This window comes from Camellia sinensis, chromosome 6, assembly GCF_055761805.1.
Source record: "Camellia sinensis isolate YWXY chromosome 6, ASM5576180v1, whole genome shotgun sequence".
NCBI lineage: Eukaryota > Viridiplantae > Streptophyta > Magnoliopsida > Ericales > Theaceae > Camellia > Camellia sinensis.
The window spans coordinates 91,053,914-91,126,002 of NC_138966.1; the positions used below are offsets into that span (position 1 = coordinate 91,053,914).

At 37.9% G+C, this 72,089-nt stretch overlaps 1 protein-coding gene across 4 annotated transcripts; it reads right to left on the reverse strand.

The window, feature by feature from the left end:
• Positions 1-1,867: 1,867 nt before the first annotated feature.
• Positions 1,868-57,474, reverse strand: LOC114280354 (rho GTPase-activating protein REN1). Of its 4 annotated transcripts, XR_014332647.1 has the most exons (26): positions 57,230-57,474; positions 57,025-57,117; positions 56,537-56,605; positions 56,066-56,102; positions 48,361-48,437; positions 47,572-47,642; positions 47,368-47,446; positions 30,822-30,966; positions 30,063-30,182; positions 27,112-27,189; positions 26,470-26,525; positions 26,294-26,363; positions 19,494-19,578; positions 18,497-18,740; positions 13,211-13,429; positions 12,419-12,760; positions 12,095-12,141; positions 10,920-10,980; positions 10,735-10,818; positions 5,464-5,577; positions 5,219-5,388; positions 4,880-4,949; positions 3,856-4,062; positions 2,384-2,949; positions 2,099-2,207; positions 1,868-1,945 (listed from the first exon to the last, which is right to left on the reverse strand). XR_014332647.1 is itself a non-coding variant. In XM_028222714.2 (24 exons), the coding sequence occupies exons 2-24, from the start codon at positions 57,052-57,054 to the stop codon at positions 2,509-2,511; spliced, it is 2,916 nt and encodes a 971-aa protein (XP_028078515.2). In that variant the 5' UTR covers positions 57,055-57,117; positions 57,230-57,474; the 3' UTR covers positions 1,868-2,508. The 4 variants fall into 4 exon arrangements, 1 of the variants encoding a protein (XP_028078515.2); XR_014332646.1 differs by having other exon boundaries at positions 1,868-2,207; XR_014332645.1 differs by having other exon boundaries at positions 1,868-1,927; positions 2,099-2,949.
• Between the last annotated feature and the right edge of the window lie 14,615 nt (positions 57,475-72,089).

The following is a 72,089-nucleotide window of genomic DNA, read 5'->3' on the forward strand; positions in this document are numbered from 1 at the left end:
ATATAATAAAATATGTTTAAAATCTGAACAGATAAAAAAATTAAATAGATAAAAAAAATTAAACAGATAAAAGATTGAACAGATAGTTTCAAACAGATAAGTGAAAAAATTGAATAGATAATAAAATTTGGACAAATATTTGTACAGATAAGGAGAAAAAATTGAGTAGATAGTTAAAAATTTTGAATAGATAGAAAATAATTTGAACAAATAGATATAAATTTAAACAGATAGAAAGTAATTTGAACCGGCAGTAAAAAAAGTCAACATATAAAAAAATTAATAGATAAATTAATGCATAAAATTAGAAACAAAATGTCTTTCAAAACAAATAAAAGAACTTCTCACTAAATTATTTCACAAATGATGGATTTCTCACCGATAAAAAAATTTAGCACTTTACATTCTTTTTAAGTTGAACTTTTCAACAATTATCTCTTAGTCAAAGGGATTTGGACTCTCTAATCCAAATTTGGACCGTCGCAAAGCCCAACCCATATTTAAATGGGTTAAGAGCCTCTCCAGTTGGGTATCAGTTGGAGGGTACAATAGAGCTTCATATGTAATTCGATAATTCAAGCTATTTAAATTGCAAGACTCTTTGAGCAGAGTATCCATATAAAAAATCAAATTAATCGGATAATAATAACTACTTGATCAAATCAGATTTATCTTTAAAAAAAATAAGTGACAACTATGATTTAAAAAATTGTTCGTTTATGTTTTAAAAACCAAATTTTTGGAAGATGCTGTAGGGCTTCATGCGTAATTCGATAATTCGAACTGTTCAAATTGTAAGACTTTTGTAGCAAAATATCCATACAAAAAATCAGATTAATCAAATAATAATAACCACTTGATCAAATCGGATTTATCTTCAAAAAAAATAAGTGATATGTATGATTTTAAAAATTATTCATCTATTTTTCTAAAAACAAATTTAATTTAATTACGTGATTATAATTATATGATCAATATAATTTTTTTAACAAAGATGATATTATCCATAAAGCCTATAATGTGAATAATTTATATCACCAAATGAAAGCATGGCGGTACCCATGAAACACAACACCCTCAAATTGGGATAACGAACAACTAGAGAGGATCATGAACAATCTACTTAAATTATGTCAAAATAATCATATTTTATTTCAATAACATGACTTGCTATTATTGATTTACAATCTCTCACCACTCATGCAACAATAATAAGTCACATAATAAATAAAATATAATATAAAAATAATATAATCATTATAATATTATAAATTATATTGTGGATAAATTACACACCCTTTCAATTGTTATTTCACATTTGTTTGGCAATCAATTTTTTTGTTAAAAAAATACCAAAAAACACAAACAAAAACAAAAACAAACAAAATATTACATTAATCAATAAGACAAAATGTCACATCTAAATCATAATTATTTTAATTTTTCTCTCACAAAAATAAAATAAAATAAAAGGCCAAAAAAATTAAACCAAACAAGAGTCCCAAACTAAAATAGTCTAAAAGTAAAAAAAACTAACTTAAAAAAGTCTATTGCCAAACAACGACTAAAAGATTGTACAATTAAACCTACGGACTGTATAAAAGATTTGTACAAATATACTTTCTCAAAAAAGTGAGAATAATACAATTTTTCAAAGCAAAGGAAAATGCATTCTTTCATAAATTCTATAGAAATATTTCAATCAAAATAATATGCCAGTGGCAAAATAAACACGAACTTTGTTTCAACCTAATTAAGGTTGTCTTCAATTTGCATTGTTTGAAGGTTTTTTTTAGTTTTTCTTTTTTTTTTTTTTTTTTTTTTACCGAAAAAAGTATAAGAAGAAGAAGAAGAAACATTTATGCTCTGATTAAAACATCCCCAAATTCATATATACTTTCTCAAGCTCCAATGGAGACCTGCAACACTGCGATTACAATACAACCTGGTCCATCAAGGAACTCGATAAATAAAGAAATAAATGTTGCATTTAACCATACAACACTAATAATTACAAAAACAGCACTACTAGGTCTCTGATCAACAGGTTGAAAAAAACCGAAAAATCAGGATCTGAATCTGAAAAAATTCAACTTACATTGAGGAGAGAAATGATCTGTACACCGTGGTCTCTAGGGGGGTGTCTGAACTTCAGCAGCAGCAAACTCCCTCAGACATGGGGCATCAAAGTCAATTCTGTCGGGTTTCTACAAACAACAATGCTACGGAGCCCCAAAAAGTTAATCAAAAAGTTACTACAAAATGAAATGTGTGGACTAAATTCAATCTGTGTATGACTCCCATCACGCAAAGTTCAAATCTACATCACACTTTTCATTTTCCATTAACTTTGGATTACTTTTTGAGGGACCCAAGCAAATACCTCATTCCAAAAGCTCACGAGTCATCTTCTTCAAACTCTATGATCCTTTGTTGAGAAAATTGTTAGTGAGATAAACTGTATTGATAATGCAGAAACCAATGCTGAAAGAGCAAATGAGACCCGCATCATCTGGAATATGTCCTTGGAGTAGCAACAGGATGACCCTCTGTCCTTCGCCCTTTGTCTGCATTAGGAAAGCTTTCTGATTTTCCTCTTTCCAGGTTCGGAGTTGATTGACCTTCCGATCTTCCTTTATCTGATTTCCTATGTTTTTCCATATTTTCAACGTGATGGCCCTCTTTCTGGAGAGATTGGCCACTGTCCAATCCTAGGCCTTTTTCCGAGTTATAACCTGATTGTCCATCTACTTCCTGATAATTGTCTAGATTTTGGACTGACTGGCGTGATTCTGATCCTCTACCTCTTTCATTGCTTTGCGCAGAAGGCTTAGAACTCCGTCCTTTGTCCATATTTTGGAGCTCATTAGCAATCTGGTTTCGTCGTTCTTTCAAGAAGTTGAGTCGGTTTGTTAGCTTTGATAATGCAGAAGATGTAGAGTTAGCACCCTGAAATGCACAAATGAGGGTTTGCTAACATTTATCTCATTTATTTGGTCCTATCCAACTTTTGTGGAGATAATGATGACTATTCCATGATCCAACATCATAGCTATTTGATTGCTATTGCTTATATTATATTTATAATCCATCGATGGCAAGGCTCTTTAGCCAATCTAGGCACTTGGGCAACTAAGCAATGTCAACTGACTATAGGAGATTGTTGCATTTTGTATTTGAGATAAGATTAAAAAGTCGTAAACCGGTTTTCAGAATGAAATCTCCATTCCAACCCTGCCCTCTTCTCTTCAGGAAAACAAATGACCATACATGAGCAATAAAATTGGCTTTCAAGAAGGGTGAAAAAATGAGAGAGAGAGAGAGAGAGAGTCATTTTGCAGACCATGGAAATCAAAATATACTTCTTTGGAATAAACAAGACAGACCAGTTTCATTTTACGCTCTGTTTGTCTTGGCGGAAAACTTTTCGATTTCATGTTTGGTCACATTTTTTAAACTAATGTATTAATGATTGTATCAGTTTTGGTGGTGGTGGTGGTGGCAGGGTGGACGTGGCAGTGTAGTGGTGGCGGAGCTGACAGTGATAGTGTGGCGGCATTGTTAAGACGGTAGTCCAGAAAATGCTGCTTTTCCACCTTTTGCAAGTGGAAAACATTTTCCGCCTAATTAGGCTTTTTTTCTGTTGACCATGAAAAAATTTCCCATTGACTTTTGTTTTCCGTTATACCAAATGCCAGGAAATGTAAAAAACATTTTCCACCACAGAACAATAATGTACTGTCAGTAAGGCCCCACAACTCTCACAAATTGTTGCTAGTGTTGGATGTCTTCTAGTTCTAGAGGAGCACAGGAATACAGATAACAGGCATAATAAATAAGAATAATAAACCGTACCTCACCCCATGTACCAGACTTTTTTGAATTGGTTGGAGCCAGCTTGCTTATTACTGGTTCCGCACAAGATGAAGCAGTTGTATCCCCAACAGATTTGTAGCAGCATACTGGATCCAGCCGCTGGTTCTGAGGCAAGTGTTTATTTGCCAAGAATGGAAGGTCCTGTTTCATATCTCTGTCACTTTCTACCTTATCCAATTGGGCATCCTGTTGAAGATAAAAGATAGTTATTCTTCCCAAGAGTAAGAAAACATTGCTCATGTAAACTGCAAAAAAAAAATAGTATCTGAAGAGTATGACAATTGCTGATTTACATTGCAAAACTAGTATCTGAAGAGTATGACAAGTCTCATCTTTTTATCTATTTGTTTTTGTCAATTCTTTAAAATAAAATAAAATAAATATCTGAAAAAATAATAAGAAAGAGTATATGTTAGATGGTTAGAACTTCATGAATCAACCTTGGCTTGTGTACAGTTTGATCTACTAAGGTAAATGCAATATTTTCTAGTTAATAATTAGGAAAGAAGTGCATTGGTTATGTAAACCATTTATGTCTATTCCTTCAAGCGCCCCAAGATTGGCAACCCATTCAGAAGAAAAAAAAATTGCAGCTTATGTAGCTTAAAATCTGAAACTTCATTTTAAGCAATTGTACTTAGAAAAGTTAAGATGTTTTGTAAAAATTTTCAGGTTTTCAGCTTTTCTTCTTTTTCAGCTCAAAAGGCTATTCTTTTTAAAGCTGGGCTTGAGAAGCTTTCTTTAAGTTGAAAATAAGTTCTCCAAACAGGCTCTTGATGCTGCCATTTTAGACAAAAATTGGCTGTGCTTATGATGTTTGAAAGATTTCATTGGCAACATGACCAACGAAAAAGAAAAAAGATCCGCTGGGGAGGATCCATTAGTCAAATTCATATATAACCCATATCCACTCTCCAGCATTTCAAAACTTCAATGTCAATCCAGAGATTCCAAATGGATTCCAAAAGAAAATAGCTTCAGGAAGTGAGTGTATATTGTATACCTTATTTCTTGTTGATCTCTCGGGAATATGTGAAGTAGCTGTAGTTTCAAAGTCCTTCCTTTTCTCCTTCCTGTACCCAAATTATGAGTCCAGAAGGCATGAGAAAATAAACTGAGGCAAAAAAGTGCCAAAACATGAGCACCTCTGCATATATTTTGTCTATTTCTAAGCACCTAAAAACTTCTTATTCAGTGGACAGTTAAACTCTACTCAAGCATGCAACTTATATACCAGCATTAAAAAGACACAACTCAAAGGAAAAGTTTTTATAGCACTGGGGCAAAAGTGTAAAAAAACAGAAGATGAAAATACACTCATGAAACCAAAAGGAAAGCTTACAGTTTTGCTTGATGATTAGGAGTCTGTAGGGGTTGATTGCACGAACCATGTGCGAGACCACAGTTTTGCTCACGTTGTTGATTAAGCTGCACTCCAAGATCATCAGCCTTCTGCTTCAAATTGATGACATCTGCCTCCACTCGAGCAATTTCCTCAAGGTCTGCCTTTGTCTTTAGCACATATACAGTTAATAGTTTAGTGGATGATCAAATCCAATGATAGCAGTGGTTGCAAGGTAAACAAACCTTTTCATCAATAGTGGCTGAGAGAGGTAAGGGCCCTTGAGGCATTTTAAGTCCAGCTTCCAGTACTGTCCTCAACTCTCTCTCTTTCTGCAACTGTTCCTGTAGTCTTGTCACCTGGGAGTATAACCAACACCTAGCGTCAGTCAAAACCCTGGATGTCAAGGTTAGTAGTATGTAAAGCATGTTAATGCATCTATTAAGATTGAATTATCAATACAAAAAGATAAAAGGGAAATTTTTTTAGCTGAGAGGTAAAACTAAAAATGCTTCTTTCTGTCAAATATAACACAAGCCAATTATGTTTACAAATCATAAAGAAAATAATTTGAAGAGGGAGAACATAGATCGGATATAAATAGGGTTGAAGAATGGTAAACTGCTGGGGCAACTTTAGTTCATATCTAGAGTCATTACAAACTCATGATGATACACACTCATGGAGGAATGTATATAGCAACATCGATCATTCTTGCCAATTTCTGGCATTACATGTTTATTTGAGATCTTGATGTGTACTGGTAGGCCCTTTCATAACAACTGAAGTTTTTGGGATTGGGACTAGCAGTGATCTAACATGGTATCAGAACAAAGTCGCCTTCCAACACTTTGCTTGCCTCTAAGGGGTTCCTCGTAGAGAGTAGGAAATCCGGGGTCATTTTGGTGTGGTTCCATTGCTACATATGGCTGAAACTGAGGGTAATACAGCTATGAGCACAGCTTGGGAGTAATATTCTAATGTGTTTCCAGAAGTGCTTCCTTCCAAGTAGCTTCCTATGTGGGATATCCAACATTGTATTAATTTGGTGCCCAGTTGGCGCTTCCAAACAAACCAACCTATAGAATGTCTCCAAAGGAGAGGGAAATACTTCAAACGCAAGTCAGAGAGCTTTTGGGGAAGGGGTACTTAAGGGCAAGCCTTAGTCCTTGTGGTGTGCCACTCTTTCGACTGAGGATGACTCATGGCATGTGTGACATGTTGGATTGCCTTGTTGGTTCGCTTTTATAATATATACCTTAGAAGTGGCTATCATCAAATTTAAATTCGACAAGTTGAGGAGTGTAAAACGACTTTCAATACTCCTAATGGCCTAGAAGTGGCTATCATCAAATTTAAATTCAATAGGGTGATGAGTGTAAACAACTTTCAAAACTCCTAATGGCCTATTTGAGTGGCTTGTCATGCCCTTTGGGTTTACAAATGCTTCAAGTACTTTTATGCAGACGATGATTCAAATGTTGCAACCACTTTTGGGAGTTTGTGTAATGGTATATTGTGATATATAGCCATTTTCTACAACAACACTTTGTCCATCTCCAACATGCATTTGAAATATTGAGACGAAAAAAGTTCAATGGCAACACCAAGAAGTGTAACTTTTTGCCGTTGATCAAGTTATTTTCTTGAGTATGTTGTTTCATCTCAAGGGGTACTCGTGAATGAGGATAAGGTCAAGGTGATTGTTGATTGTCCTACTCTTTCTATTATTCATGAGGAGTTTCCATGGCTTGGCTACTTTCTATCTGAGGTGCGCAAGGCTCAAAAAACTCCACAATTGAATTTCGCAAACCTTAAACCAAATCAACAGTGCGATGCGATTCTCCGTAACTCAATCAGAGGCATATTCGAACAGTTTCTAAAGCAATTTTTTAATCAATTAGGTTTCAAAATGTTTCAATTAAGGTTCAAATAGGGAAAAGAAACAAATTCAAACACGAATTAGGGCAAACGATGTTTTGAAACTGTTAGAATAGTTATTTCTATTCCATTGCTAATATTTACTTAAGTTGAGGGTACGATGGTCATATTGCAATATTAGGAGTTAGAATGTAAAATGAGAGAATTTAGGGTTAGGAAGAAGAAGAGAGAAGAGAAGAGGAAGGAATTTTTATATATCTTATAATGTTGTGCTCAACCATACATCAATACATTAGCAAAATATATATACAAACCCTAATATTGCAATACGACCATCGTGCCCTCAACTTAAGTAAATATTAACAATAGAACAGAAATAACTATTCTAACACTCTCCCTCAAGCTGGAGCATAGAGATCAAACATGCCTAGCTCGACAGATAAGCGATGAAACGAAAACCAAGCTAAATGTTTGGTTAGAATATCAGCCAATTGATCTTCAGAACGAACATTAGGAGTCACAAGTTGCTTACGCAATAAGAGATCGTGAATAAAATGGCAATTAACCTTTATATGTTTGGTTCGTTCATGAAACACAGGACTATTGGCAATGAAGATAGCAGTTTGATTATCACAAAACATGCTCATAGGAGTGGGAACAGAAATAACTATTCTAACATAAATGATTCAAAACTCAATTTGAGGTTGTCACACTTGAGAATCAGAGGCAAATCAAACTGAAATCAAATTTATATGGTTATGCTATCAAACTTGAATTAGAGTCAATTCAACCTGATTGTGATCAATTCGTGTACAAGGTCGATTATGACAATCGCACCATTAACACATAAATTCTCGAAATGTTGAATATAGAAATTAGAGTATATAGAATCTTTTTATTTTTAGTATTATGTATATAATTTGTAATTGTGTCAATCACTGATTTAGTATTGTTTCCTTATTTATATCGTTTCCTAAATTGTATCATGAATCTATTATATATACATAGCCTTTACCTCATTCATGGGTAAGTCAAATAATTCTTTTCGTTCTTTTTGGTATCAAAGCTAGGTTAAGTACCTAGTAATTTTGCTTTACCGGTGGGCGGCAGCCTTGCCTTGGCCGCCCACCAGACCTCAACCCCTTCCACTGTCATATTTTCCTGTCAGTATCACTTCATGGTAATCTCTTCCTTTGTCCGTTGGTTTATTCCTACCCCAAATATCTCTATCATATATATATATATATATATTTAGGAAGGATATTATACTTACATCATGGTGAGCATGGTAATATACCATGTGAACCACCGAAGCCGTCCCATTTGGCGCACAACCTAAGTTGCCCCCTTGACACACCACCTAAGCCGCCCCTTTGGTGTACAACTAAAGTTGCCCCCTCTAGCACACCACCAAAGCCGCCTCCTAGCACATTTTATAACAAGTCGCCCCTTGCCGTACTTAGTCATCTGTTGCCATCATCGTTCAGCACCACGTCATAAGTTATGTGTGCCACGCTTGTTGATTCAGCATCCAGTTCTCTACATCGGTCCGACATGACCCCTTTAAACTGTCTCGACATTCCGGTTAGTCACTACAATGGTCTGACAAGGCCCCTTAAACTGTCCCGACATTAATTCCGATTAGTTCGTACAATGGTCCAGTATGACCCTGTAAACTATCCCGACATTGATTCCGGTCAGTTCCTACAACGGTCCAGCATGACCTTAAACAGTCCCGACATTCGTTCCAGCCAGGGTGTTTCCTGGCCATAGATGCTTCGGCAGCTCTTCTAAGGCAGTTCAGTCTCTGTTTTTTCCTTTTCTAGGGTGTGGCGTTGATGTATTAAGCACTTTTTGACCTTTTTTTATTTAGTGGACTACCAGATTTGTTCAGTAGCATTTATTTGAACTAGCCGTTGAGTTTTTTCCGGCTTCTTCTAGTCATCATTGGCAAGCTGCAATTGTTGAATATCTTCACACCAGCTTGAGGGGGAGTGTTGAATATAGAAATTAGAGTACGTAGAATCTTTTTATTTTTAGTATTATGTATATAATTTGTGATTGTGTCAATCACTAATTTAGTATTGTTTCCTTATTTATATTGTTTCCTTATTTATATCATTTCCTAAATTGTATCATGAATCTATGATATATACATGACATTTACCTCATTCATGAGTAAGCCAAATAATTCTTTTCATTCTTTTGCCTAGAGCCAAGGTTTTAAAAAGCGGCCGCAACCGTTACGTAACGCCGTTACGTAACGGTTTTGGTGGTTACCGCCACCCGTTACGGCCGCTTTTGCAGTGTGATTGAGATTCACAGGTGTGTCGGCCGTAGCGGCTGCCGTAGCAGTCGTAATGGTGCCATAATAGTCGTAACGGCCTGTTATGCACTGTTACGTAACGGTTTTTTGTATAATATAAAGTCATTAATTATTAAAATAAAATGTAAAAAACTCAGTTTATAGTGATTTAAAAATATGAAATATATTAGATTATATTTAAAAATTTACAAAAATTGATCAATATTTATTTTAAACTCAATATATATGATCATGGGAAAAAAATATGCGTATCAGTAAATTTTTTTCAAATTGTGCGAAAAATAAAAAAATTCACGGTTCTGGTTACCGCAACCGTTACGCTACAGCCTTTACACCCCGCAACCGCAACCGTGCCACCGCCACCGTTACGGCGACCGCAACCGCTTTTCAGAACCTTGCCTAGAGCTTATTCAAAAGCAATTTCAGCTTCAATTTTAGGTTGCTAGGGCTTTGAAAGTCTAAGAAATACAATCGCTGAGGTGCTTGCTGTTAATCTAAAAAATCTACCCCAATTGAAGAAGAATTACACTTGTGATGCACACAAGAACAACTTACAAATTTTGAACTACAATTGAGAAGTAAATTTCGCCAGTGAATTGATATTCCATAGGACAGAAATTTGAGCCTAAGCTCTAATACCAAATGATGCAAACAAAAGTTGCAATCAGGTTCAAAATCGAGAGAGAGAGAGATCCCAACCTAGGATAACCCCTAGGGTTAGAGAGAGAACCACAACACTTAATCAGTTTCTATATTCTTCAATCAAAAACTAACCACAATTCAGATTCCATCACCTATTTATAGACTAAGACCTCTAACAACCACAACTAATAGGACACAACAGAAAAAACTAACGACATGTAGGCATAAGCATTATTTTATTTTTAAAGGTACTTATTGTGTTACATCAGAACACCTCTCAAAACATTGGCAGTTATAATAAAACAAACAGATGCAAGCGGAGTCATCAAATGCCAATCTAGGCACTATGCATAACTTGAAAAGCATTCTTACTTTGACTCCACTTAACTATGAGGAGATATTTCATCCTGTTTGGAAACAATAAAATTACAAGTTGCTTCCTCCTCACTGCCTACAGCAAATGCAATACTGAAAAAGAAGATTGCATAAGCAAATCCTCACCCAATTCTCAAGAATGTAATGAGAACTATGCTAGAGCCGAATATGATTAAAATTTTGAAGATCAGAACATGAATCTCTACCCATCTATATGAGATAGACAACTGTGCAAATATAAGAGGAAAGCAAAAGAGGTTTAAAGAGAATATTAAATATGAGATGCAAATACTTCTTGTTCAAGAGCTAGACGACGCTCATGCGAAGCATTCTTTCGTCTCTCCAAACTTGCTTGTAGATTCTCATTCCCTGAAGCCTATAATGACAAAAATAAATAAATTAATTAATTAATTAAATATTCCCAAAAAAATTTAACAAAGGGACAATTCATAATAAGAAGAAAATGGAAGTGCCTACCTCTTCTGCAATTCTGTCTAGCAGGTCAATTTTGGTGACCTCAAGCCTTTCAATCTCAGCCCTAGTAATGGGTCAAAAATTAGACTGATTGCACCATTTGGTGTCATTCTAGAGCAAGCTACAGCCAATCAGATTAAAATGTGTATGCCAATAAATGATTGGATTGCCAAACTTCAAGGAAAATAGTTAAAGCCTCGAAGTTAGGTAGAAAAAATGACTAATCTTGGGATTTATGGATTTTAAGCATAGAAAAAGGTAAACACCATAAAGACAAGCCATAGGACTATAGTGTACTTTATTAACTGGCAATGCAGCTTTTAAAATTCAATTTGAACTGGAAAAGAATAGACAGCATACTTGGGAAGAATAGGAAGGAGACATGAATTCAAGCAGAAAAATTTTATGACCAGACATCCAAATGTTCAAAGAAGAACCACTTCTGAGGACTGAAGTAGCCCCAGACAGTATTTTCTAAGTCCTGAATTGCATAATGTGGGTGCAGGGCTTTAAATTATTTTAAACCTTTCCAAATCTTATCCTTTCCCAAAAATCAATCATAGCTTTGTTCTGAGAATTGCAAAACATTTTTTAATTAGACCCCTACATCTATGTAATACTTCTTTGTCTACTAGTCACATTTTCACCATAACATGCCTTTTCAACATTATTAGTAGGAGTATTTATGTATTTGCATTCATCATAGAATAGTAATACAAAGAATGATGTCTTGGGCGAAAAGAACAAGGACAAAATGACAACAAATATAGGAAAATCCACAAAATTTATTGTAGATGGTTACTATTTCCACTCATGAAGATCATCAAAGTATTCAAAATTACAAAATATATATATATATATATATATTTAGTAGTGGACTTCTTGATTATACAAGAACAATTTCAAATTTAGGCCATATCTGAGTCATACAAGCCACCCTTTGACTAGAAGCAATGGTACATACTGTAACCTATGTAAACCTTTGTCTCTCTACCACATTATCAATTAAAGTAAAAATGAATGGAAAAAAATAATAATAATAATTTTGAGTGGTGGTAATATCAAGTACATCTTAAGAATGACACCTAGACAAAAGTAGTCACTACAAAAGTTTTTAACAAACACATGTAACTAGATTTGCTTTAAAAATTTAAATGGATGATAACTGTATCACTTACTCGTCTTCAAAGGGGAGATCAACAGATTCCATGGCAAGCTTCTTTCCCTGAATATACATATGAAAAAGTCATACAAACAAAATCGAAAGTTACACTAACAAAAATAAAGAGTCAAGAGAGCTTAATTGTTAAGGTGGATAAATTAAAAAGCTCTTCCAGAAAGAATAAATTTTATGCCTAAATTTAATAGAGCTAAATATGAAAACCATAAAGGAAGCCACATAGTTATACCCACAGTGGTATGCCCCCCGTGAGCATAGTTAGAGAACATAATTATACTAAAGAGAGATATATCATGAATCTAGGGAACAAATTTATACTCACAGGGGTACGTCCCCAAACAGTAGGACGCCGTCCACCAGACTCTGGTCCGTCTGATATGGATGTCGAGTTCTGAATGTGTGAAGATGGACTCTTGTATGGACTCTTGTCCATTAACTTATGCACCAAACTTGTCTCTGCATGATTATCTCCTAATACTTCACTAGACACATTAGCCTGCATTGCTGAACTATTGTTGTTTCGATTCGGAAAATTCTCAGTTATATGTACATTAACATGTTGGGTAGAAGAACTTTGAGGAGAGCTTGATGATGATTTCTGATTGGCTTTACAATCATCATCTGATTCATTGGACTTGGAAATCAATCTAGGACCATTAGAACCCTGCATCTTAATATGGTTAGTTTGAGTATGCTAATTGGGAAAAAGTGCAGGAAGGGAATGGCAACTAAAAGAGAAAACAATTCAACAAATATATCCATGATGAACCATATAATAGAACAGTGAATATAGATACCATAGAAAAGGTTCCAATCAATTCAAAAGATGATAAACTACAGCAATCACATAAATAGCATGCATGTCATATGAATTTCATGGAAAGGAAAAGAAACAAAATTGGTGGCATGGGAAGGTGGTGTGGCACAGATGTTCACCACACTAATTCAACGATCTATAAAAAATAAATAACTAAAATACACAAAACATATGCTGATCACTAAAAGAGGCTGGCACTGGGAATAAATAACATATTAAGCTATTGCTCAGATTTTACAATAATCTTATTGTGCGTGTGTCTGTGTAAATGTTCAGGTTAAGAAGTCAAAAACTAGCCTTATCATCATAAATTTCATCATCTCCAGTATCGCCAGTCTCACTGTGAGTTTCATTTGATGCATGTTCAAAATCTTCATCAATGTCTACATCAGAAGCATCTGTTCCATCTTCATCATATTCATCGTCTTCAATGGTCTCATCATCATCAGTTAACTCCTCACTCTCACTTCCACTCTCTTCTGAGTCGGAGTATAGTTCAGTTGACATGGCACCTTCCTGCAAACAATTATACTAGTTTATCAGATAGAAAATTATAAAAGAGGAAATTGTAGGAACAAAAAATGTCCTTCAAAACAAGCCATAGTGCAGATTAGAATTAGATTAAGCATAAAAGCGCAAAGAGAAAGTAGAAACTTGTTAAACTAGAGAGAATAACTAATAAGCGTATAAAAAGAACTGTCTGTATGGTTTAAACAAGATTTTACACAACTTAATGAGTTATGACATCATCTATCAGTACTAACGATAACACATTAATTTGCCCATCTTTGACATTTTGTACAATATTACCTCTAAGGAGTATAGAGAAATGGTTTTCGTCCACATTGAAAGTCCCCAAAGAATGAAACAGCCAAAGAGAACATGAGTTGGGGATGGCTAAAGAGGCAATGCCATGACCAAGGCTATGGCTATGAAGCTTATTAGAGCCAACTGGAGAAGATAGATCCACATAGCAGACTCCAAGTAATTGGTATTAAGACTTGCAGGGTTGAGTTTTCAAAATCCAACACTTACTTGACAATGAGCATATAAGTTATGAAGGACAGATCTTTTACCCTGCAATTGATTATTTATTTGATTGGTATTTTAGGGATATTAATCTCACCACAACCAAAAGAATTCTTAACCAAATGTTCTCTTTTGTCAATCCTTGGCAATATCTTATTTAGTCTCAACGCATCTTTAAAGCCCTTATGCAAAAGCATGGTGGACCAACAAGTGGTCGCCATGAGAATCTCACAAGGGGCTGACTTCCTACTCTTTTTTCAAAATATCCAATGGTCACAGTAAGTTGAATCATTCTTGAAAGCCTATAAGATTTTGTTTTCGTTTTTCATTTTTGTTTCTTTTAGCCACAGTAAGATTTGAACAAGTAACCACACCCCTCCTTTTCAAGATCCCATGCTTCCATTTATACTGTAGTGATACAACAGCTTTGGTTTTAAAATATATATATATATATATATATAAAAATTTATGAAAAATGAGATCACACATCAAGAACGTTAGGATATCTAGAGGGAGAAATTCCCAATTAGGAATACTAGAGCAAAGCTCTGAATTTTACAGTCAAAATATCAAAAGTTAGTTATGGAGCAACTAACCACCTATTTATAGACAAAGCTAGCTCAACCACCAACCAAAAATACTACCACAACAATTACTCACATCAGCATTGATTGTCTCGAAAGTTGTAACTTGTAGTTACCTAGGAGTGTTGTCTTAACTTTTAAAATCTTTATCAACTAGGGATCTTTGTCATGTTTCCGATGTGTCTTTATGTAAGTCTACATGAAAGGAGGATTATCAGTTAAAAAAAAGAATATTCTCTACAAGTTCTATTGTTAAAACTCTTCCGCTTTATTTTAAGGCGAGCTCACCAAGGCGCCAAAGTCTCCAAGGGCCTAGGCATGAGGCATGAGGTGAGGTGAGGCCTTCATAAAAGCAAGGGACATTTTGTAGATATTGTATAGTTTTTTTTACGAATTTGTTGAAATTTATTGTGTATTTTATCTACTATGTACTAACAAATGACATCATATTTTTACAGGAGATTCTTACCACCAACATATTAAGTTGTGCTTGATAACTTGGACCACATCAACAACTTCAAATCAAGCAATTAAAAAATTAGAAACAGTTAAGCAATTATGCAATCAAATAATTAACCAAATTAAGAAATTAAATAATCAAAAACATTTTAAAAAGAGATAGCGGATTTGGATTTTCATTCATCCGGTATGTTTTTTTGCAAATCTTTTTTTGATAAAATGATTGATGATCCAAATGTACCAGACTTTATTCCTCATAGGTTGATTTGTAGTGCATGTGTGCCCTTTAAGGTTGAAATGTTAGTTGGTCATGGCCCATAAGAAATTTAATATCAATAATATGGCTCAAAAAAGGAGACCAAATTGATATCATTCATCAGTGGTGTGTCATGTGTAGGGGGCAAGGAAAGTATTGATCATCTACTTTTGCATTGTCCTACAGTATTGTGGAGGGTGTTCCATTTGGCCGATATGGATTGAGTAGTTCCTTTTTCTAGTATGCAAATTTAAGTGACTTCGGCTCAAATACTGAAGTTTTTCAGCATAAATTTGAATTCTTTGGGGGCTTATTATATTAGAAAATTTTGTTACTTGGCTTCTTTTGGTCTTCAGTGTCCCCCTTTTTAAGGGAATTCCTTTATTTTTGATTTTTGAAGATTGGAAAGTGGGGTGTAGGATGTAATGTTGTGTATTTTATTTTGTTTTGGAAGACTTGTCCATCTTATACCTTAAGTAATTTTTCTTTTTATTAATAAAATTTCCTTTTTGTTGTTGTTCAACACATATAATGAGTCTCATTAGTTCAAAGGGATAATATCGCATATTTAACAAATCAGACAATTAAAAGAGGCATATGCCTCCTCGCACACCTTGGTTGCACTTCATTAAAGTTGCCTTGCCTATGGGGTATTAAAGTTGCCTTGCCTAAGGGGTCGTGAGACACACCAGGTGTACCTCAATCTTAGCCGCGTGCCTAAGTGTGCTTTTAATAACATTGACTCCACCTTAATTAACCTTGTGGTATAGCCAAATTGAGTGATTCTGCAATCACTAGTCTCAAGTGATCTCAACACCCTTAACAGTTGATTCCCCTTATTAACCCCACATCTTTAGTTGCATTCATTTGTTGGTACCATTGTGCTATAAAAGCTAAAGAGGAAGATATTCAGAGTGTCCTTGCGGTTAGCACAGGGCCCCTTTTTTCAGTCTCAACCTTGTATTGTTGGTAATACCATTCTTTTCCACGAGGCATATGTTTGACGTGACTTAGTGGTGGTGGTGGAGAGCTTGTTAGTTGTGCTAGGGTGTGAGGTTGGACTTCTTTCCCTAGCATACTTAAAGTCACCATTGGGATCTTCTTTCATAGAAAAGTTTGTTATGGAATAAGCCACACACAAACAATGGCAAGAAAAAACAACCACAAACAAGAAAACATGATGCAAATTTATGTGGTTCGACAAGTTCCCTGCGTCCATAGCTCAAACCAATTCCACTATACTGAAAGAATAGAGGAGTATGATACGACTGTTGTGAAGCCATCAATATATATATATATGCTAGGGTTTACATCACCAAATTTCAGTTCAATTCACCTCGGGGCTCACATCAGCAAGTCGACCTAACATCTGATGGTGTGACTGAAAACATTCCAGAGACTTGAGCATCAATGGTCCGATCTACCCAAGGAATGACCGGTCGACTGATCAATAGTTGGATCTGCATCCCCAATACTAATTGGGCTCCACAAACCCAACAAAGTTGAATTCTATTAAGTTATGAGTTTGAGGGTATTTTTGTACTTATCTACTTATGAATACATAAGATTAGTGAGGATAACCCTAATTTTGGAATTTTGGGTTGTGCCTCTTTCCTGTGCATTCTCTCTCGTCTTTTTCTCTTCTCTCTTCACTCTTAAACATCATCATACAATTTTAACTAACTCGAAATTCGTGTCAAACAGGTTTGCAAGGATGTAATACTTGTCAAGTGGTTGGGATTCATTAGCACAATATACCAAACCTTCCAACTTAACTTTGCCTATTCTCCCTATTCTAGCTACCATTGAAAAATAAATAGATAAATAATAAAAAAAAAAATGGCCTAGAGAAGCTCCAGTGAGCTTTCCTTATGAGGAGGATTTATGGGTGAGTTCAAGAGGCACTTAGTGGAGTGGAATGAGCTATGCTCAGTTAAGAGAAGCATGTTCAGGGTATAAAATCTTAGGCTTTTAAAAACAATTCGTTGTGAATATGGCTTTGGAGGTTTGTAATTTCCACCTCTTACAGATGCAAACCTTGTTAGCATGCATATCTAGAATTATAATTACCACTAGGTCCTATTGAGTGAACATATTTACTCATAAATCCTTAGTGATTTTTTTATATATATATACTTATTTGCCCATTGTTTTGATAATGAGAAAATTTTGAGACTTTTTAGATGTGTTGTGTTTGTGGAATGATTATTTGGTACCGGTAATCATACTGATAAATTTATCAAAATGATAAATGATTAGAATATTTTGGTTTTTCTTTATGAGTTTTGATTTGTTTTTAGTTTATTTGTGTTAGTTTGTTTTGAAATAGTTGAATTATATATATAAATTTAAGTTGATAAATTTATCATTGAAAGTTGGAGTAGAACTTTTTCATAAATTAGTCCGGTCCACAGGATTTGCTTGTAACTGCCCCAAATATTTATGGGTGTCTTTAGTGAAGGGCATTTACATTATTTCTAGGTGTTTTAAGCCTAGAGCGGCCTTGCTGAGCCTATGTAAGGATTTTTTTTTGGGTCTTTGGGGTGTTTATGTTATATATGTAATATTTTTGATGTGTTAGACATTGTCTTTTGGAGGGTTTATATGGATGTTTTGACTTGGCTTCCTGAAAAAGCCTCTTAACTTTCTATCAAACGGGGTTGATTTGCAGAGAAAGGGACTTTTTGCATAAGAAAATACAGTTTAAGCTGAAAGCTCTCAAACCAGCTAGGATTTGCATTGAAGATTTGGAGGCTAGAATTGAGGATTCAACCCCGTGGCGCCTACCAATCCCTCCACCACTGCAGTATGCACAAAGATGGTAGCATCTAAGCCACTATTTTCCTTTCTGTCCAGATCTAGAAGACTATCAGATTCAGATGTTAGCTACTAGTCTATGTCGGGAGATGGAACTTCGTTGTTTGGAGGCTTACAACCTTCTAAACCACCAAAGCCTGTTCTATTTCCCGAGTTGTGAAGTGCCCAAAATTCATTCTGTAGGATTTTTTGCTGCAACTATTCACCCGCTACTTTTTTTTTTTTTTTTTTTTTTGTGTCAGTTTGCCATGGTAAGGAATAGTTTGTGAATGAAAATTGAGAAGGATTCAAGGTTGTTTTGATATCTAATTTGATGATCTTACAGCAAAAACAATTACAGTATGTAGTATAGATGCAGCTTTATACATAAATATTTGTACACACTGGCTCTATAAAAAAACTTATGTATAAAGAGGTTTGATAGTAATTAAAGCATACCCCAAATATGTTATTGTACTCCTCTAGTAGAGTTATTACAATGGCCTGAGCATGGTTAGCTGCAGCAGCTGCTTGCAGAAGTTGAATAGAACCATCACCACCCACATCAAAGTCATGTTCAAGTTCACAGTCACCAGACAGAAGGGGACGAAGAAGTAAGGGTGCCATACAAGCTGCTACAGCTGAAGAGCTCATTCGATTCACAGCCTTGTGAGAAGCCACAGTTTGCATCATCATAAGAATTCTGAAAACAAAGGAGAAATGAATCAAGTAAATATCTGAAAAATGCAACTAAATGCTGAAGCAACTAAAGAAAGAAGAGTAAACAAAACCATTATTTTATTTTATTTAAAAAAAGAAAGAAAAAAAGCATGGCGTTACGTATTTTCCCAATAAGTGCTTCTCAATCCAAATGAACCCTTAACACACAATTATTAACTGAATTAATGAGAATATCCAGCATCCCTTTTTTATAAGTAAAATAATATTAGAAAAACTGCTATGGATGAGAGCCACCCTTTTACAAAGGAAAACGCACACACACACATACACATAGAACCTCCAAAACCATAAAACCCTCACAAACTGTTAAGTTATGAGTTGAGGGTATTTTTTGTATTTATTTGCTTATATAAATACATGTGATAAGAGATGAAAACCCTAATTTTGGGTGTGCCTCTGTTCTTGAAAATTACTCTCTCTCGTCTTCTTTTTCTTCCTCTCTTCACTTTTATTCTCCATACAATTCAAACTTGGTATCAGAGCCAAGAGCACTCGTGTTTCTTTTTCATTTTTTTTTTTTCTCTTTTTCAGCTCTTTTTCTTGTCTGTTTGAGCTTGATACTGACAACATATCAAAAAGAGTGGTCAAACTGAATCAAAAACAAGTATAACAGGAACAATATACTGACAACCAAAGTAAACATAAACAATACACAACATATTTTGATACAAGAAGGAAAATAACAAAACTAAACAAAAGTCATGTTATCAACTACCTCTGCAATAAGCGACGGTTTGGCTCTGGAAATGTTTCACATATAGCCTCACGCATAGCTGAGAGTCTCCTGCCACGATCAGTTCCTAACCATAAAGATGGAATAGTTAATTATGAAACAAAAAAAACAACAATTTAAAAGAACATTAATGTTAACTTATCCAAGATCCAAATACAGCATCATAAATGCTAAATTCATGTAGATTATGCCAGAACATCCCTAAAACCCTTGTCATTAGACAAGAAGAACTTTAGTTGATTCTCACATAAACAAATATGAAAAAGAGCCCAAAAATTCAGGATTTTCTTTTATACATAGTTAATGTAAATGGAAAATAGAAACACCAGGGCAGTGAGTACAGAAAAGTTTGCCTACTGCCTGAAGACTCAAATCACCTACGAAATCCACTAGTAGAAGAAGAAGAAAGATAAAGGAAGCTCAGCATCACAAGTTTCCACCTCAAGATAGACACTGCACATCATATGACTGAAAATTATTTCAAAAACTGAACATCAAACATAGTGATGTGGCTTTCCAAGCATACCTGGCTCTCCTATCAGCACAAACCCCTATGAACTCCCAAACAGACTCATTAACCAATCCTGGTGTGATCTACTAATATCCACAAGTGAAATTATAGCAAGTTTGTGGTTCCCTCCACTAAAAACTTGGGCCTCCTCGCCAGAAAGTGCCTTATAACATGATTCCAATCCAAACTTGCTATTACTGGCACCATTCTATCGCAAAGCATCCTTCTGACCTTCGCCAACATATATCCAATAAAGCACCTTAAAGAAGATATCTATTGCCTCCAACTCCGGACCCTGTATTGCCCTTATGAAGCCAAACTTCTGAATCACTTGAGTCCCAAAGAACATCATATAGTAAGTTATTGATTGACCCTATAAAAGGTTGAGTATCAATCTTGTGAATGTGATCTCCCCAGGTCCCAGACCAAGTGTCATGCTAAAAAACTCATAAACTAACTGATCCATTCCAACCATAAAGAAAAAGAATTTTTAGAAATCCCCTCACTCACCGCCAAAAGATCTTTACTTCACTATTCAACCACCCAAACCACTGTCATATATTCCCTCCAACACTCTCCTCTACAAACTTATCACCTTTCATTGCATATCAACAAAACACCAAAAAGATAGGTTCATTAGCCTCAGCCTCCTCATACTCAAACGCCCCCACCCCCTCCCTCCCTCCAAGTCTTCAAAGAATTGACGCAACATCCCATCTAATCAAATGGTACGTAAATTCCTCCCCCATACCACACATGAAAAAGGAACTATAGATATCAAATAAGAGAATTTATAGGGTCCTTTCAAAAGTGTAAGTGTGAAAGTTAGTTTCTTTAAAGAAAAGTCCACATTGATACCACTACTTGCTTTTCAATCATGATACATTTTTCTTAAATGTAAAACTCTTTTCTAAAGACTGAAAAAAATGCATGAGCACTGTTAGAATTTCCCATCTTTACCTTCACCTACTCCACTACACACTCCACTTCACCTACCTCCACTTCACCACACACTCCACTTCACCTAACCCACTATCACCTCCACTACACCTACTACCACATTTTCTTCTATATATAGATTGTATAGGAATTGTAAACATGTATCTTGAAACAACAAATCAATCAGAAACCAATCAATCAATAATACATAAATTTTTACATGGTATCAGAGCAAGTTTGAGAAGCTAGTAATTCTGCTCCACCGGCGGGCGGCAGCCTCGCCTTGGCCGCCCGCCGGCCCTCTAGTGATCCTAACGTTGGTAGAGTATGATCTCTCCATTCCTCTGTGTTTGAATCTTAGACCACTGTTGAAGATACTTGGACTGCTTGAGCTTCTCTCTAAGCCCACTGTTCAACATCTCACACAGTCCATACTCAAGAGAGACCGTGAACGTGGCTCCTCATCGACAGCCAGCAAGCGACAACCCCTCCCAGTGGCAGCTGCACAACTTGTTCGCCGGAGGCCAAGTTCTCCAGCTCCGGCATCCCCATGGCAGCTCCAGTTCCAGAGGGACTTATTCAACTCTGAGAAAGTATATTTTTCGTTTGCAACTCTTGGTACGATCTTTTTGTAGCTGCTTCGCTACACCCAGTTCTGAGTAGCAGGCATATAGTTTGATTTCCATCCTCAAGACAATTAAACTGGACAGCGTAGTGGAAGACAAACAAGGAACCCACTTCTGAGAACCCTCTGCCAGCCTGTAATGGCAGTTGTAGATCCATCACCTTCTTTGGAGATTTTAGTTAGAGGACCAGCGGGTTTCACCCTTTGGAGATCTACTTTTTCTTTTATTTTAATTTTTTTTTTTTTCCTTTTTCTGGTCTTTCTCCCATATCCTCCTGTTCCTCACCCTATAATTTTTTATTCTCTTTGTTCACTCTCATGTCTCACCCATCACTCTGACCCAACACCACTTTTCTTTTCTTTACACATAAAACCCATCTCATGATTCCCACTCTTTATTTTGTCAGACTCCACACCCTCCACTCTTTTTCCCCAAACAAATAAAATAACTAAATAAATAAGCAAATGAATTGAACCCTCCTCGGGCCACCCACTTCACTTTTCTTATTATTATATATACATTTTTTTTTTTTTTTTATTCTAAAATATTCTCCACCCAAAATCATTATCACATTTTCCACCGCCCAAATTTTATTTTATTTTATTTTTATTATAAAACTTAATTGGTGGTCTATTTTTATTCCTTATTATATATTCATCATCACCATGCTTATCATTTCATCACTATCTCCATATTTTTTTTTATTATTTGATTCCCTTACTTTTTCAAAAAAAAAAAAAAAAAAAAAAAAAACATTCATCATTCCACAAACTCATTTTATTCATGTCGGGACTCATCCCGATCACCATTTTACACCAAAAAAAAAAAAAAAAAAAAAAAAAAAAACGGCTTTGTTTTCTTTTCTGCAAACAACCACATCCACAGGCGGGATTTTTTCTTCTCTTCGCCTATTCCGCCGGTCTTTTCTTCTTGCCTCCGTCCTGGACGGCCCTTGCCGGTGTTACCTCCGTGTTTCCCACTCCACTGGGCATGATCACTACTCCTTGCTCCTCCACTGCAGCATATGGTGGCCCTCCAAATCGGAACATCAAGGTGGCCTTCCGCTTCAGCTCCTTATTTTCTGCCCTTAGCACGCTTATCTCTGCTCGCGCATCCTTATACATGCGTTGGAGCAGAGCCAGCTGGGAATTTAAATGTTGCACCTCATTTGTCCTACTCTGCAGCCGGTTCGACAAATTTGTGACCGCCGTCATGGTTTCCACGCATGACTTCAGAGTATACTGATTAGCCTCAATATCAGTTTGCACCGCCATTTTTTGCTCCACCGACCGCATCGGAAAGTTCAATGGAGCAAAACCAGAGGTGTTTGGTTGAGGTTCACTGGCCACCGCACCAGTTATTTCTCTTGTGGGCTCGTTCAGTTCTGGAAAGAGCGTGAGCAGGTTCTGAGTAGCTGGACGGGAAGAAGAGGCCATGTTTTTGGGTTGCTAAGTGTTTCAGCGAAATAGCAATTTCAGACTGGTAATGTTCGGAAGGGTTGGTGACAGAATGGCAACAAAGTGTTCCACAGTTTCTCTCTCCGCAGAGGCAGAGTTTTTCAGCGCAGGGTTGGTTTCAGAGGTTTCAGAATGGTATGCCTCAGCCTCAGCCTTCGTCTTGGTTAAATAGCCGCGGCAGCCACGCGAATCGCGCGCCTCTTGCCGCCCGACAAACTGGCACGCCTTTTCATGGCACATCTTTTGATAAAGTGGACACGCCTTTTGATGGCACGCCTTTTGATGGCACGCCTTTTGATGAATTGGGCACGCCTTTTGATGGCACGCCTTTTGACAAAATTGGGCACACCTTTTGAGGGTGCGACTTTTTAAGGGTCCGACAAGACTCTGTAAACTGTCCCGACATTTGATTCCGGTTAGCTTTTCCAAGGGTCCGACAAGACTCTGTAAACTGTCCCGACATTGATTCCGGTTAGCTCCTTTATGGGTCCGACAAGACTCTGTAAACTGTCCCGACATTGATTCCGGTTAGCTCCTTTATGGGTCCGACAAGACTCTGTAAACTGTCCCGACATTTGATTCCGGTTAGCTTTTCCAAGGGTCCGACAAGACTCTGTAAACTGTCCCGACATTGATTCCGGTTAGCTCCTTTATGGGTCCGACAAGACTCTGTAAACTGTCCCGACATTGATTCCGGTTAGCTCCTTTATGGGTCCGACAAGACTCTGTAAACTGTCCCGACATAGATTCCGGTTAGTTTCTACAAGGGTCCGACAAGACTCTGTAAACTGTCCCGACATTGATTCCGGTTAGTTTCTACAAGGGTCCAGCAAGACTCCGTAAACTGTCACAACATTGTCTTCTACAACGGTCCGACATGACCCCATAAACTGTCTTCTACAACGGTCCGACATGACCCCATAAACTGTCTTCTACAACGGTCCGCCATGACCCCATAAACTGTCTTCTACAACGGTCCGACATGACCCCATAAACTGTCTTCTACACCGTTATGACACCACCATACAGTGTCCTCTACAACGTTATGACACCCCCATACAGTGTCCTCTGCAACGTTATGACACCACCATACAGTGTCTTCACCACTGGTCTGACACGACCATACAGTGTCTCCTATTTTTTTTTTTTTTTTTTATTTTCTTGTTTTGTTCCTCTCTTCAAACTCAAGTTGGTTAGTTTCTATCCTCCTTGAGTTTGCGGGGGGCTGTTAGAATTTCCCATCTTTACCTTCACCTACTCCACTACACACTCCACTTCACCTACCTCCACTTCACCACACACTCCACTTCACCTAACCCACTATCACCTCCACTACACCTACTACCACATTTTCTTCTATATATAGATTGTATAGGAATTGTAAACATGTATCTTGAAACAACAAATCAATCAGAAACCAATCAATCAATAATACATAAATTTTTACAAGCACCATGCCACCCATCTACTAGATATTATTATAGTTAAATAAAAATGTTAAGATAGGAATATGGCCAATAAGATATAGGTCCAACCAAGAGAAATTACAGAGAAAATGTGGGGAAGCCAATATGATGGTTCAGTCTTGAGTGAGAAAGAAGATAAAAGTCACCAGCAAAGATGACTAATTCAAGTTAGACAAACCCCGAATATACATGTGGTGTGTTGAACACCCTTTCGGTGATCCCCTGTTTTTAAGCTTTGTTTTTGTTATATCTTTTTGTTTTTCTGATTGTATAAAGACAGGATATATATTGAGTTAGAGCAATCATGTTAAGCTGAAACTTCAGTTCAATATCCAAACGCCAACAAGAAAGATTTCACAAGTTTGTGATGAATCATCACATATGTACCAAATTGTAGATTTTGACTGAAATTAAATTTTGGTCACTTGGCAAGAGGAACACCACAGTTTTACAGTTTTGAAACAATGATGCCACATGCTTAATGATAGTGTTCATAAATTATAGGTCCATATCACAGGTATGGAGCCCTAGCATGACAAAACACATGAATAAAAACCTCAAAACATACATACATACACATGTATGCTTTTGTACATGTACATTTGCATTAGTGACACTATGACATACATAAGAAATCTATTACATGTGGTTTGAACCATGAAAATCAGTCCCCACAAGCATATACTAGAAGGGGAGGAGGGGGGTCAACGTGTGTAACATAACTAAAATGATCCAATAAGAACCTCAAAAATCTACAAATTTTACTTTCTTCAACAAAATTTAAAATTTATCATTCTTTGGAGACTGAATTACACCCGTAATTTTTTTTAATTAACTCAGATTCATGTATTTTAATTTAGTTGATCCAAGAGGAATAATGCAATTTGAACAACCAAATGAGCCCCATATACTTTTATATCTGTATAATAGTGCCCCATCAAATGGGGGCTAAAACTAGGCGTAGTTTTTGTTTTATTTTTTTTCCCTGTCCGATAGTGCCAATGAAAACCAAATACAATAAAAATAATTTTAATGATAGACATCCAAACCATGGCCGGACATTAGTGGGATAAATAAAATAACTATTGCAAAACATAATTTAATTTGTTTGTTGATATAAGTTCATAAATCTATCAAAACACAAAAACTGGATTAGCTTGAACCTCATTAATTTACACCCTCCCATAGAAAAACCAAGGGTTGGGATTATACTTGATAATTCATCTGAAAATTGAATAGTGGAGCACGTTCTGTACAGCTATGAAGCACTGACACTTCAAAACAAGTACACCATAGCAATGTCAGACACGTGGTATGTCACTTTATTTAATTAATTTGTTTTCAGCGGAAACATTAGGGACACATCAACCAATTTTTCCCCCCCTCTTCTTTAATGCTTTTGATGTATGTTGGATTTTGAATGTTTATTACTTTTTGCTTAGATGTAAATAATTAATAGATCACCCATAAAAAAAAGACATAAACGATAAGAGTTAACTTAAGAGTGGGGGTTTTTTATATTGAATTATTGTTAGGTTTTTGCTAATTTGGATTGTTTGTGGATATAATATTAATCTACATAGCAAATAAAAATATATTTAAGAAAATTACTGCCATATCCGTGGGCCCCCTTTTTTTTTAAAGCTCTGTGCCCCCGTGTCCAAACAGAAGCCTAATGTGAAAATGGATTTTGACATGCCGAGGACAATACATTTTCCGGAAGCATCTCAACAAGTAATACAAAAAACAGATTCAATTGAAACAAACCCCAATGGAAACTTACGACATGCTTCTAGTAGCGCATTGCAGCAAGATGCAGGGACTGGAGATGATGGTAACTCCCGAATAAAATACTGGAACAATGCCATAGAAGAAATAGTAAATATATAGTATCATTGGTTCCAAAAACATTGTCACTGATGAGGAATTTTTACACTTCCCTCTGGTTATAGGAGATACCTTGACGCAATCAGCAATTACATGTGCATCCTCCCCTGGAGAAAAGTCATTTTTTCCTGAATAACAAAATAGGACCAAAACAGTTAAATCATGTGAATAACTCAAAACTAATATATATGTATACATATATAAACTACAAAATAAATCTGAGTTTCCTTTCAAAAATAATTATTCAATAAATACTATCCTCCAACAACAAAAAATAAAAATACAAATAAAAAATAAAATACAAATTCCTCATGCAAAACAAAAAGGCAATTGATCAGTAACCATATTTTCACTACCCACATCACCCAAGATTGGTCATTCACAGAATACAAAAGGTAGACAATTGATAAAAACAAAAAATGACTTGCGTGAACACATTTGATGTGCCACTTTTGGAGAGAGAGAGAGAGAGAAGGATCCTAGAAACAACCAAAAGTAACTACAGTTCAAATTTATTTATTTATTTATTTTGGTTTCATTTTCATGTTTGAAAACTCATTCGTGAAAATGACAACAAACCGGCAGCAGTCTGATATTTTAATAATTACCTCATGTACGGAACCCAACCACAAAAAGACACTACCTAAAATAGTTGAAGTAACGATGAAAAATAGACATGTAATCATGAACAACAGTGGATCCAAGCAAACCAACCCTGCTCATATTCTCGAATTCGACGTTCAACATCATCAACATCTGCAGCTTGCCGCAAAATCCCCTCTACTTTGACTCCTGGAACATTACTGTCAAATGATCAGAGACAAAAAAGGAAACATGTAAACATAGATACAAACAAGTAGATATTTCTATGTAGCAAGTTATTAAGGGAGGATAATACATGGGTTAGTCCTAGTGAATTCAAACATACCCTTTGGTCAAGGTTTCATCTTGATATTTTTTTGAGGCTAAAGTTGGAGTGATACAAAACAAGACCAGATCGAAAACTACATTAAATACTGATGAGCCATAATGGGCCCTACAAGGATAGCTAGTACAGAACAAAGATCAGAATCAAAAACAATTCCACAACAGTTCATATATCAAGCAGGACATGTGAGTAAACAAGAAGATTTTGACATTTTCTCTTCTTTCTTTTGGGAGGTAGGACATGTCATTTGACACTTTCCATTAAGCATTTTCCAGTACACAATTTCCTATTCATGTAGGCTAAGAAGCACGGACATTTTCAAGAAGGTAATGTCTCATGTCCAACACAAACATAACACGATACTTGTTGGACACTTCCTAACACTTAAAAACACATAAAATACATTACAAGTTATAATAAAGTAATTTGGAATCCAATGATAAAACAAAACAATGTAAATTTATACTATTATCCTATGAAGCATGGACACGGACACGGATACGGATACGGATACGGAATACGGCAATTTTCAAAAAATGGGGACACAGACACAGTGGGGGACAAGGCGATTTTTTTTTATTATTATTATAAATTTTTTTATTTTAATGCATATTAATTACTTTATTTATTTTTTAAATAATATGTTCTTATTAATTTTTTTATCTTATTTTATATTATATATGTGTTTTTTTATTTATTAATATGTATAAATATATAAGATACCAAATATGTGTTTTTTCATTAATACATATAGTATAAGTATTATATCTTATATATATTATGAGTATTATATCTTATATATATAAGTATATCTCACATATAGTTATATATATAAGACAAAAGAAAGGGTGAGATAGAAGGCAAAAAGGCGAGAGAGAGAGAGAGAGAGACGACGAGAAGGCAAGAGACACAATCTGGTCGAAGACACGAGTGAGAGACGCAACTGGATGGAGGTCATCGAAATCGACTAGTTGGACTGGTTCGAAAGTCATCGAAGTCGATTGTTTTTTCTAGATCATCAAAGTCGACTGGTTCGAAGTCGCCGACCATGATCCTCTCGCTGACCAGGTTTCCTTTCTCTTCTCCTTTACTCTTCGTCTTCTCTTCCGTTTGTGTCCAAATTTGGACACGTGTGTCCAGATTTGGTGGACACACGTGTCCCCGCCATGTCTCCCCCGTGTCCCCCGCAAAAAAAAAATGATTAAACTTGGCGTGTCCCGTACGTGTCTCTGGCATGTCCCCATGTCCAACACCGCCACGGCATTAAATTTGACGTGTCCATGCTTCATAGCTATTATCCTCCTTTAGACTTTAAAAACTATTATCTTTGACTGAAATATTCACATCTATTACATAATTTTTGAGCAACACATATTACACAATAATTGTTTATCCTCATATATGGCATATAATAAATATATAAAATTATATATTTTGCTTGTGTTTCTCACATGTCGTGTCGTGTCCTATGTTTTTTGAAAATTTCCATGTCTGTGTGTCCGTGCTTCTTAGCTTGTAGGTTTTCCTTATCCAAATTTTCCAATCCAATTACTGCAAACTCTATGAAGAGACTATCAAACAGTATGAACATCCCAACATGAATCATATGAAAATTTTGTTAGATTGGAAATCAAATCATAGTATCATGTTGCAGTAACACTCCGTTTGGATCGTGAGATAAGAACAGAAAAGAAATGATTGGAGTTTCTCACCTAGGTGAAAAAAGAAAAGAAATTATTGTAGTTTATGACTTTCTTTTTTGGATAAACAATGACGTAAAGATGATGCATGTTTTGTATTTAGAGGCTAGGTATTATAAATTTTTGGGTAAATTACATTGACACCCCCTGAAGTTTATGTTTATTACAATTCACCCCCTCACATTTGGAAAATTACACTAACCTCCCTGTTAATTTAATTTTATGTATGATGATCATTACGGTGAGGGGGAAACTGTTATGAAACTTTAAATCTCAGGAGGCAATCTGTAATGAAACTTTAAACCTCAGGGAGGGGGATGTAATTTCCAAAAGGTGAGGGGGAGAACTGTAATAAACATAAACCTCAGGGGGTGTCGATGTAATTTACCCTAAATTTTTTATAAAGAGTAATTTTGGTTTCTCACCAAATCTCACCACTTTTGATGAGAAACAAAACTTAAGTTTTGTGTGATTTGTCTTTCTCACCATTTCTCTTCCTTTCTCACCATTACTCACCTCATTCATCATCCAAACAAGTGATTAAACCTCATTCTCTCCATTCCCTTTCTTTTCTCACCAAACCCGTCAATCCAAACATAGTCTAAAATCACTCAAAGCTCCTTATTCCCCCTATCATAATATATTTTGTCTTCTACTGTAAACAGAACACTTCGATTTACTTGGCAATGGTGCTTATATGAAAAGGGTTGCCTATATATTGAGGTTGCATATAGACTAACAGTGCTAAAATTAAATAATAATGCATCCATAAGTAGTGGAACAGGGAGAAACTTATCATGTCTGGTGCCTCTAACAATCCATCAAATAAGAACATTGTTTGATACTGATAAAGATCAGCTATTGGGCACAAAATATTTCATTTACAGAATTAAGAAACGCATCCCTTCTAAATTGTTTCCCCTCTTCTTCTAAAGAAAACTACAGTAAGAATTGCCAACTTGACATACACAACCTGATAGATCACAGAAGTCGCATGGCATAAAACCTTTAAATGTTAGTAAAAAGAGATATCTCACCATGCTCTTCCACAAACCTAAGGGCTTTCTCCAAGAAAGATGGCGTTCCATCTATATCTTCTAAAGCAAGTAAAACTGGTCGACCAATGACCAAGGATTTAACCAGCTGTTTCTCCTTCGCTAAAGAGAATAAATAAATTAAAAAAAAAAAGGAAAAAGAGAAAGAAATTAGTTTATCAAGAAAGTTGAGAACAATGCATAGAGTGCGAGTTATACAGGTTCAGAACAATAACCACGTCAACATATTAGGGGGAAAAAAACACGGATGTGCTATTTCATGCCATCAACAGAGCAGATTAAAAAAATACAACAGGTGAACCCAAAAGAGAGAAAGGGGGGAAAGTGTATCAAAATTACATACTAAAGGAACAGTCATATAAAATTTCTTCTGAACATAGGCAGTTATAAAATTGGTGTTCAAAAATGCAAAAGTTCAGATGTCAAAAAAAAAAAGAAAACTGGTGTCTTACAAAACAATTCAAGAAACAAAAACGCAATCATATCCCCCAACCCCCAGCTACAAAAAGGTCTTGGCCTATACAGACCAAAATAAGGCACTAAAAGCCAATTGAAGCTAGGTTATATTGGAGGGACTGCTTTTATGAAACTAAGCCAGCAGTTCACAATAACTCACAGATGAAAACTAGGAAATAAAAGCCAGTTTAAGCCCCCCCCCCCCCCCCCCCCCCCCCCCCCCACACACACACAACCAAAAAAAAAGAAAAGCTTAAAACATGATCATAACACTAAGGAGCATACACTGTTCTACAGAACCATCAACTGCATCAGCCTGATCATTCCTGAATATGCCATTTTGTCCCATCACAAGAGTGGCACTTGGTGAATGTGCCAAAGCCTCCTCAAGTGCAGCCTTCCACTCGTATAAATCCTCCAAAGTTTCAGCCTTCAGCACCAAAAGCTAATAATTAGCACATGACAACAGCAGGGGTAAATTTACATAAAAGACCAGACTCTTCTCATGTTGGCAATGATAATAACAATAATAATCTATGTTAACTCATCTAATTTATGAAATACCACTGCCGGATGCTCGACATTTGAGTAAAGGTCCGGCATGCTTAGCTAGACATGGACCAATCAATCATAGCAAAGTAGCCAAATTGGTGTTTACAGTGTAAAATAGCTCATGCTATGATAAAATGGAAAAAATGTTCAGTTATTTAATGTAAAATAGCTCATGTTATGATAAAATGGGAGTATTGTGTAGTTATTTAATGTAAAATAGCTCATGTTATGATAAAATGGGAGTATTGTGCGGTTATATACTTAAATTTGACTACTTAGCTGTGATTGATTGGTCCATATCTAGCTAGGCATGAAAAATAAAGTAAGTATTTAAGAAATGTAATCTAGGTTTCCTTGTGTCCTAGGACATAAGAATTAAATAAATCCAATACGAAGACACATATGTACCCAACTCCAAGTAACATAGATAATGATAAAAATAAAGCATCATTCTCCCTCCCACAATCCACATTTGCTTTTACTTTTACCTGAAGGGTATTTAACTTAACCAAGTTTACTCCACTTGCTCAATTTTTATCCTGCTTAATAAAATACTAGATCCACCAAGCTCTCACTAAGAGCCCCAATCACAGTGAACCCCCCCTCATATTCTCTTATATAAGGTCCAAAAGCCCTAATACTTACTACTAAAAGAGCTAGAAAATATAATGAGTTTGCAGTTCTACAATAAAATTTAGAGTTTTAAACATCTTAGTATCTGTGGGTGCCATTTTTTGTTGGGAGATAGTTTATGTAGTTGAGAGAGGGTGAGCATCCAAATATAAAGAGAAATTTTGGGAGTAGTTATGGTGGTAGAAGAAATTTGAACTGCTGTACTTAGCCCCAAAAAAATAATAATAATAAATAATTGAACTACTGTGGACAGTGGGACTATAAGACATAAAGCTTTTAATTTTAATCCCAGATATAATGATGCTGTCACAAAATGATTTATGCCCTAATCCTTCGGTGAGAACATCAGCCAGTTGGTCCCCAGATCTCACGAATGAAGTACATATAGTGCCACTAGTGAGCTTTTCTTTGATAAAATGCCTATCAATCTCCACATGTTTGGTCCTATCATGCTAAATCTGATTGTGAGCTATATTGATGGCTGCCTTGTTGTCACAGTATAGCCTCATTAAATCTGTCTGATGAATCCCCAAATCCCTCAAAAATAATTGAATCCATAAGAACCCACACACACCCTGAGCCATAACTCTGAATTCAGCCTCTGCACTGGACCGCACAACTACATTTTGTTTCTTGTTTCTCCGAGTTACTAGATTTCCTCCAACAAAGGTACAATAGCCAGAGGTTGACCATCTATCAGTGACTGAGCCAGCCCAATTAGCATATGTATATGCCTCCACACTCAGATGACCATGTTTGGAGAAATAGAGACCCTTTCTCGGAGAAGACTTCAAGTACCGCAGAATCCGCATAACTGCATCTAAGTGACTTGCGCGTGAAGCATGCATAAACTGACTAACCATACTCACAGCAATAGCAATGTCAGGACGCGAATGAGATAAGTAAATAAGCTTACCCACTAGCCTCTGGTACCTCCCCCTGTCTATAAGCTCACCTCCCTGATCCTCACTAAGCTTCAGCCCAGGTTCTAGTGGTGTATCACAAGCTTTACTGCCAAGCATTCTAGTTTCTCTTAGCAAATCAAGCACATACTTTCTTTGACATATGAAGATGCCATCTTTGGACCGAGCAACCTCAATACCTAAAAAGTACTTCAAGCTGCCTAAGTCTTTGATTTCAAACTCACTGGCCAAATATTCCTTTAACCGAGGAACCTCCTCAACATCATCTCCTGTGAGTGCAATATCATTGACATGGACAATAAGAGCTATCGTCGTACCATGGGAGGAGTGTTTCACAAACAAAGTATGGTCAGCTTGGCTCTGTTTGAAACCATATCGCAGCATGGCCTAAGTAAATCTCTCAAACCACGCCTTAGGAAACTGTTTAAGGCCATAAAGTGACTTGCCTAGTCGGCACACTTTTCCTTTGGTTTTAACATCCTCAAAGCCTGGGAGAATGTCCATGTACACTTCTTCTTCCAAATCACCATGAAGGAAAGCATTCTTCACATCAAATTGATAGAGAGGCTAGTCGAGATTGGAGGCAAGGGAGAGAAGGACTCTGACAGAGTTCATCTTAGCAACAGGTGCAAATGTCTCCTAGTAGTCTACTCCATAAGTCTGCGTAAAGCCCTTGGCCACCAATCTTGCCTTGTAACGTTCAATTGAACCATCGGCTTTATGCTTCACAGTGTACACCCACTTATATCCAGCAGGTCGTTTGCCCTTAGGTAACTCAGTCAATTTCCAAGTGCCATTTTTAGCAAGAGCTCTCATCTCCTCCATCATGGCATGCTTCCACTCAGGAGTAGAAAGAGCATCCTGAAAATTAGAAGAAAGACTCATAGAAGAAACTTTAGACAAGAAAGCTTTATAGGAAGAAGACATATTAGTATAGGAGACAAAATGAGAAATAGGATGTTGAGTACACAACCTAACTCCCTTTGATTAGCAATGGGAACATCTAGATTAGAAAGAATAGAGTTACCTGGAGTTTCATTAGCAAAAGAGGATTCTGGACACTTAACAAAAGGAGAACATAGCAGTGGAGAATCTGAATTGGTCTCTTGTACCCAAGTAACTTGTTTTCTATCCTTGTCCCTGACATAAACTTTGTCATCTTTCACAATTGTTTCAGATTCAGACTCAACAGTCTCAATAACTGAGTCACCTTTAACATACGACGCAATCACTAATGGGAGCGATACAGGTAGGGATACAGGAATCGCTTCACACCAAGGCTTTCCCTGAAGGGATGACTGGGGCACCAGTGAGGACACAGAGAGAGAGATTAAAGTCTTCACAGCAACCCAGACTGACGAGAATGAAAGACCAGCCACCGACAACTCCTTAGCGTCTATCGGCAGTCGAAGAAGAGAGGAAAGACACCCACGACTGGTCCTCCAACCTCCCGACAGACCATGGCCGAGAACAAAGAGGCCCTGACGAGCCCTAGGGTGCTACCGAAGTCCTAGGATGCTGCAGTTAGGACCCCCGACAGCCTAGCTGACTACGACGGGAAGAGTCGGAACCCTAGGAGGCTGCTACTGGTGTTGTAGTGGAGAAACAGGGATGTGTAGCGGTTGTAATGGTGCAACTGGTGGCTGCGACTGGTGTGATGATCTCGTGGGCTCTAGGGTTTCAGCGTGGCTTTGATACCATATTATTTTTTAGAAGAGAAAAGTTAGAGATATAAGTGACATCTCACCCTCTTTTATATTAACTCATTAGCATAATTACTGGAGCACTCTAAGGCATAAATAAAGATACTAAATATACAAAAGGATGAAATAGGAAATATTCTATATTCTAACAATATGGTGGTAGATCATGCCAACCAAGGCTTCTGATTTCAACAAGTTTATCTTGCTTGTTCTCATTGAAGTGTCAAAATCCCCTCCACCTTATCACTTCTTACCTTCTCTCCATTTCTCATCTAGGAAAATAAAATAAAAATAAAAAAATTTTAAAATATCCTTCAGAACCAAGCATGCCTTCATTTCAATAATCCAGATAAACGAAAATGAAACAGATTGTGCTATGCTTGAAAAGATGTTCATGAATTTCCACCAAGTCATATTGCACAATGGAATCTAAAATGGTACTAATAAAATGGGTATTCAAGACATGTCATGAAAAATCATGGTTCATTAATAACCCTTTACTAATCGCTGTCTGCTTTGATCATACTATGAACTTCTCTCAAGTGATATTGAGTGACTTGCAAGTCACCTTTTCCATTAGATATTTAATTGTAAATTAGAATTGTAAAACTACACGAACACGTATGAAAATTATATATGTAGATGAATGTATAGATAAATAAAACAAGATCAAGATCAAGATCGATTGAGAAAGTCCAAAAATCTGATAAAATGGAACTAAGTTTGGTGAAATTTTATTACCGTATCCAACAAATTTTCAAAGTCTCTATAAGAGACAACATAAATGAGGTAACTTTGTAATAGCATGAACAAGACAAGACAAGAGAAGTCAAGAAAATCTTAAGGCCCCGTTTGTTTTAGGCTATAGGGAGGGTATTGGGACTAGTAATACCAAGGTATTACTAATGCCCTTGTTTGTTTGCAGAGATAGCCTTGGGACTATTAGTCCCTTGGTATTACTAATACCCTTGGAAGGGGGATTGGTAAGGAGGAGGTAGAGATGGTATTAGAAAATAGTGAGGGGATTAGAAATTTTTTTATTTTTTATATATTGGGAATTTTTTTTTAAATATAATGTTTAATTTTTTATATTTTTTTATTTTTTTTATTATTTTATATAAAAATAATTTAACAATTCCTCATTATTAATCCCCTCACTATCAATCCCCTCACTATTAATCCCCTCACTATCAATCCCCTCCATTCTATCTCCCAAAACAAACGGGGTCTAAGGACTTTGCTAGGATCTGTTGAATATAGAAACTAGAATATTATGTTTAGAATAGGAATTAGAGTATTTTTATGTTGATTATAGGAATCTCTCTTCTTGTTTATATTGTTTCTTAAAATCGTATCATAAATATGTTATATATATATATGGCCTCTACCTCATTCAAAGGTAAGCCAAAACCATTCTTTTCATCCTTTTTGAATCAGAACTTGGTTGGGCCAGTGATTGATGTGCCATTTGTCCAACTACTATATGTTGTGGTCTAGGAGGGTGTGTTGGAATGTGTTCCACAACACCTGGAGTTGCCCCATCTGTATTGATTATAAGGTTGTAGTTTCCCTCTCCTTAAGACCTGGGTTTTAAGGAGAAATGTAATCTAGGCTTTTCAATTTGGTATCAAAGCAAGGTTCAGAAACCCTAGCCCTTCTCCTTCCTTCCTGTCGCCACTGCCCAACCTATTCTTCCCCTTCTTTCTCCTTCCTTAGGTGCCAATAGCCCTTTCTAGCCTCTCCACACCAGCCACCAACCTTACCCGTCTCTTCTACACCACCCGACTGCCCCTCCTAGCCCCTCTACACCACTTATGAGCCCTTACCCACCTATCCTAGACCCTGGCAGGTGGTTTCAACCCTGCCGAGGCCACTGTTTGCTGCCAACCTGACTGTTTATTGGCCTTAGGTGTGTCGGCAGTCTATTTAGGATAGTTCAGTCCCTCTTTTTTCCTTTCCAAGGTGTAGTGTTGATATATTAATCACTTTTTTGGCTCTTCTTCATTCAGTAGGCTACTGTTTATTCGGTAGCATTTATCTAGACTAACCATTGAGTTTTTTTCCGGCTTCTCGTATTTTTTCCCTGAACTATGTTGTTGTGTGTCTGATTTTTAGACCTATTATTTCACCATGACTGAGATACCTCCTATTGTTACTTTTGATACGTTCATCAAGCCGGTCCCAGTTAGTTCTGATTTTTCTCTTTCTCATCACACTCCTATTCATTGTATTACGAGTGTGGTGTTGAATGGAAAAAATTTTGCCACCTGGAGTCACTCTCTTAAACTCTATTTAGGGGGAAAGGGGAAAGCTCACTAGCTCCTATCTTCTACTACTCAGCCTGCTATGATAGATCCTACACATGCCCAGTAGGATATTGATAATTGTACTATTCTAGGATGGATGTTCAACTCCATGGAGGATCGTATTCATCACATGTTTCTCTGTTGCGACACAGTTCCTAGTCTATGGCGTGCCTTGTCATAGATGTACACTCATGCTCATAATGATGCTCGCATCTTTAAGCTCTATCAGGATATTGCTCGTGCCTCCCGGTCTGCCTTGGGTCTTTCTGTGTCAAAGTTCATTGAATATCTTCAAGCCCGTTGGGAAGAATTGGCTCCATATGAGCCATTAACTGAGTTACCAGCAGATGTTGCCTCTCTTGTGTCGAAACGCCTTGCTTGCCAGCACACTTCCCAGTTTTTGATGGGTTTAAACTCTGAGTTTGAATCTCTTCGAACTCAAATTTTAAACATATCACCCATGCCTTCTCTTTATGAGGCCTTTGCCACCATTGATAATGTTAAGCATCGTAGGTGTCCAATTTAGCCAAGTCCTCCTTCCCTATCTCTGATTTCATCTGATCAGATGGCTCTTGCTGCTAAGTCTGGTTCTTGGCGTTCTACTGGTCTGTTACTTGTCATCATTATGGTGCTTCTGGTCATGTTAAGGCTCATTGCTTCAAATTTCATCCTGACTTGAGGCCACGTTCTTCTCGCACTCGTGGCACTAGCACCCCTCGCACCCCTCGCACTGCTGCTTTAGCGGAGGCTACTCCTAATATCCCTAATTTACAGGAGTTACAGACTTAAATTGGTCAGCTTCAGGCTCAACTTGGATCTCTCACTGCTAGCTCTCATGGCCCATCGTCTTCCACTACTGCCACCCTTGCTACAGATACTTCTACTGCTTTCCATGTTCTATCTGCTAGTTCCTCATGGGTTCTGGATTCTGGGGCTAATGATCATATGACTAGTAAGTTTTCCTTTTTTTCTTCTCCTATCCCTACTACTATTGCCTAATCTGTGTGCCTTGCTAATGGTTCTTCATCCTCTGTTCGTCATAAGGGTGTAGTGTCCTTATCCCTTACCATTACTTTATTATCTATTTTACATGTTCCAAAGTTTGCATATAATCTCTTATTTGTTAGTCGTCTTACCAAACAATTTAATTGTGTTGTCATCTTCTTACCCTCTTCTTACCTTTTATAAAACCTGAGTTCGAAGAGGATTTTTGACAAGGGCTATGAGTATGATAGGATTTACTACTTTGAGAACCCATCGGATGAGTCTTCCTCTTCTTCTTTAGCTAGTTTTCAAGCTTTTGTTTTGCCTGCTTCCATGTCTTATGTTTTTAATATTCAAACTATAGAATTATGGCATTCTTATATAGGTCATGTTAATTTTCAATATTTATGTCAACTTTTTCTTTCATTTAATAAAGCTTGCAAAGACTCTAAATTACATTGTGTGGTTTGTGAGTGGTCTAAGCATATCCGTACTTGCTATATCCCTCATATGACTTGGGCCCCCAGTGCTTTTGATCTTATATATTCAGATGTTTGGGGTCTTTCCCCTGTCACTGCTTTCTCTAGTCATAGATATTATGTAATTTTTATTGATGATCACACTAGGTGCACTTGGGTTTATCTCTTCTGCCGGAACGTGAACTGTTTCCCATTTTTGTTCAGTTTTTACAAATGGTTAAAACTCAGTTCCATACAATTGTATGGAATATCCGTTCTGATAATGGTAGGGAATATATCTCTAATGAATTTCATTCCCATCTGAATCAAATCGGTATTCTTCAACAACTTACTTGTCCTCAGACCCCTAAACAAAATGGTGTATTCCGTCATATTATGTCTGTTGTCCGATGTCTTCTTCAGGGTATAGGTGTTCCCAAGTCTTATTGACATATGGTTATCCTTACTGCTATGTACACTTAGAAAATATGAGGAAGAAGAACTCCGAAAATATGAGGAAGAAGGAATATATTTCTGTTATATTCAAAACTTCTTATCTTACAAGACCAAATGACACTCCTTATATAGGAGATATTACAAACATCATTATAACCCATTATATGCCACTAACATATTATATATTACCACTATCTACCACTATCATATTATATACATGCCACTATCTACCACCAACACCACTATCATATTCTATACATGCCACTATCCTTCACCAACACCACTATCATATTATATACATGCCACTATCTACCACCAACACCACTATCATATTCTATACATGCCACTATCCTTCACCAACACCACTATCATATTATATACATTAACACAAATTTCCAGCACTCCCCCTCAAACTGGTTTGAAGATATCTTCCATAGCCAGCTTGCTAGTCAGCTTATCAAATTGCTTCTTGTGTAGTCCCTTCGTTAGCACATCAGCTAATTGTTCACCTGTTGGAAGGTAGGTCATACAGATTATGCCAGCATTGATTTTCTCCTTGATGAAATGTTTATCCACTTCTATATGTTTTGTGCGATCATGTAGAACTGGATTATGAGCTATAGATATAGCTGCTTTGTTGTCACAATAGACCTTCATAGGTGTCGGGTGAGAAAGCTTTAATTCTTCAAGAATTCTTTTAATCCACATTACTTCACAGATTCCATGGGCAACAGCTCTGAACTCTGCTTCTGCACTACTTCTAGCTACCACATTTTGTTTTTTACTCCGCCATGTAACTAGGTTCCCACCTACAAAGGAGCAGTATCCGGATGTTGATCTCCTGTCTGTAACACTTCCTGCCCAGTCTGCATCTGTGTATACTTCAACTTGAAGATGTCCATGTTTCTTGAACAGTAAGCCTCTCCCTGGAGTTCCTTTCAAATATCTTAAGATCTTATAAACGGCCTCAAAGTGCTCTGCCCCTGGTGAGTGCATGAACTGACTTACCATGCTGACTGCAAAGGCAATATCAGGCCGCGTATGAGACAAGTAAATCAATTTCCCTACAAGCCGCTGATATTGTTCCCTCTCTTTGACTTCTTCAGCCTTAGCAGCTTGTAACTTCAAGTTAGGCTCGATCGGAGTCTCCACCATCTTACAACCAAGCATACCTGTTTCTCCAAGGAGATCAAGAACATATTTTCTCTGATTAACGAATATACCTTCCTTGGATCTTGCAAATTCCATTCCGAGGAAATACTTGAGGGCTCCCAGATCCTTAATGTGAAATTCTTTTGCGAGTTTCTCTTTGAGGGCTGCTAACTCTGCTTCATCATTACCAGTTAAAATGATGTCATCAACATAAACAATCAAAATTGCAATTTTACTGTTTTTTGAATGTTTATAAAATATTGTGTGATCTGCTTGACTCTGCGAGAAGCCACAACTGATAACTGCCTTCCCAAAGCGTTCAAACCACGCTCTTGGTGATTGTTTGAGTCCGTATAATGACTTGTTCAATCTGCATACTCTGTCGCTTCCAAGTCTCTGCTCAAATCCCGGCGGTAGGCTCATGAACACCTCATCTTCAAGATCACCATTGAGAAATGCATTTTTAATGTCAAGTTGATGTAGAGGCCAATCTGAATTTACTGCAAGAGATAACAGTACTCTGATGGAATTTATTTTAGCAACAGGAGCAAACGTCTCCTGATAGTCGATCCCATAAGTTTGAGTGAAGCCTTTAGCCACCAGTCTCGCCTTGTATCTCTCAACGCTTCCATCTGCGTTACATTTTATCGTAAACACCCATTTACACCCAACTGTTTTCTTGTCTTTGGGTAGATCAACTATCTCCCAAGTACCACTTCTCCTTAAAGCATTCATCTCCTCCATGACTGCTAATTTCCAATTCGGATCATCCAATGCTTCCTGTATATTCCTTGGAACAAACAAGTGTGAAATCCTAGATGTGAAAGCTCTATGGTTTTTAGACAGTCTTTGATAGGAGAGGTAATTTGCAATAGGATGTTTAATGCAATTTCGGACACCTTTCCTAATTGCTATAGGAACATCAAGGTCGGAAATAGAAGGAATAGGATTACCTAAAATTTTGATGCCAGAACTCGGGTGGACATTCGGGTCATTAGGATGGACATTCGGGTCATTATTCTTCAGATGAAATCGCTTCCTAGTATAAACCTGAAGCTCAGGATTTAGATCATTTTGTAGTACTTCTCCCCCTAAACAAGAATCTTCTTGACTAGGCACCATAGAACTTGGTTCTCCTAAGTGATCACTATCAGACAGATGTGGTTTTTGGGTAGGATAAATGACATTGGGGAGCGGGATAGAAATATCCCAAAAACGGTCTTCTACTCCACTTGTCTCCCCCTGAAGAGAAGTGTTGGGGAAATAGGATTTTGTTTCCACAAATGACACATCCATACTCACATGAAATTTCTTGGTTTGAGGATCGAAACACTTATACCCCTTTTTGTTTGAGGAATAACCCAAAAAAACACATTTTATAGCACGGGGGTCAAGCTTTGAACGAAATTGACTGGGAACATGAACATAGGCAGTACATCCAAAAACTTTGGCGGGTAAATCAGAAAACAACCTCGTGTCAGGAAAAAAAGTTTTGAGACAATCAAAAGGTGTTTTGTATGTTAACACCTTTGTAGGCATCCTGTTTATCAAATAAGAGGCTGTTAAAATTGCTTCACCCCATAAATATTTAGGAACATGCATGTAAAACATTATAGCACGTGCTACTTCAAGTAGATGTTTATTTTTTCGTTCTGCAATGCCATTTTGTTGAGGGGTATCCCGACATGTAGATTGATGAAAAATCCCCTTTTTTTCCAAAAACTCACCCAACTGCTCATTGAAATATTCTGTTCCATTATCAGAATGTAAAATACCAATTTTGGTTTGAAATTGGTTTTCAATCATATTATAAAAATTTGTGAATAAATTTTTCACGTCAGATTTTTTATTCATCAAATAAATCCAACATAAGCGGGTATGGTCATCAATAAATGTAACAAACCATTTTTTACCAGAAAGAGTAGTGATTTTAGAAGGGCCCCAAACATCACTATGAATCAAATAAAAAGGTTTGGAAGCCTGGTAAGGTTTCGGCAAATAAGTAGAGCGATGAAATTTTGCAAAAATGCAACTTTCACAATGAAAAGAAGAACAATCAATCCCTTTAAATAATTCTGGAAATAAATATTTCAGATAAAGAAAACTAGGATGTCCTAGCCTATAGTGCCATAGCATTATTTTTTCTTGAACAGAGATTGAACTAGTACTATTAAAGCTCTGAGCTTTTTTATTACTAGCAGGTACTTCATCAAAGTAGTAAAGACCTTCAAGCATCCTAGCACGCCCAATCATCATCCCCGAGTTCTGGTCCTGAAATTCACAATGGGATTCAAAAAATGTAACACGACAATTAGAATCCTTAGATAGTTTACTGACAGACAAAAGGTTACAGGCTAAGTTGGGGACGTGAAGAACAGCATTGAGATTAATTTTCTCAGTTAGTTTAATAAATCCTTTTCCTGCAATAGGTGAAAAACTACCATCGGCTATTCTGATCTTGTCATGACCAGAACAAGGGAAATAGGTACTAAATAAATGGGAAAAACTAGTCATGTGATCGGAGGCACCGGAATCTATGATCCACGGAGAGAAGTTTAGGCAAGAGAAGGCTTTAGGATTTCTACCTGTTTGTGCCAACAAAACACTAGGAGTACCGGATGAGGAGTTGGATTTTATCAGCTTTAAGAGTTGATCAATTTGCTCTTTGTTGAAGGGACCTGAATCGGCTTCATTAGCGGTAGGAAAGCCACGATTTTTCTCTCCTTGTTTGCTGCTTTTCCAGTTGACAGGTTTGCCATGGATCTTCCAACATGTTTCGCGTGTATGGCGAGGCTTGTTGCAAAAATCACACCAGACCCGTGGCTTATCATCAAACCTGCGCTGGTAATTTGCAGCCTTGTTGGCCGCAACATCGCTAATTAAAGCAGAAATTTCAATTGATTCACCAGTACCTTTTTTCTTAAGCATGACGCTCCTTCGGCTCTCTTCCCTTCTGACTTCGGCAAATACTTCGCCAATGGATGGGAGAGGAGGTCTGCCAATAATTCTTCCTCGCACTTCATCGAACTCAATGTTGAGGCCGGCAAGAAACTTGTAAATACGACTGTCTTCCACAGTTTTCTTGTGGTGGCTGCAGTCGTCAACCGATTTCCATTCGTATGTGTTGAAGATGTCAAGATCCTGCCACAACCTTTTCAACGAATTGAAATATTTGGTGACGGAATCATCTCCTTGACGAATCTCTCCCAACTTCAAAGTTAATTCGAAAACTTGAGATTGATTTCCTAGGTCAGAATACATCTGACTAACATTATCCCACAATTCTTGTGCAGTAGTATAGCACATGTAATTAGAGCTTATATCCTCCTCCATGGAATTGACCAACCATGTCATAACCATGGAGTTTTCAGCGTCCCAATTGTCGAATAGCGGATCATTAACAGCAGGAGCCTTCTTGTCACCAGTGATGTAACCGATCTTTCCTTGCCCACGGATATACATCCGGACAGATTGTGACCAGCGGAGAAAATTATCACCATTTAGGCGGATGGTGGTGATTTGGACAGAGTGAGAGTTGGACGTTTTCACCGGAATGGCAGCGGCAGGGGTTGAAGTGGTTTCAGACGTGACTTCCGACATGGCTATGACGGTTTTAGGGCTGCTGTGTTTTTTGTTGCTCTGATACCAACTTAGAAAATATGAGGAAGAAGAACTCCGAAAATATGAGGAAGAAGGAATATATTTTTGTTATATTCAAAACTTCTTATCTTACAAGACCAAATGACACTCCTTATATAGGAGATATTACAAACATCATTATAACCCATTATATGCCACTAACATATTATATATTACCACTATCTACCACTATCATATTATATACATGCCACTATCTACCACCAACACCACTATCATATTCTATACATGCCACTATCCTTCACCAACACCACTATCATATTATATACATGCCACTATCTACCACCAACACCACTATCATATTCTATACATGCCACTATCCTTCACCAACACCACTATCATATTATATACATGCCACTATCTACCACCAACACCACTATCATATTCTATACATGCCACTATCCTTCACCAACACCACTATCATATTATATACATTAACACAAATTTCCAGCATGTACCTCATTAATAGGACCCTTAGTCGTGTGTTGAATAATCTCACTCTGTTTCATATCCTTATGCCCACTACCACTCTGTTTCCACTCTTACCTCATGTCTTTGGGTGTACCTGCTTTGTTCAAAATCGAAGTCTCACTCGCACAAAGTTAGATGACAAATCTATTCGTTATATCTTCTTAGGATACTCTTCCATCTCCAAAAGGTATAGGTGTTATGACCCTATATCTCGTCACTTTCACCACACTTCAGATGTTACTATTTATGAGGATCTTCCTTTCTTTGGTACTAAACCCTCCTTTGCAGGATCCTTCAACTGTTACTTCCACTGTTCGCCCGGTGACCATTTTCGACGAGGTTGAGGATGAGGTTGTCCCCCTCCTCCTTCTCAACCTTTGTCTCCTCCCCCATTGCAAGTATTCTCCCATCACCCACGCTCTCAGCCTCCCCTTACCGTCTCTCCGATCTCTGGTCAGGTAACTTTTCTCCTTTGGCTCCTCCTCTAACTCCTCGTCGCAACCCACCTCGAGATCGGCATCCTCCAAATCGTTTGAGTTATTGAGTAGTACTAATCATCCCATTTTCCAGTACCTTTCCTATGACAGGGTTTCGACTTCTAACCGTTCTTTCCTAGGCAAGCTTGAGTCTAAATCAATCCCTCAATCTGTGTCTGAGGCCCTTCAACATCCAAAATGGGTAACAGCTATGCAGACTGAGATAGCGGCATTAGAACAGAATCACACCTGAGATCTTGTACCTTTACCCCCTAGGGAAAGCACGGTTGGTTGCAAATAGGTGTTCACCATAAAGTACCTCGTTGATGGTTCAGTTGACCGTTACAAAGCCCGCCTGGTGGCCAAAGGTTTCATATATATTCCTAGTAAGGATTTTGGTGCCACTTTTATCCTGCTGCCATGCTTACTTCTGTGCGCCTCCTTCTCTCCCTTGCAATATTCATCAACTTGATATCAAGAATGCGTTTCTTCATGGAAATCTTCTTGACAATTTACATGGCTCTTCCACCCAATAATTGGGTTGAGAGGGAGTATTCGAGGAAAGTGTGCCGGTTACACAAATCCTTGTATGGTCTGCAACAATCTCCACGAGCATGGTTTGGTCGCGTCAATTCTGTTATTATATCTATGGGCTTTGTTCAGTGCCACTCAAATTACATTTGTTTCATTCGCCGGAATTCTACAGGTCAGTGTATAGTCTTCTTGGTTTATGTGGATGATATTATTCTCACAAGTAATGACTCTGTTAGCATTGGTCAAGTAAAGAAAGACTTAGGCCAAACTTCTGATATTATGGATCTGGGATGTCTCAAATATTTTCTAGGAATCAAGGTGGTTCGCTCAGGGGAGGGGATCTCCTTGTCTCAACAAAAAATATACCCTTGAGTTGCTTAAGGATACTGGTATGTTAGGGTGTAAACTTGCTTCTGCTTCTACTTATATAGATCCTAATGTCAAGCTCACATCTGAGTCTGGTAAGTTGTTGGATGACCCAAGCATGTATCAGCATCTTGTTGGATGCCTCATTCATTTAACCAACACTAAACCTAACTTGACATTTGGGGTTAGTGTTGTGAGTCAGTTCATGAATGCACCTCGTACAAAGCACCTTGACACGGTTCATCATATTTTGAGGTATTTGAAGACTTCTCCTGGCTTAGAATTGTTCATTATAGCTGGTCTCCAATCTAGGCTCTCTTGTTTCACCGATGCCAACTATGCAGGATTTAGGACTGATCGGCATTCCACTTCTGGCTTCTATACTTTCTACGGTGATCATCTTATCTCATGGAAAAGTAAAAAGCAAGCGGTTGTTTATAGATCTTCTGCAAAGGCTGAGTGTCGGGCTATGGCACATGAAACATGTGAGATTCTATGGCTTCGCTCTATTCTGGTAGAGTTGGGTTTTGAGAAGAGTGTTCCTTCCTCTTTATTTTGTGATAATAAATCTACCATTATGTTATCCTCTGATTCTGTGCTTCATGTGCGTGCCAAGCATATCAAGGTTGACATACATTTCATTAGAGAAAAGGTTCGGACTGACATTGTGCGTCCATCCTTTATCTCTTCTTCTCAGCAGTTGACAGATATGTTCACAAAATTTGTGGGACCAACTTTGCTCCAATCTTCCATTGACAAGCTGTGTTTGTTGAATATCTTCACGCCAGCTTGAGAGAGAATGTTGAATATAGAAACCAGAATACTATGTTTAGAATAGGAATTAGAATACTTTTATGTTGATTGTATAAATCTCTCTTCTTGTTTATATTGTTCCCTAAAATTGTATCAAGAATATGTTATATACATATGGCCCCCACCTCATTCAAAGGTAAGCCAAAACCATTATTTTCATCCTTTTGGATCGTGCTCTAAAATTTTGGCTTCAGCATTGATAGGCCCAAGAAGCTTGAGCTCCTGCTCATGTGCTGAAAATCTTTTGACTAATTCATCAGGTTAGCTCAGATTTGATGTGAACTAAACAGATGAGCAAAGCAGACAGCTCAACAACTAAGCAGCCTTGATCGATTGCAATCTTTCAGCAATAACAATTGCACTCAACAACCCTTACTCCCAATTACTTGAGGCCAGTTACATGGATCTGTCTTCTCCAGACAGCTCTCTGTAAAGCCATATTCTCAATTAAACAAAGGCAATCACGTCCACATTTTTGGTATCTCTTTGTTCAGCATATGTGACTGAGTTTAAATTGGATATCTATTGACCACCAAAACATATAGTAAGAATACCAACATATATGCATGTGCGTATGTGTCTCTGATGGCCACAACCACATGCAGCAACAATGAGTCCTTATCCCACACCTAAACTGAAGTTGGAAGCACAAATAGTGTCTCGTAATTCTACCCAATCACGAGCACATTTATTTCCAGTTTCCCACTTTGCAGTAACTCATCATCTGTCTACACGAATTTTTTTTCCAGATATTTCTCAGTTAAAACTGAAGCTGTGAAACACTCTCTTTGGAAGCAGTCTCTCCACATTAACTGTATTCTATTGTTGTGAAATTCGCAATAATCCAGTTGTGGTGGGTTTGACCCTGATGAAACCCCTGTTGGGTATTCCCCCTTCTTGTGAGTATAAATACTCATTTCCTACTTGTTCAAAAGGAGGGGGGAAATGTAATATTTTGTATTCATCCCACATCAGGTTTGACTTTTAGATGTGCTCCACCTTAGATTAGTCTTTTTGAGATTTGTGGTGGGTTTGACCCATGCGAAAACACCCCTGTTGGATTATTCCGCAATTGTGTGAATATATATTGCTCCTTTCCTTCTTGTTCAAAAGTCGTGATTCCAGCTCACAAGCAGCTAGAAATGAAGCCAAAAATTAATTAATTGAGAGAGAGAGAGAGAGAGAGAGAGAGAGAGAGAGAGAGAGAGAACTAAATTAGTGAAAACAAAGAAAACAGAATTCAAATAAGGTCCCGTTGGAGCAAGGAGTGAAAATATAGAAAAGCAATGGTGGAACATTTAAACTAAAAGCAACATCCAAAATAAACACACACAAAAAAAACAGCACCTTGAGTGTGAAAGCTCTCCCATCGCGACCATCAGGAAAGAGCACAGTCAGAAGCTTTTTCTCTGCTTTTACAACCACACTACAAATTTGTTGAAAAGAATCATAGAAAGGTGAGTAAACTATTCCAACAACCATCTTAACAAGCAACTGTGCGCAGAAAGCCAGAACGCTAGATCAACTTCAAATCAAAAGAAGCAAGCCAACCTGCCTGAATTGTTGAGGTCAATACCACCAAGGGTCAGATTCACCTCACTCCCCTTTTGAGGAACAGCACTCTAAAATGTAAAACCATGAAAGATGAAACATTTTTAATCAACACAATGAAAAAATGTCATTTTAAATGATGTACAAATGACATCAAGAACATTTGTGTACACAGCCATGGCCTCTCATCAGTATCACTTTCATCATAGGGAGGGAAGACAAGAATCACATTATTCACTTTGTGTGGGACAATCTATGAACTTAACAGGGCAAGCACTTGGTGCTTTGCAAAAGATGGGAAGGCTGACTCCCATAGGTGCTAATCTAACAACTGACTTTCGCCGATCAAAAAAAAAAAAAAAAAAAATCTATGAACTTAACAGTCAGCAGCCCAAGGTGCTGATTGGAGAAGACAACAGCTTTGCTTCACATGATACATGTTCAATTTGATAAAAAGGTTCTAGTCACTACAATTAAGTACAACAAAGGTTATGAAACTTGCAACCACATTCTTCTGGTCAGAGGCAGAATGATGCATATACTTGACCATCACAATAAATTAGAGTCACCTCTGAGAATTCCACAAAATTGAAAAAGAAAGGATCAAATTCGAACCATAAAACAGTTTAGCGTGATAAAAGAAAAAGAGAGCATACAATTTTCAAGCAATAAATCAATGGTAACTTGTAAGAAAAGCTACTTAATAATAATAATAATAAGAAGTTCCAACTCTGACATAAAACTTCACTGTGTATAATAAGACATGCAAACTTAACACAAAACACTTACTGGATCACTTCTGAAAAAGACCAATGATGTTCGCGTTAAAATAAACCACCTTTTCTTCCAAGAAGTCCATCCAATTCCTACACAAGAATAATTACAGAGTAGTAACTTAAGATGGAAGTCGTAATCTTCACAATAATAATTGATGTACCATAAAAAATTATTTCCAAGCTAAAATCATAATGGATATTACCATAACATCTTATGAAAGCAGAAAATTTAGTAGATAGGTCTAAGAAAAAGATGAGGTGATGATCCTTGGACATTGACATGATTTCATAAAGAAACTGATAGAAATCTTCCATAATTATGTTTTTAGTATTATTAGAGTCTTATTTTATCATTATTTTTATATTTTTTAGGATTTTTAAGGTTAGAGGTATTTTAGTAATTTTATATTTGCTAACATGGGTCGCACATGGGTCGTCTTGTGGGTCAAGTTATTTAATTGAGTTTTATTTATATTTCTTATTTGATCTTAAATTAATTTTGGAAGTTTAAGATATTATAGTAGTTTTTTTTTTTTTGTTCTAGTTAGTTTAGGAAATCTCATAGTCCTTTATAAAGCCTTATAATGCTTATAGTGGATGGACTTGATATTTTCATAAAAAGTTAAAGAGCTTTGAAGCTTCTTTATGGGTTATGTGATGCAATCAAACTCTAGGTGTGATGCCCAAGGGAATATAGGAGTGATTCCTAAGGGATTATAGGAGTGATTCCTAAACTTATCTTCTTCTTCCCCTTTCCCTCTTTTATTTCTGCACTTTAATAGCCCAAAACACTGTTCACGGGTACTTTCACAGCCCGACAACAGCTCTTACAGTGCTGTCCTGCATCACAAGGGCAATTGTGCCCACAGCCTCTAATCCCAAAATCATTGATTAGATAAACAAAGCTATGTCCAGCCAAGGAGGTGTATCTTAAATGAACCGGGATAGGAAAAACATTTTTCGTCTATCTAACTGAGAAGAGGTTGTGGGGAGAAAAATCATAAAATCCCAAGGTACAACTCTAACAAATTAAAGTCAAATAAAGAAGATAAAATTAAAGGAACTAGACTTATTTCAGAAATCACCATTAATTTAAATACAACAGTGCTCTGAAACGTGCATTGGGCTAGGTTCCCTATTCACCAATAGGAATCAGCCAAGGTTCAACTTCATAAAAGTCTGATTTCAAGCACTACCAATAAAGTTAAAAATCACTGGGCTACATTTCCACCAACAGGAGACTCTCCTGCCTCTAACTGGCCACCCACAATTTGGCAATAATTATGAAAAATTGGTTTCATGCACTACCAATAAGTAATGCCAAGCCTCCATTGTTAATTATTTGATCTGCAAAGCCAACCCCATGTAGTTGGCAGTAAAACCAGCACACTTCTTGTTCCGCCTTGGTATATTGGTTTGAAAACACGAATGATCAAGCTCAAAATAAAATAAAGACTCACTAAGACATCTGATATATGAGTGAATCCATTGAATTCGTGTTATACTAATAACAATTGTCATCACCTCTTCCAACTATCCATGCATGCACAAAGTTAAAATGAATAATGTACAAAGGAAATCTTTGACTTTAGCTTACATAGAATTAGTAGCGAAGGTGACTTCCTATTGCAAGAGAAATAATAACTCACAATACTCGAGAAATAAGGAATTTTTTAAACCTATGATTTTTAAGTTCCTCATTCTATAAAATTTAGAATTTCAATATAAAATTTTTACAAGTTAACTATTAAGCTGGGCTGCATTTTATAAAAATTGAACTGAAAATATTGATTAATTTGACTCAAAAAATAATATCAATTAATTTGAATTAACAAATAATCAAACATTTACTTCATTAATAACCAAACAATGGCTTTAGCAAGTTTGAGTTAGTAAATTTTATAAACATTTCTCAGACATTAATTGTTTACAAACATATAAATATGGTAAGAAAGTAAACACTACAATTTCTAGAGCATACAATAAAAGTGAGTAATAATTATTATCCTATATTTGACTAGCCTATTAAGAAATTTGGTGGATCCCAAACCATAATATGCAACTAATATGGAATTCAAATTAAAAACCCTCACCATGGAATTAAGATACATATTGCATTTAAAATACTAAAAAGAAATCTGTTAGAATTTCCCATCTTTACCTTCACCTACTCCACTACACACTCCACTTCACCTACCTCCACTTCACCACACACTCCACTTCACCTAACCCACTATCACCTCCACTACACCTACTACCACATTTTCTTCTATATATACATTGTATAGGAATTGTAATTAAACTATCTTGTAATCAATCAATCAATAATACATCAACTTTAACATGGTATCAGAGCAAGGTTGAGAAGCTACTAATTCTGCTTCACCGGCGGACGGCAGCCTCGCCTTGGCCGCCCGCCGGACCTCTACACATACCTTCAATTTTTTTTTTTTTTTCACTAAGCGAGAGCACACAATACTGTCATCAAGCCCAGTCTCTTCTCTCTCTTCCTCTAGAAGTTTTCTTGTTTTTGTTTTCTCCGAAGAATTGAGTCTATCCCATTGTGAATGGTGGAAATCTTCAGCAATCGGTTCCTGATCTCCCTCTTTAAAACAAGGGGGATCTGTGTAGCCTCTGCTTCCTCCTTTGGATCTTGCAAACAAGGTTGGTATTACCGTTGCATCGGCGTCGACCCCTAAAGCCACCGTTAATAAAGACATTGGCCCTCCTTGAATCTGTTTGGCTAAATCATGAATTGTTAAAGCCTCAGGTACACAAATAAATAAAGGCCCTTTTCTCTCTCTCTTCACTTTATCAGTTCCTTGAATCTGTTTGGCTAAATCATAAATTGTTAAAGCCTCAGGTACACAAATAAATAAAGGCCCTCTTCTCTCTCTCTCCACTTTATCAGAAGCATGAGACTATAATATGTTTCTTATAATAATCCAGAGCACTTTTTATTTTTTATTTTAATATGTTTATTATAATATTTCTTTATTCTCTTTATCTCAAAACCATGTGCATCCCTTTTATTCCCACTTCCGTTTATTCTTATTATTATTATGAACCACCTCAGAACCCATGTGCATCCCTTTTATGACACTTTCTTTATTTTATTATTTTATTTTATTTTATCTTAAAATAAAAATAAATAAAAAAAAAAAAAACAAAGCCACCCACGTGGGCTTCTCCTCACTCTTTCTTCCGTTTAATTTCTAAATCTATTATTTTTATTTTTTTTCTCTAAATTCCTTTTTTAATCTCTTTCAAATACCCATTTTTTATTATATACTCAACATTCTCATCATTCTTTTCCCCACTCCAATATATTATACTAGCCTTCATTGATTCCCCTACCTTCCACCACTTCCTTTTATTTATTATTATTATTCTTATTTTCACCACCAAAAAAAAAAAAACAACAACAAACAGAGGCAGAATTGCACACCAAACCTTCCCTTATTTTATTCATGTCGGGACTCACCCCGATCACCATTTTACATTAAAAAAAAAAAAAAAAAAAAAAAAAAAAAAAAAAAAAAAACCCAACAACCAAAACCCAAACAACCACATACACAAGCGGGATTTTTCTCCTCTACTCTGCCGCCGATCTCTTCTTCTTGCCTCCGTCCTGGACGGCCTTTGACGGTGTTGCCTCCGTGTTTCCCGCTCCACTGGGCACGATCACTCCACCATACTCCTCCACTGCAGCATATGGCGGCCCTCCAAAACGGAACATCACGGTGGCCTTCCGTTTCAGCTCCTTATTTTCCGCCTTTAGCACACTTATCTCTGCTCGCGCATCCTTATACATGCGTTGGAGCAGAGCCAGCTGGGAGTTTAAATGCTGCACCTCATTTGTCCTACTCTGCAGCCGGTTTGACAAATTTGTGACCGCCGTCATACTTTCCACACATGCCTTCAAAGTATACTGATTGGCCTCCACATCCGACAGCACTGCCATTCTTTGCTCCACAGACCGCATCGGAAAGTTCAACGGAGTATACCCAGCGGTGTTTGGTTGAGGTTCACTGGCCACTGCACCAGTTCTCTCTCCTGTGGACTCGTTGAGGTCGGGAAAGAGGGTGAGCAGCCCGCGGGAAGACGAAGCCATTTTTTTTTGGGCCACAGAGTGTTATAGAGAGTGTTACAGAGTATCTTCTCAGCAAAACCTCTCTTTCTCAGCACAACGAAGAATTTTTCAGAGGTTTCTCTCAGTTTTTCTGTCTCAGTTTCTGCCTCCTCCGCTTCGGTTTATAAAGACCATGACACAGAGGCAGCCACGCGTATCGCGAGCCACTTGACGCCAAACGACAAACGGGCACGCCAACCAAGACACTCACGTGCCTCGCCATCATGTCCGGCACATCTTTTTATGCCTTGGGCTCGCCTTTTGATGGCACGCCTTTTTATGGATTGGGCACGCCTTTTGATGGCACGCCTTTTGAAAGATTGGGCACACCTTTTGAGGGTGCGACTTTTTAGGGGTCCGACAAGACTCTGTAAACTGTCCCGATATTGATTCCGGTTAGCTCCTTTATGGGTTCGACAAGACTCTGTAAACTGTCCCGACATAGATTCCGGTTAGTTTCTACAAGGGTCCGACAAGACTCTGTAAACTGTCCCGACATTTGATTCCGGTTAGCTTTTTTCAAGGGTCCGACAAGACTCTGTAAACTGTCCCGACATTGATTCCGGTTAGCTCCTTCATGGGTCCGACAAGACTCTGTAAACTGTCCCGACATTGATTCCGGTTAGCTCCTTTATAGGTCCGACAAGACTCTGTAAACTGTCCCGACATAGATTCCGGTTAGTTTCTACAAGGGTCTGACAAGACTCTGTAAACTGTCCCGACATTGATTCTGGTTAGTTTCTACAAGGGTCCGACACGACTCTGTAAACTGTCCCGACATAGATTCCGGTTAGTTTCTACAAGGGTCCGACAAGACTCTGTAAACTGTCCCGACATTGATTCCGATTAGTTTCTACAAGGGTCCAGCAAGACTCCGTAAACTGTCACAACATTGTCTTCTACAACGGTCCGACATGACCCCATAAACTGTCTTCTACATCGGTCTGACACCACCATACAGTGTCCTCTACAACGTTATGACACCCCATACAGTGTCTTCACCAACGGTCTGACACGACCATACAGTGTCTCCTATCCTTTTTTATTTTTATGTATTTTCTTGTTTTGTTACTCTCTCCAAACTCAAGTTGGTTAGTTTCTCTCCTCCTTGAGTTTGCGGGGGGCTGTTAGAATTTCCCATCTTTACCTTCACCTACTCCACTACACACTCCACTTCACCTACCTCCACTTCACCACACACTCCACTTCACCTAACCCACTATCACCTCCACTACACCTACTACCACATTTTCTTCTATATATACATTGTATAGGAATTGTAATTAAACTATCTTGTAATCAATCAATCAATAATACATCAACTTTAACAAAATCTCTAAACTTCACCTATTAAATTTTTTATACATGAAAATTCAAATTATTAAGAAAATGATAACTTGATTAAAATTCAGTTAAATATGGGGTATAATCTGATTTTCATATAGTTCAATCCAGTCAAATAAATTTAGTTAAATCTCTACCTCAATAAACCTATGTATATTTAAATTAAACTAGTGTCATTGAAAAATCGCCGTGTAGATAGGCCTATTTGAATTTAATAATTTTTCTCTCAAATCTCATCAACCCAAATTCACACCCAACCTCTATATTTTGTATTTTCTAAATACTCTAAAATAATTTTAAATGAGCAATAAATAATTTCATTAAGATGCAATGTTATTTTAAAAAAGAACAAAACAATTTGAAACGTTCCAGAGTTGAAGACAATTCAACCTCAATCGATTTACATTTATGATGTTATTCATTATTGATTACAATTGTATAGAATATACTAAATCTAAGTACTAGAGCAAGAGCAGCATGTGATGAATCACATGTTTCATATAAGAAGTCGAGAATTGTTTAAATTGCATAATTTAAAAAATCTCGCAGATTTAAAGTCCCAAAATTGGTGCAAAGAAACACAATCAAATTGAAATTCCAAGAACAATCAAATCATACCCTAAACTTCTACAAAGAACGTTGGCTAAAATATGTTTCTTTCAATCTACCAAAAAGAACAAAAAAAAAAATAGGAAAATAATTAAGGGGGAATCTTAAAGAAGAAGAAAAAGCTTCAGGTTTATTGGTTGGATCACTAAATAAGGTTATGGTACCAATCTTGTGAGTGAAGCAATATCTTCCCATTTGACTGATTAACCTTACAAGTTTAAAACTTTGATAGGAGCCCCACACCAGTCAAAAAGCTTCTTGATCTAAGATCAAATCTATATGGTTCTTGTATTCTTACCATAAGAAAATCAACTTATTACAAATCTGATGTAAGACTTGCCGCAAATAAACAAACAAATAAACTTAGAAAACTGAGTAAGACAAACAATTACGTTTACCTTGCATATTAAACTTTTTTATGCTGCCCCGTGCAAATGTAAAAACACTGCTCTAACCAAAATTTTAGACTTTGCAAAGCTCGCACAATGGAAAAGGAGTGTAGTTCTAATCAAAACTTTGCACTATGTACGATTCTATAGGTGAAGCCACAATTTCAAACGCACCAAAGTGAATGTATTATATATGAATGTGTTAAGACATTTTGGCCGAATACAGAAAATTGTATTGCCTGTGACTACGGACTGTTTTTTATTAAGTATGAATATGGAATTTAATTTCAAACAGCCAAATATTCATTTTCTATTATATATGAAGTATAATAAATATTTTCATTTGCTTAAACATACTTATCAGTTTTCCTTCAATTTTTTGGCCTAATGAGATGCTTTGTGTCTCCTAGAGCTTTGATAAATTCATAACTTCATCTAAGTATGATTTAAATGTCAAATGAAGATTCTATTAGCCATGTAAAAAAACAAAGACAAAAATGGATGACTATGGGAAGGAAACACTTTGGAGTAAAAAAAAAAAATTGAGAAATCTAAAATCCAAAAAAAAAAAAAAAATTACAAAAGCGCACAATAAGTTTTCTCCTTTAAAAAATATATATATATATATATATGAGTTCATATGAATATATATTAGCTCTAAGTTTTGTAAAATTTGAGTCTATTTATTGGGGAATGCAAACTAAGTGGCTCGGACGTCCCTAGGGGACAATATATATTAGTTTTAGCATTGTTTGACATTTAAAATAACCCATTCTTTAACCAATGACCTATTAAACCAAAAAAAAAAAAAAAAATGTATGCCATTTTTAGTCCCATTGACATAGAGAACACACAATATTCTACGAATAAATTTTTTTAATTATTTTTTTAAATCCATCTTTTGGTAAGAAATGATAATAATTGCGTTTCTTTTTAACTTTTTCTTGTTTAGTCCTATAAAATTCTTTACTTGTACAGAACCTATATTATAAGATAACAAATGGAACGATCTAGGTATAGATACAATCCCTTTCTGTGACTGTACCATAGGGTTTCATGACACCACATAACCTTAAATATTGGGACTCGCATGCAAATAATATATAAAATTATGAGAAATAATGCACACATAATCAACTATGTTAAACCAAAGAGAAAAACATCATGTGCCATCATTCCAACTTTCTAGGAGTCTATCATTTTTTTCAGCAATTGAGTAAGTCCAGTCAGGAAGGAAAACGCACCTTTGGATGATAAAAAAAGTGGCCCACTCTTGAAAATCTGCAGGGCAATGTAAATTTTAGAACACATAACACTGGAGGGATAAATTCACAAGGCAGAACATAGTGCATACTTGTGTGTCTAAAATTCACAAAAACTTTTGCAATCAAATTGTATGTTTTTGTCAATCATATTAGTAAGTTTTATGCTAGATATATGGGATTCTACTTAAAAATTCTTTTCACAAACATTAAAGGATGATGATTGTGACAATTTGAAATCCAGCATAAAATAAAAAAATAATAATAATAAATAAAAAAAAACACCCATTGTGTAAAATCTTGTCAGAAATAACTCAATAATACAACCAACCAACATTTGCATTTGTTAAAAACAAAAAACATAGATAAATCTTCAATTCACTGGTGAGCTACAAGAAAACAATATCAAATTTAGTGATGACACTATGTAGCAGCAGGAAAAATGACAATTACCTTATTGCCACCACGAGAATGCCCGCGTTCTGGAGGTCCGGCCGGATGTTGGGGATTACCACCCTCTCCCTAAAACATAAACACGCTTCGCATTAATCTATACTATTATATATGTGAGCACATGACTTGGTGTCTAATAGTGTGATGCCTTCTCCTTTTGCCCCGTGGCAAATTTTCCTATTCTAAAGTAAAAAAATATTATTCAAAGGCGTAAGTAAGAGTTGAATCAAGACCTTGATTTTCATTAAGAGCACGCTTACCATTTAGAAATAATACATATTATGATATTAACTTTTTTATTATTTATTTTCATATTTACTTATTTGCACACGCATTACCCACTAGTTAAATTAATTTTTTATTCATCAACCCCAATATCTACACAAAAAAATAAATAAATAAATAAAACCCACATGCATACATACTCGCCTTAGAATTTGTAAACATATATGATATCATTTGATGATTAAAAAAAATGTAATTGGAACCTGAGAAGAGTCTGTGTTTCGGCTAGTCATTGTCCGATTTAGAATGGCATTCCCGCAAGAACACAAACGAGATCAACGCCTTTGGCCAAGGACCTGCATTCACAATAATCAAATTCATCAATCCGATGGATCCAAAAACGCGAACGAACCACTAACACTGAACAAATTTGAAAATGTGGAACGCAAAAGGAGATTCAAAGCGTACACCACAGCACAGAAACTGTAGAAACATATGATGATTTTGAGGACAATGTTTGATGCGAATTAGGGAATGAGAAAGAAGAAGAGGAAGAGAACAAGTGTATCTCTGTGTGTGTGCGCGCGCTCGCGTGTGAGAGAGAGAGAGAGAGAGAGAGAGAGAGAGAGGGTTTTTTCTTTCTTTTTTGTTTGTTTTTGTGTGCCATGTGAGGGTGTCGCTCAGGTCTCCAGGACTTTTCCCTCAACGGAAACCCGTTGGTCAAGCAAACGCGCCCTCATTTTGAGCGGGGCCTCTCCTCTACTGTTTTACACGTCCACCCACGCTCCCTGCCTATCCATGGCCCTGAATTTTTGGCTTTTTCTTTTTTTACTAAAATTCTTAAAATATTAAAAATAAAATAAGTTTAAATAATTAATAAAATAAAATATCATATCATATCAAATTCATAATTATTTTATTTTTTTTCACACAAATATCTCATCTAATTACAAAAAAAATTCAATCATCTTTTCAAATACAAAAATTTTAACCTACTAAAATAATCAACTCCTCACACGAGGACTATATATTTGTTGGTAAAAATAAAATAAAATAAAATTTAAATTTAAAAAACAAAAATTAGAGAGAAATTACACACCGCCATTCCTCTGAGTAATGAAAATCTAAAAATTAAATTTACAGTCTAGGCCTTGATGAATTTTATTTTATTTTCAAGCATCATTCTCCATCCGTTCACGTATTTAGGTTGTGATGATGAATTTGAAAAAAGATTTTTAAAAAATAACAGAATGCGTTAGAAAAATATATAAAAAAAAATTTTTTTTTTTTTTTGGGTTTTCCTACTTCTTTCTAATAATGACGTTGCGACGGGAGGTGGTGGCAGGTGTAACAAGTGGTGATTGGGGTTAGGATTTGGAAGCAGTGTTGAAGTTAGACTTTGAAAATTGAACATAATGAGAGCGTTTTTTACGTAATGAGTTGGTGAATCAAGATCTCTTATTCCCTTTTATGCTTCTTTCTATGCTCCCTTCTTTCTCCCTTTCTCCCTTTCTCCTTCAAATTTTATGGAGTTATCTATATCAATAATGATGACAATATAAACTTATCAAATCCAAGAGGACAAATAAAGGTGCATAAAAAGGGATAAATGATCTGTGTTCAGAGTGTTGACATCCCAATTCAAGTTCAAGCTCCAGCTGCTCCAGTTTAAGTTCATACGATTGCAACAGTTCAAAGAGTTCAAGGAGCTGAGCTGCGGCCTCGTTGTACCTTTCCTGTGCTGCTGACTCGTGAGAATATCTCCCTAGTCAGTTAGATGGTTAGATAGTTATCAGTGGTTTGTTAGATAGTTAAAATAGTTAATTAACGTCTTGTTTTGTATATATAAAATAGAGAGTGATATGTGTACGAATCTGGAAAAAGAGATAATGAAATAAGATTGGTTTTAGTTTTTCTTCATGGTATCAGTGCTTGAAAGACTTTCGCGAACTCTTGATCTATGGTAACTTCATCTTCTCTATCTTCATTTGGTTTGTCTTCTTCAATTCCTTTGAATTTAACTCTGCTAATCTCCAATCTTTCATCATTTGTCACTGTGAAACTTGATGGATCCAACTTTATCATCTGGAAGACTCAATTGTCCAATATTCTCAAAGCTACTAATCTCATTGGTTTTGTTGATGGTTCAACACCATGCCCTTCTCTGACAATTACAAATTCAACAGGAACAAAGATTCATAATCCAGATCTTCTTCAATGGTGTATGATCGATGCTCATTTATCAAGTTGTATCACTGCTACACTTACACCACCAATCTATTCTATTGTGCTTCAGTTCTAGCATTATTCTAAGATATGGTATTCTCTTCACAAGAGATTTACATCTCTTTCTCGATCTCAGATTCATCAATTAAAGAACAAATTGAATTTTGTTTCCAAGAAATCTGATACGATGGAGGAGTATCTTTCAAAGATCAAGGCCTTAGTCAGTCAGTTAGCACTTGCTTCAGTAATTGTTGAAGATAAAGATTTGGTGTTAATCACTTTGAATGGCCTGCTATCTGAATATGATGCTTTCACCACAGCAATTCGTGCTCAATCTGACATTATTACTATGGATGATCTATCATCTCTGTTGTGTTCTAAGGCAATCCATTTGGAATCTAAGCACAATAAGATTGTAGAATCAACTATTGCTTTATCTTCTGTTAAAGGATCTGCTAATTCTGTTTCACGTGTACCAAATTTCAGTTATTCTAGAGAAAGATCTTACTCTAGAGGTAGAAGAGAAGATTGAAATTCAAGATCCTATAGAGGTAATGGTCGATATTACAACAACAATAGAGGTAGAGGAAGAAATTTCAATCAGGTTTATTCTACTTTAGGTTGTTAAATTTGTGGAGGACTGAGTCATTCTGCATGGATTGTTGGCATCACATGGATCCTCAATTTCAGTCAGCTTCACATACTTTTCCTCACTCTCAATCCTCCCAATTTGCTTATTGTCAGCAACCTAGAGCTCTTCTTGCTTCTTCTTCACCTGGTTCTAGTGCTTATTCCTCACATTTGTCTCAGACTCCTACAGATTTCCTTTCTAGTCCTTGGTACTTAGACTCTGCAACCACATACCACATTACTAATGATCTAAGTCATCTCAATAGCTATCAATCTTATCCAGGCTCAGATCACATTACCATAGGTGATGGAAATTCTATTCTAATTCAGAATACTGGTAAAGGTCTCCGTCCTACCCCTCATTATTCTTTCACACTTAATAATGTACTCCACACTAATTCTATGTTTTCTAATCTTGTTTCTGTTCAAAAGTTGGCTCAAGATAATAATTGTATCATTAGTTTTGAAGAAGCCAAGTTTGTGACTCAGGACAAAGTTACGAAGAACATTCTTCACCAAGGATTTAATCTTAATGGCTTATATCATTTTCTTTCATCAGTAAATCACACATCATCATCTGTTGTCTTTGCTGCTCAAACCATAGCACCACTCACATCTGCTGGTCATTCTACACAAGACTTTTTTCTTAACAGTTCATTACCTGCTTCTAGTATTGTTTGGCATAGTAGACTAGGCCATGCTAGTAGTTAGAAATTTTAGCATCTTGTTCCTCATTTATAGCTTACTTCACATAAGTCTATTACTTCACTTGATTGTATTGACTGTTGTGTTGCTAAAAGTTATAGACTTCCTTTTCATTTGTCTAATTCATCTGTTGATAAACCTTTTTCCTTAATACATAGTGATGTTTAGGGTCCATTTGACTCTACCTCTGTATTCAAATATTATGTTCTCTTTGTGGATGACTTTAGCAAATTTACCTGGTTGTATCTTTTAGCTTATAAAAGTGAAGTGTATGATAAGTTTCTTGAGTTTAAGGCTTATGTATAAAAACAATTCTCTACTTAACTTAAGATTCTTAGAACTAATGGTGGAACTGAATTCTGTAATAATAAGATGAAGGCTTTTACTACAGCTTAAGGTATTTTGCAATCAACATTCTTGACCATATACACCACCACAAAATTGTGTGGCTGAGAGAAAACATCGACATCTCACTGAAGTTGCTATAGCCCTGTTACATCACTCTTCAGTTCCTCTCCACTTTTGGTTTAATGCCCTTGCATGTGCTACCTATTTGGTTAACAGATTGCAATCTTCTAAACTAGGCCACAAAACTCCTTTTGAAATATTGTTTCATTATCTTCCAGATTTTTCAATTTTAAGAACCTTCGTATGTTAATGTTTTCCTTGGTTAAAACCCTATACCTCTACTAAATTGCAGCCTAAATCCATTGCATGTGTGTTTTTAGACTATCATCCATTTACTAAGGGTTATAGATACCTTGATCCAACTTATGGTAAAATTTACTTATCTAGATATGTTGTCTTTAATGAACAAGTGTTCCCTTTTTCTGGTTCCACATCTACTCCCACTTTCTCTCCGTCTGTTTCTTCTTTACCTCAGATTCAGTCTTTTTTCTGGTCTTCTCCAGTTTTTTCTCCTTCTCCTTCAACTATCAACATTTATTCTTTTTCAACATCTGCTATTTCCTCTTCAGTTGAGTCAATCTATTTGCCTCTGGTTTTTTCTCTTGTTCACTTTTCTATTCGAATACAGTCTCTTTTGTTCATTTGCCTTTGGTTTCTCCTACTGTTTCTCCTCCTTCTGCTCCATCTTCTTTCAATTTTCACCCCATGGTTACCAGATCTAAAGTTGCTGTTATTTCCTCTGTCAAAACATTTTCTGCTTTTAATTCCACTACTAAGCCTTCCTCTCACAAAGAAGCCCTTCTCATTCTACTGCAGAACTTGCTTGGCTGAGCAAGCTTCTCTATGATTTTTGTATTGCTTCTCCTGCTGTGCATTTCTCTGCTGTGATAGTGTTTTTTCTATTGCTCTGGCGTATAATCCCGTCTTTTATTCCAGATCCAAATATATTAAGGTCAACTGTCATTATGTGCACGATCAAGTTTTTGCCAAACTATTTGTCTTGCATTATGTTCCTACCATTGATTAGCTTGTTAATATATTCACCAAGCCATTATCTGTCTCTCGATTTTCCTATCTTAAGGACAAGCTTATGGAGGTTTCACATTCCCTTTGCTTGAGGGGGAATGTTGACATCCCAGTTCAAGTTCAAGCTCCAGTTGCTCCAGTTCAAGTTCATACGACTACAACAGTTCAAGGAGTTCAAAGTGCTGAGCTACGTCCTTGTGGGGACATATTTTCTGTATACCAACACGTGGCATGGTAACGCCGACGTGTCAGCCGAGGTGCCACGTGCCCTGGTAGTTACGCCGAGGTAATCTCGGGGAAGCCGAGGTCATCTCCGAAGATGTCGGAGTCCGAAGATAAGGGACAAGAGTCCTAAGGCAAAGAGGGGACTTAGTTAAGATAAAGATAAAGCTCTTAGGGAGTTTATCTCTATCTCTTAAAGAGTCCAGAGTAAGCATTAAGATTGGAGTTCATAGAAGTCATACTTCTAGTTGGACTTGGATTGAGAATATTATAAAAGAGAGGCACCCCCGTGGGTCTAAGGTATGTAATTCATACTTTGAGTATTCAGTTTAATACTTGATTATCCTTGAGAATCATACTGACTTGATCGTCGGAGTGCCCCCGGGTGGAAGAACCACCGCCGGAGCTTTTCTTTTCTGTTACAGGTTGCTGGAGCCATCCATTCTGCCGGTGCTTAGCCGCTGATCACTAAACGGGCAGTGTGGTCAGATTTTTACCCACACAATTTGGCGCCGTCTGTGGGAACGAAGGAAGAATAGATGGCCAGTAACGGACAGCAAGGAAACATTGGGGACGATGCTCCTTCTGGAAGCAGCAGACCGATTAACCTTGACGCCGAAGGAGACAATCACAATACAGAAGCCCGTGACCAGGGTCACAGGGAGAACGACGATATCCAGGAAGGTGACACAACAAAAAGATCAAACCAAGGAAAATACTACAATGAAGACAACCTCCAGGTATGGAGGGACAGGTGCCTACGCAGAGACGAGGAAGTAAAAGAATTAGCAAACAAGTTGGCGGACCTCCAGTCGGTCGTCAACTTCATGATGCAGAATAATGTTATGCAACCACCATACCCACTGCAAGATACACCGATGCCAGCAACCAACACAAAGAAAGGTGGAGGAAAAATAATCCCCGAGGTCCCTCAACATACCAGAAGCGGAAGGCATTCTCACCGGTCTTCCAGGGAAGTCGGACGAGAAAGGCCAAGGCAAGAAGAGTCCCGAAGGACGCAACACATGAAGAACCCAGACCCCAAAGAACATCGACATGTTCAGGGGCAAGTACTCCACTTTGACACAACCCATGAAGAAAGACCCAAACGGACCCACCTCGAGGCCGAGAGCAGTATACCAAAAAGGCTAAAATCAAAAGACAGCCGAGCTCCAGGAAGGAGCAAAGAAGACTTAAGGGACTACCTCAAAAGGAGGCAGCAAAATGCAGAGGCCGAGGTAAACTCCCCAGTAAAACCGAAGACAGCCTTCTCGGTAGAACTGGACAAATTCGAACCACCCAAGAGGTTCAGTATGCCGAGGTTCCAAATCTATGATGGTAAGTCAGATCCAAACTTTCATGTCGGGCTGTACCTAAATTCAATGGCATTATATAGCGGGAACGAGCCGTTGCTCTGCAAGGTATTTCCCTCATCCTTTGGGGAAATTGCATCTGATTGGTTCCACAAGTTACCAAAAGGAAGTATAAAAACATGGGAAGGCTTGGCCGAGATGTTTGTGGCCAGGTTCGTGACCAACAAGCTACAACCCCTGAGGGTTGATGCTTTGATGGCTCTAAGAATCACCAAGGAAGAAGGCCTTAGGGCCTATGCGAAGAGGTACTACGAGGTGTTCAACCGAATACCTGAATGCAACCAGGAAGTAGCAGTCGTGTCTTTCAAAAATGGCCTGAAAGATGACTGCCCACTACGGAAGTCCCTGGCAAAAACACTGCCAAAAAGCATGGAGGAACTCATGGCAAGAATTGAGAAATACGCCAGGGCCGAGGAAGATACGTCGGGAAACAAAGAAGTGAAGCAAGAAAAGGGAAACGGCTCGCCGAAGCGAGGCCGAGTCAACAGCGGACTCACCAGGCAAGAAATAGAATTAAGAAATAAACAGGCGGTAACCACGGTATTCCGGATCCCAATCCATAAAATCTTGGATCGGATTCGGAATCAACCATATTTCAGGGCTCCAGAAAGAGCACCAGGGGAATTCATGGGAAAAAACGTTGGCAGACGTTGTGCCTACCACAATGAAGGAGGGCATCCAACTCAAGGTTGCAGGGCCTTAAAAGCACACTTGGAGGACCTAGTAAGGCAAGGCCTTCTGAGGGACCTGGTCGATGAGGCCAGAACAAGGGAAGAACAGGCAAGGTTGCCTCAAGCACCAGCAGCACCCCCTCCCCCAGCACAGCGACCACAGGCAGGAGAACCAAGGGTGGTCAATGTGATCCACTCAAGGGTCAACGAAAACGAGGTCAGAGGAGAAACCCAGAGGGTAAGACATTTACAGCATATCCACCAAGTTGGGGACAAGAGACATCGGCCAGAAGAATGCCAAGGGCCAATGATAGCCTTTACCGAAGCCGACCTAGAACTGGTCCAACATCCGCATAATGATGCCTTGGTAGTATCCCTCCAGGTTGGGGAATGCCAAGTAAAACGCATCCTAATAGACCAAGGCAGCTCCTGTGACATCATGTACGTCAGATGTTACAGAGAGCTAGGCCTTCACCCCGATGACCTAGAGCAATCCAGCGGCCCGATGGTCGGCTTTAATGGAACGCCGACATGGCCACTGGGTGCAACAAGCTTAGAGGTACAAGCCGGCACTAAGAAGATCAGGACAGAATTCCTGGTCATTGACACACCCTCACCATACAACATCATCCTTGGAAGACCGTGGTTGCATGCAATGGGGGCAGTTCCCTCGACGTTGCATCAACTACTCCGGTTCCCAACGGAGCATGGGATTGAAGAAGTCAGAGGGGATCAACTACAAGCCAAAAATTGCTCCATGGCAGCAATAAAGTCCACCTGTAGTATACAGGAGCCAAAGAAAGCAGAAGTTGAAGATGGAGACATGGAAGTCCTGGAAGACGTCGGGAAAGAACCGACCGAGAAAAGCGAAGAAGCACTAAAGAAAATCCTCGTCCAGGAGGGCGACGAAGAACGATTTTTTCTTCTCGGCTCCGGCCTAGCCAAAGAAGAAGAAAAAGAACTAGAAGATTTTTTAAGGACAAACATAGAGGCATTTGCCTGGACACCCTATGAAATGCCTGGCATTGACCCCGAGGTCACTTGCCACAGTCTGAATGTCGACAGATCGGCAAAACCAGTGATTCAACGAGCCAGAAGGCCGACGTTATTACACGTCGAAGCAGTGGAGGAAGAGGTAGACAAACTCCTTGAAGCCAGGGCAATCCGAGAAGTCCAGTACCCAACGTGGCTGTCCAACACAGTAGTAGTAAAAAAGAAAAATGGCAAGTGGAGGGTTTGTGTGGATTTTACCAGCCTCAACAAAGCTTGCCCCAAGGACAGTTTCCCTCTGCCCAAAATCGACCAACTGGTTGACGCCACTTCGGGACACGAAAGGATGAGTTTTTTAGACGCATACAGAGGGTACCACTAGATTGCTATGTACCCTCCAGATGAGGAGAAGACCGCGTTCATCACCCCGAAAGGCCTGTACTGTTATAAGGTAATGCCTTTTGGGCTGAAAAACGCAGGAGCAACCTATCAGAGGTTAGTAACAAAGATGTTTAAACATCTGATCGGCAAAACAGTAGAAGTTTACATTGATGACATGGTCGTAAAGACCAAAGAGTCAAAAGGTCATCTTGCCGACCTAAAAGAGGTCTTTGACATACTCAAAAGATATCGGCTCCGACTCAACGCCGCAAAGTGTGCCTTCGGAGTTGGGTCAGGTAAATTCCTAGGCTATCTGGTAACAAGAAAGGGCATAGAGGCCAGCCCAGACCAAATCAAAGCCATCCTGGAGCTACAGAGCCCAACATCGGCAAAGCAAGTCCAAATGCTCACTGGAAGGGCCGCAGCCCTGAACTGATTCATCAGCAGAAGCTCGGACAAGTGCAGACCCTTCTTTAACCTGGTAAAAAAAGCCACAGACTTCCTGTGGACCGAAGAATGTGAAGCAGCCTTAGCCGATCTGAAAAAGTACCTGACCACAACCCCGGTCCTTTCTAACCCTGTTCCAGGAGAAGAATTATTTTTGTACTTAGCAGTCTCTGAACACGCAGTCAGTGCAGTGCTAATCCGAGAGGAAAAAGGGGAGCAGAAAGCTGTCTATTATGTAAGCAAGACTTTGGCTAACGCAGAAACAAGGTACCTACCACTGGAAAAATTAATGCTAGCCTTGGTAATGGCCTCAAAGAAACTAAGCCATTACTTCCAGGCACACAAGATTGTGGTTCTAACAGAGCACCCATTGAAGTCCTTATTACATCAAGGAGACTTAACAGGAAGGATAGCAAAATGGGCAGTAACACTGGGACAGTTTGACCTAGAATTCAGGCCAAGAACAGCAATAAAGGGCCAAGTTTTGGCCGACTTCGTCGCAGAACTCACACCTGAAGCCATCGCACCTCAGGCTCCGTCGAGCCGAGATGAGCATCACCCCGACAAAAAAAAAGAAACCCAGTCAAAGACAAAACAGCAAGAGAAAGAAAGGCTCAGACCATGCAGCATCTACATCGGCGATTCGTTCAGACTATATGTCGATGGAAGTTCAAACCGCCAGGGAGCAGGAGCAGGAGTACTGCTGATATCTCCAGATGGAGAGATTGTAGAACAATCCATCCGACTGGGGTTCAAAGCCTCCAATAACGAAGCAGAATATGAGGCATTAATTGCAGGACTAAAGCTAGCAGCAGCAGCAGAGGCAGACGAGGTAATTGTTTTTTGTGATTCGCAATTAATTGTTAACCAGTCAACAGGAGAATTTGCAGCCAGAGACGAAAGAATGTCGGCATATGCAAAGGAAGTCATCCGACTGGCGGCCCTATTTCAGAACTGCAGATTACTCCAAGTCAGCCGAGATGACAACACCCACGCCGACGCATTAGCCAACCTGGCCAGTTCAATTCAAACTGGAAAAACAAGGACAATTATGATCGACTACATGTCGGCCCCGAGTATAGATAAACAGAGCACCGAACAAGAAACAATGTGCGTGGGCCTTGGACCAAGCTGGATGGATGCAATCATTGCGTTCCTAAAAGAGGGGAAGCTGCCAGAAGACCACAAAGAAGCACATAAAATTAGGCTGAAATCCGCCAGATTCAGCCTAACAGCGGAAGGCCATCTCTACAGGAGGTCCTTCACTGGACCACTTTTAAGGTGCGTACACCCTTTGCAGGTTGAAGATTTTCTTTATGAGATCCATGAAGGAATTTGTGGAAGCCATGCTGGGGGCAGATCGTTAGCCCATAGGGCCATTACCCAGGGGTATTGGTGGCCCTACATGCAAAAGGATGCCGAAGCCTATGTAAAAAGATGTGAGCAATGTCAAAGGTTTGCACCTTTGATACATCAGCCAGCTGCTGACCTAAACCCAGTATCCAGCCCCTGGCCGTTTGCCCAATGGGGCATGGATCTGGTGGGACAACTTCCCCAGGCAACTGGGCAAAGAAAATATTTACTGGTAGCAACGGACTACTTCACAAAATGGATAGAGGCGGAACCTCTTGCCAAAATCCGAGATGTGGATGTCAAGAATTTTATTTGGAGAAACATAATCACCAGATTTGGGATTCCAAGAGCAATAGTTGCCGACAACGGAACACAGTTCGACAGCAAACTTATCAAAAACTTCTGTGCGAAATTCAAGATCAAAAACTATTTCTCAACTCCAAGTTTTCCTCAAAGTAATGGGCAAGCAGAGGCGTCCAACAAAGTAATCCTGGATGGAATAAAGAAGAGGCTCCAAGCAGCAAAGGGAAAGTGGGTGGACGAGCTGCCCAACGTACTTTGGGCATATCGGACCACGCCGAGAAGATCAACGGGAGAATCCCCTTTTGCCATGGCCTATGGCACAGAAGCAGTCATCCCATTGGAGATCGGCATCCCAGGGATCAGAACCCAGGGAGTAGAGAATGGCACCAATGACATACTCTTAGCCCGAGACCTGGATTTACTGGAAGAACGAAGAGAGAAGGCTGCAATTCAGCTTGCAGTATACCAGCAACAGCTTGCCAGAGCTTACAACAAGAAGGTTAATCCAAGGGATTTTCAAGTTGGCGACTTAGTCCTAAGAAAAGTCGTCGGAAACAAGAAGGATCCCAGGGAAGGCAAGCTTGGCCCGAACTGGGAAGGACCCTACAGAGTTACTTCAGTATTGGGCAATGGAGCATATCGGCTTGAAGACAATGAGGGCAAAGCATTGCCCAGACCCTGGAATACTTGTAACTTAAAATTCTTCTATCATTAGATAAACATCATTGTTTGGTCGATATTATCAATAAAGTCTTTTCAGAATTCTTTCAACGTGTATGATTAATGTTTGTTGAAGACACATCAAACTCAGGCAAACTAAGCCGATGTTATTCCTTGATCCACTTGTTAAAATTTGTAGCAATTTACAAGTTGGAATCAAGCTGATTCCTTATCTTCACTTGTTAAAATTTGTAGCAATTTACAAGTTGAAGTTAAGCCGATGTTATTCCTTGATCCACTTGTTGAAATTTGTAGCAATTTACAAGTTGGAATCAAGCTGATTCCTTATCTTCACTTGTTGAAATTTGTAGCAATTTACAAGTTGAAGTTAAGCCGATGTTATTCCTTGATCCACTTGTTAAAATTTGTAGCAATTTATAAGTTGGAATCAAGCTGATTCCTTATCTTCACTTGTTAAAATTTGTAGCAATTTACAAGTTGAAGTTAAGCCGATGTTATTCCTTGATCCACTTGTTGAAATTTGTAGCAATTTACAAGTTGGAATCAAGCTGATTCCTTATCTTCACTTGTTGAAATTTGTAGCAATTTACAAGTTGAAGTTAAGCCGATGTTATTCCTTGATCCACTTGTTAAAATTTGTAGCAATTTACAAGTTGGAATCAAGCTGATTCCCTATCTTCAATTGTTGAAATTTGTAGCAATTTACAAGTCAAAGATAGGCCAAGGTTATTACTTGAGTTTTCATAGCAATGTGTGGGTTGTTTAAACCCTAGAGAAGATGCTTAACACTTGTTCAAATTTGTAGTAATTTACAAGTTTATGTTAAGCCGACGTATGATCACCGCCGAGGTATACAGGAAATTAACAGGTTGAAGCAAAGGTTAAAGTATATTATTTAAATACTTGTTGAAAACTTGATAGCAAAAGTATGCATTGAGTAGTACATGTTTTATGCTTCTCAAAATTTATACAAGATTTGCAGGTCAGTATCCTGCCGAAGTAAAAGCTCTACAGTTTTACCCGAGGTATGTAACCCCGAGAAGAGTACACAAAGAAAGCAAAATAAGAAAGCATGCAAAAATTCCTAAGTATAGAACTACGCAGAAGCAAACAACAGAACATCATAAGACTGAAATATCCATAGCAAGAACAGTTGCAATTACATACTGAAAAAGGCACATCGGCCATAAGAAGGAATATACATTGTCCAGGAAATGAAAGAAAAAACAAAGTCCAAAATCCAAAAAAAAAAAAAAAAAAAAAAAAAAAAAAAAAAAAAAAACAAAACGAAAGGGAAATCAAGACTCTTGAACATCGGCAGCAGCAGGAACTGGAACTTCGGATGATTCAGCTGGAATCTCCTCGGCCACCTTCTCCGCTTGTATTTCGGCATCTATCTCCGCCAAAGTTGTGTCAAGACTTCTTTCAGTCTGAAGGAGGTCAGATGATGGACACCCTTGAACAGATTCTTTGGACACTTCCTCAGCCTCATCACCCACTTCATCTTGAGTTAAGTCTAAAATTTGCTCTGCTGGAAGAGAGGACTTGGCCTCAGTAGCGCCCTTGGGTTTTCTCACCAAGGCTTCACCCTCATCTTTTTCTTCGTCTTCAGCCTCAGCCTCTACCTCGGTCTCTGATTCATCTTCAGTCTGACTTGGAGGAGGAAATGGTAAAGGAATAGCATCGGCTTGGCGCAATGGCGAGTCAGCAGGAAGATCAAGCCTCTTTATCAGGGACATCCAACCAAGGGAAAATCCCCTATTGCATGCCTGCCTGACCTGAAGTTTGTAGTCTTCTGCAACATCGGCCATGCCTTGAGCATAAGCCTTTTCATCGGCCTCTTTGACTTCGGCCTCCTTGGTGGCCAGAGCTTGTTGAAGTTCTTTCTGCGCTTGGACCTTCTGAGCTTCGGCCTCCCTTTTCTCAGCTTCAGCTACCTTTTTAACAGCTTCAGCAGCTTCGGCCTTTTCAAGAGCTAGGGTTTGGTTCTTCGTTGCAGCCTCGGCCTGATCCTCCAGTTTTTTCATTTTTGCTTCAAGAGTCCTTATCTCTCTCTTCATTGAAGATGCTTCCCTCTTCATATCAACCAGTCTTTGACGATTCTCAAAGGATTGCATTGAAAATGAATGGGCATGTTGGATAGCCTGAGTGGAAACAGAAGTATCAGAAAATTTTCTCAGAAAGAAAAAGTAGGATGAAACATGAATACAAATAGAAATACTTACTTGAGCAGAATGTTGGAGCATCAGAGCGTAGTTTTCATATTCACTGAACTTGGCATTTCGCTCCAAGTCATTCGGTAGAAGAAGAGCGGTACTAAGGGCGACAGCAACGTTGATATCATCAGTACTTTCACTAGCCATGATAGGCCTGTCCTCTAGAGATAGATCAGGGGCCCATGGGACGTCGGGCTTCTTCGAAGCCGAGGTCGTGGCGGACGATGACCTTGGCCTCTTTGTTTGTGTAGATCCTGAGGGTTGGCCCTCAGCAGACCTTTTGGTTGAAGTAGAAGTTGATTTTTTGCTTTCAGCCAGCTTCGAAATCGGCAGAGCATCCTCAGCCTCGGCGTCTGTAGCCTTGGCCTTAGGCTGAGCCTTTTTTACTCTCTTTTGTTTGGGGGGGAGCATGGATTGCGCCGGTGCGGCTTCGGCATCAGTTGGAATATCGGCAAGAAGGTCTTGGACGACAGGCCTCGGACGAACCATCTCGGCAGTCTTTACTAGCCTTCGTCGGCGTTTACGTTCAGGAATTGGTATCAAGAAGGGGGCCGAAGTTGATGGAAGATCGGCTGGGTCAGATGTGGACTCTTGATCTGTCCGAGATGTAGAAGCAGTCAAGGTTGTGGCTGTTGGTGGAGAGAGACTCTTTTTCCTTTGTCGAGGGACGTCGGGTAAAGTAGATTTGTATGTGGGGACAAAGTTTAATAATACTGGGGCTTTTCGTTTAAGGATTGGAAGACCAAGAAGTGTTCTCAGATCTGGTCCTGGGAAGAAGGATTGACGAAAATTTTTCGGTGGTTGATGAAGATCTGCAAAGAATCAGACGTCAGAAACAACAAAAGTATTTAAGTGTTGAATGAAAACAACTAAGTATTGACTCAGGGCTCTTACTCTTGCCCTCTGTAAGTGTTCGAGGAAGAGGGTAAAGGTGGACATCTTCATCTGGGCCAAATTCCCAATTTCCAGAGGCAATAAGATAGTCATCTCCAGCCCCCTTGTTGGAGTCTGGAAGGTCGGCTATAATCTTGTACTGAGTGGATCTCGGCTTAAGGTAATAGACAAAACCCCTATCCTTCAGATCAAGAGGGCACATGGTATAACAATATTGAAGGTCGGCTAGGGTGATTCTGAGGTTTTCTTGCCTAGCTAAAGCTATAATACCGTTAATCACCCTATAGGAATTGACAGTAAGTTGCATGGGGTTTAGTCTATAGAAATGGAGAACTTGACGAAAAAGGGGATCGAGTGGAAGCCGAAGTCCACATTCGATAAAAGCAACTACTGGAAAAGGCATTGTATGGTCTGTAGGCACGATAGTGTCATTTTCCCCAGCCAGCTTAAGATGAACGTCGGCTGGGATAGAGAATTCTTGCCTAAAGTATTCAAGACTTGTGGGGGTATTTACCCTATGCCTCCACATACCCATTATGTCGGCCTAAACTAAGAGAAATATGTTCCAGAAGATGGGCGTTTTTCAGGTTTCCCTAAAGATTAAGGGTTTTACAAACAAATCCCAAAACTACGAACTATTAAGATAAAGATCGAGGGCACAGATCTGGGGCAGATACAAAAAAGAGAAAACAAAAACGAAGTTTCAGATTCAAGAACAGAGGTATAATTTTCAGAAACAATAGAGGTACAGGAGAAAATCAAGAACAGTGGCAAAGAGAATGATGAAAAAGCATGGAGGATC

Excerpts from the sequence above, each read along its gene's own strand:
- LOC114280354 (XM_028222714.2), bottom strand. The coding sequence starts at position 57,054 with ATGACTAGCCGAAACACAGACTCTTCTCAG. Across the intron at positions 56,103-56,536 it reads ATTCTCGTGGTGGCAATAAG|ATTTTCAAGAGTGGGCCACT; the intron begins GTAATTGTCATT and ends ATTGCCCTGCAG. Across the intron at positions 4,950-5,218 it reads CCTAATCATCAAGCAAAACT|GAAGGAGAAAAGGAAGGACT; the intron begins GTAAGCTTTCCT and ends ATTTGGGTACAG.